The sequence below is a fragment of the Chenopodium quinoa genome, unplaced genomic scaffold (genome assembly GCF_001683475.1).
Source record: "Chenopodium quinoa cultivar QQ74 unplaced genomic scaffold, ASM168347v1, whole genome shotgun sequence".
Taxonomy (NCBI): domain Eukaryota; kingdom Viridiplantae; phylum Streptophyta; class Magnoliopsida; order Caryophyllales; family Amaranthaceae; genus Chenopodium; species Chenopodium quinoa.
This window is the reverse complement of record NW_018745650.1, coordinates 3,752,160-3,824,248: the sequence shown is the minus strand read 5'-3', so window position 1 is coordinate 3,824,248 and position 72,089 is coordinate 3,752,160. Positions and strand designations below refer to the sequence as shown.

General features: G+C 36.4%; 2 protein-coding genes and 1 long non-coding RNA gene across 4 annotated transcripts; all 3 read right to left on the bottom strand.

Moving 5' to 3' along the window:
- Positions 1-16,760: 16,760 nt before the first annotated feature.
- On the bottom strand, positions 16,761-25,287 carry LOC110716829 (choline monooxygenase, chloroplastic-like). 2 transcript variants are annotated; one of them, XM_021895473.1, is made up of 12 exons: positions 24,812-25,285; positions 22,576-22,621; positions 22,287-22,422; positions 20,192-20,266; positions 19,919-20,122; positions 19,636-19,731; positions 19,298-19,404; positions 19,086-19,179; positions 17,852-17,902; positions 17,568-17,720; positions 17,104-17,213; positions 16,761-16,997 (listed from the first exon to the last, which is right to left on the bottom strand). In XM_021895473.1, the coding sequence occupies exons 1-10, from the start codon at positions 25,113-25,115 to the stop codon at positions 17,568-17,570; spliced, it is 1,266 nt and encodes a 421-aa protein (XP_021751165.1). In that variant the 5' UTR covers positions 25,116-25,285; the 3' UTR covers positions 16,761-16,997; positions 17,104-17,213. The 2 variants fall into 2 exon arrangements, with proteins under 2 accessions (XP_021751165.1, XP_021751166.1); XM_021895474.1 differs by lacking the exon at positions 19,919-20,122 and having other exon boundaries at positions 24,812-25,287.
- Positions 25,288-32,905: 7,618 nt separating this feature from the next.
- Positions 32,906-40,731, bottom strand: LOC110716957 (plant intracellular Ras-group-related LRR protein 6-like). The gene is made up of 3 exons (XM_021895609.1): positions 39,977-40,731; positions 38,145-38,314; positions 32,906-34,107 (listed from the first exon to the last, which is right to left on the bottom strand). The coding sequence occupies exons 1-3, from the start codon at positions 40,304-40,306 to the stop codon at positions 33,390-33,392; spliced, it is 1,218 nt and encodes a 405-aa protein (XP_021751301.1). The 5' UTR covers positions 40,307-40,731; the 3' UTR covers positions 32,906-33,389.
- A 1,362-nt stretch (positions 40,732-42,093) lies between these two features.
- LOC110716975 lies at positions 42,094-43,284 on the bottom strand. Its single transcript, XR_002510648.1, has 2 exons — positions 43,099-43,284; positions 42,094-42,477 (listed from the first exon to the last, which is right to left on the bottom strand). It is a non-coding gene; the product is annotated as an uncharacterized LOC110716975 (long non-coding RNA).
- Between the last annotated feature and the right edge of the window lie 28,805 nt (positions 43,285-72,089).

Sequence of the window (72,089 nt, the reverse complement as noted above, 5' to 3'; positions counted from 1 at the left end):
GAGGGGAGGAGTCGTCCTCTTCGGACTCGTCAGAGGACGATTCCGAGTCTAGCTCTTCTGGCCATGCTTCTATGGACACAGAAGAGAAAAACGGTCGCCTGCAAGAGGCGAGGCTTTCTCACGCAGTTGAGAAGGGGGACAATTGGGCGGAGCCATCCACCTCTTACCGAGAGCAAAATACCCCCTACTACTGCACGGTACCTCGGGGTCGAATCACGGCCATGCAAGAGAAAGTGGAGAGCTTTAGCGCAAACCACACAATGGGCCCCGGCTTTTTAGTGTTCGTGCCGGATCCAGAAGACACAGTCGTCTGGCTGGCTAGTAACAGTTATGATAGCGCCTGCTTTGGCTGCTACGAGGCGGCCATCAAGGCTGGGCTGCGCTTCCCATTACATCTGGCTGTTCAGCGGATCTTGGATGGGTATGAGTTGGGGTTATGGCAGTTAGCCCCGAAATCCTGGGTCAACGTACTCGGCTATGTGGCCGGGTGCGAACTGCATGGGGTGGAGCCAAACTTCGAGGCTTTCGCCCACATGAACTACCTCAGCCGGACCCCTAAGGCAGGCGGTACCGGCTGGTATCAATTGACGAGCCACAGGGGCTACCTCATGACGAGAGGTAAAGCAAACAAATGGAAGGACTGGCGGTGCACCTTCTTCATCATTGAGAGTTCAGACACGGAGCTGAACAAGCGCCTCAACAGGTAGAACAGGAATCTGCCCCTTCTTGCAGGCGGCCGCAGCATGCCGCCTGTTCCCCCCCCAAAGCTAAGAAAGAGATCCTGGATAAAGGAATCTTTAAAGTAGAGTCGAGGGTCGACTCTACTTCAGGGGTACGAGAGAAAGTACCCCTGCACTGCGTCCCGAGCTTCAAATGGCTCTACGACGAGTACTTTTTGGCCGCCTGTGGCCTCAGCAGTCGGTCCTCAAGAGGTAGTCGGCCTGTCGAATACTCTGCTGTTCCGTGCATTTTTGTTATAACTTTTATTAACTTTGCTGTTTGTTTTTGCAGCGGACGCCATGAGCAAAATTACCGCCTCCAAGACTGCGGCGGCCATGTTGCGGGCTTCCATCATGCAACAAGCTTCAACCGACTCCCCCAAGAAGGGGGCACCCTTGGTGGGCTTCGAACCTTTCACCCTTTTTTTTGGAGTTGTGTTTATGCATATACTGACTTTTTTCTTCTTTTTTAGACGGGCGCTCCAAGAGCTTCTTCTTCCCAATAGCCGGACCCCAAGGCCCGGAGGACGACTGTTGCGAGCTCTCCTGGTTCTGCCAGGAAACATGCGGCGGCTGTGAAACAGTCGGCCACTTCTTCTAAAACTCCAGCTGGGCCGCCTAGAAGTATGAAGTTGTCCTTGTAAATTTTAGACTTGCTCCCTTTTTTACTAGGTCTAATCCGTTTGTTTATGCTTGATGCAGCCGGCCCTCAGGAGCCTGACTTGGTCGAGGTGGCCAAGTCTATGATCAAGGTCGTTCCTCCAGCTGAAAGGGAGGCGGTCAGGGGTGTCGGCACCCTTGACCTAGACGGGATTGCAGGGGTCCTTGCTGAGGTATACTTAGCATATTTTTGAGTATTTGAATTCCAGGACGCCTGTTTTCTTTTTGTTTGGAAACTGACGCCTGTTCCCCTTTTTACTTAGGCCCTGCTCCGGGTGAACGGCCTTCGCAAGCCGCTTGACCGGTAGAACAAAGAGGTAAAGGCTGCAAAAGCTATGGCCGCCTCTAACTGTGATAAGACAATGTTTCAAATTGCCCAAAATGAAGTTCTGACCATTGATATTCTTTATTATCAGGCGCAGGCTACCGCCGCTATCCGGGCTGAGTTAGAGGCGGCCCAGAAGAGGAATGGCGAGCTGGAGGCGACCATCAACAACCTCAAGGCCGAGCTGAGACCTCTTCGCCACAAGATGTCCTCATACGAAGCCTTGGAGAAATCCTTGGCCAACGTAAAGGAACGCCTGGTGACCCAGGAGAAGAGTCTTACTCACAGCTCTCGGAAAAGGCCGAGCAAGAGAAGAAAGAGCTGGTCCGGGAGATGATGGAAGACTCTGCTCAAATCCAGCGCATGACTTGGGGCCGCCTCTTCCCCAATGCCGACTTTGCCTCGTGGGAAAAAACGTACCGCCAGTGTTCTAACACATATAATCAAGAGATCCTGGCGGCTGCTGAGGAAGAGGCGTTGGAGGAAGCGTTGGACGAGGAGGAGCCGGTAGTGGCGCTTGTGCCGCTTTGGGGTAATGCATCAAAGAAGGATGCAGCTGAAGCCGAGTCCAGCAAGAAGAGTGCTGACCAGGCGGCAGCTACTAATATTGAAGATCTGCCCCCTTCTTAAGCTTTATGTATTCTTTCCACGGCCTGCGTGCCGTTTGTTTTGTATTTACCCGGCCAGGGGGCCAGGGCTCTGAATATTTTGCCGGTCTTTAATGACCGGCTTCTTTTAAATGAATTTTTTGTTTTGCTTCAAATTTGTTCAAGTATTGAATATTCTGATATCCAATTGTACACTATACCGACTGTTTTACATGGCCGATAGTTGCAGACAGGTACGGATAGTTAGTCACGCCGCCTATGCCCCTGGACGACTGGTTGTCTGTTTCCAGGATAGACGATCAGTCGGCCATTTATCCAATCGGTATTCGAACCAAGTAGGAAAGTGGTCTGACCAAGTAAACATGATTGTTACCTAGTTGCCAAGTAACTGAGTAGTAGAGGTATCAAGCGGTTGGTACCGGTTGTTCCCCTTTATTCGCCAATGTTTGTTGGCTTTTAACTCAGGTTGTTAACCTAGCAGGAGTAGTGGTTGAGAGCCCCTGTTTTCTAAAAACAGGCGGACGACTCATACCTTTTAGGCTCCATACTAAGTTTGAGAGAGTGATTATGAGTTAACTTTGGAGTTACTCAGTCGCCGTCACTTTTGCTTGAGTAGTAAAGGTACCAGGCGGCGGAGGCCGGCTGAACCTTTTGATTCGCCATTGTTTGTTGGCTATTAACTCAAGAGGTTACCTAGTAGGAATAGGGGTTTGAGTGCCCCTGTTTGCCAAAAAACAGGCAGTCTACTCAAACCTTTTAGGTTCCATACCAAGTTTGAGGGAGTGACTATGAGTTAACGTTGGTGTTACTCAGTCGCCGTCACTCTAGCTTGAGAAGTAGAGGTACCAGGCGGCGGAGGCCGGCTAGACCCCTTGATTCGCCAATGTTTGTTGGCTATTAACTCAAGAGGTACCCCCTGCATTTATCCCAAGTAATACAGGCGGTCATCTGACTCAGATGTCAACTGCTACCACTGGTTTGGTTAGTGATACAGTTATCCTTGTCTCAAAAACGGCTACGTGGTTGCCCTTGGGGACAGTCGTATAGGTGCCGTGTAATTAGTTTAAAGAGCAATGTTCCACCCAAAAGGGAGCTGCTCTCTGCGACGAATTTCATCCGGAGGGATGCTGCCGGACGCCTGCTATGATGTTGGGACAGGTCGTATTAGTTTAAAAGATTTGATCATTTGGCTTGGCGCCTGGTCTGATCATTCGGCTTGTGGCCTTGGTTAGTTCTTGGTGAACGTAGGTGCTAAGTAAAAGGAGGGTAGCCGCCTGTTAGGCACAGGGTCGGCCGGGCCCTAATCTTTTTTAGCTAAGTATAAGGGGGGTGGCTGTGTGTTTGGAACCAGTCGGCCCTCTTGTATGGAGAGTAGCCGACTATATGTCCAGACGGCATGCCCTTATGGTGAGAAATACTCGATGGAGAGTAGCCGACTGTAAAGGTACAGGCGGCATGCCCCTCTGAAGATAGAGTAAAATACTCGATGGAGAGTAACCGACTGTAAAGGTACAGGCGGCATGCCCGTCTGAAAGAGTAAAATATTCAATGGAGAGTAGCCGACTGTAAAGGTACATGCGGCATGCCCCTCTGAAGAGAGTAAAATTCTCAATGGAGAGTAGCCTACTGTAAAGGTACAGACGGCATACCCCTCTTAAGTAAGAATTTAAACATGGAGAGTAGCCGACTATTTGTTAGTAGACGTGCCCCTCTTAGTACAAAATTGAATATTAAGTGCAAACTTTTATTAAGTAGCCCTTGATTATTTACATCATTCAAAAGAAATATTTCTTAAGATTATCTACATTCCAAGTTCGAGGCAACGGTTGTCCGTCTGGTATTTCCAGCCGGTAGGTACCGTCCCTGACCTCTTCACAGATTCGGTAGGGTCCTTCCCAGTTGGGAGTTAGTTTGCCAGACTCATTATCCCTACCAACTGCTTCCATTTTTCTAAGTACAAAGTCCCCCACTTTGAGTGGACGCCTGTGTACTTTTTTGTTGTATGATCTAGTCATTCTCAGGCGGTAAATTTCATGGCGCAAGACAGCATTGCCCCTCCTTTCAGGAAGTGAGTCTAATGCCAGGCGCATGGCTTCCCAGTTTGCCTCTTCGTCATATAGCATTACTCGAAGAGTCGGCTCGTAGTGTTCTATTGGAAGAACAGCTTCCGCACCATAAGTTAGGAGGAATGGAGTTTCTCCAGTCGCCACTTTTTCAGTCGTCCTAATGGCCCAGAGAACATGTGGTATTTCATCCGCCCATAGGCCGCCTGCTCGTTCAATCTTTTTCTTAAGACCGTCTGAGATGATTTTATTAAAGGCTTCTACCTGGTCGTTTGCTTGTGGACGGCCGACAGATGCAAAGTAGTGTGCAATTCCTTGGTCACCCAACCAGCTTTTGAGAACAGGCGTCTCAAATTGGGGACCATTATCAAAAACCATAGACATGGGAACCCCGAACCGAGTGATGACATTTTTCCAAATGAATGAAATTACATCCTTCGTCTTGATTCCCTTTACAGCCTCCGCCTCTACCCATTTAGTGAAGTAGTCGACGGCAACAAGTATGTACCTCCTTCCGCCTGTAGCAGGCGTATATGGACCCAAAATGTCCATGCCCCACTTTGCAAACGGTAGTGGGCTATGAATAGTAGTGAGGTCAGTAGCCGGACGGTGAATTAGCTTGCCAAACCTTTGGCACTTGTCACATTTTTTCACCATCTCCATTGCATCTGCTTCTAAAGTAGGCCAAAAGTAGCCCTGCCGCCTTGCCCGTTGAGCAAGCGTCCTACCGCCTATATGAGAAGCACAGTAACCAGAGTGAAGATCGTCTAGTATCTCTCGTCCCTTCTCTGGAGTAACACACTTTAAGAAGGGTTGAAGGTACCCCCTTTTGTGAAGTTCTCCCTTTATTATTTCAAAACTGGCGGCTCGTTTTTTCAGTGCTGCCGCCTGTTGATGATCATCCGGCAGGGTACCATTTGTCAGATATGCCCTGATTGGATCCATCTAGGTTGAGCTTCTGTCTAAGATTCCAATAGGTTCTTCCTCAATGATTCTCCTCTCCACTACTTCCCAAAAAACAGTTTGAGGAGTATCAGAGGAGGCGGATGATGCTAATTTTGACAGTGCATCCGCCTGGTTGTTTTCTGATCTCGGCACTTGGATCAGATGGAAATCCTCAAGGGAGCCGACTGCTTGTCGGACCGCCTGTAAATACTTGATCATGGCCGGATGGGTTGCTTCGTATTCGCCATTGTACTGACTCACTATCAATTGTGAATCGGAACAGGCGTCTATTTTCTTGCCCCTACCGCCTTGCACATGCGGATTCCGGCTAGTAAAGCTTCATATTCTGCCTCATTGTTTGAGGCCTGAAAACTGAAGTGTAGAGCATACTCGTACCTGTCGCCCTCCGGCGACTGACATATGACGCCTGCTCCACAACCATTTGAAGTAGAGCTTCCGTCCACATATACCTTCCAGACTTGGTCTGGAACTTGAGAGTCAGGGGGACGAGTCATCTCAACAATAAAGTCAGCAAAGGCTTGCCCCTTCACTGCTTTTCTAGGCTCGAAAGTAACTTCGAGGCTCTGAATTTCTATGGCCCATTTGATCATTCGGCCTGACGACTCCATGATGGTCAGTGGCCGCTTGATAGGTTGGTCTGTATACACGACGACTGCATGTGCCAAAAAGTAGGGCTTCAATTTTTTAACAGCCATGAAGAGTGCGAGACCAAATTTCTCCACTAAGGGATACCTCAACTCGGCATTTTTCAGTACGTGACTGACAAAGTAGACCGGGAGCTGACAGCCGTCCCTTTCAGCAAGGAGAACAGCGCTTAACGCATGATCAGAGACGGCCAGGTACATGTAGAGAACCTCTTTGGGCAAAGGGCTGACCAGCCTCGGCAAGGAATGCAAGTGAACTTTTAATTTCTGGAAGGCGGCCTCAGCATCCTGCCCCCATTCAAACCTTGCCTTTTTCTTAATTGCCTGGAAAAAGTATAGGCATTTGTCGCCTGATCGGCTTAGAAATCTTCCCAAGGCCGCCAGACAACCTGTTAACTTCTGAACCTCTCGGATGGTACGAGGCGACTGCATGTCAATGACCGCCTGCACCTTCTCAGGGTTCGCCTCTATTCCTCTCTGATTGATAAGGAATCCGAGAAATTTCCCAGACTCAACTCCAAAGACACATTTCTTGGGATTGAGCATGACATGGTGCCGCCTGAGTGTGGCGAAAGTTTCTCGGAGGTCCGACAGATGATCTTTCTGAAGTTTAGTCTTGACAATCATATCATCAATGTATGCCTCGACGTTTCTCCCAATCTGATCAAAGAACATAGTGTTTATCATTCGCTAGAAGGTAGCCGGGGCATTCTTAAGACCAAACGGCATGACCGTGTAACAGTATAATCCCTGATCAGTGACGAAGGTCGTCTTCTCCTGATCTTTCTTCCATAAAGGAATTTGATGGAAACCAGAGTAGGCGTCCATAAAGCTCATCAAAGCATGGCCGGCTCTTGAGTCGACCAGGTTATCAATTTTAGGCAGAGGGTAACTGTCTTTGGGGCACGCCTTGTTTAAGTCTGTGTAGTCTACACACATTCGCCAGGTGCCATTCGGCTTTTTAACAAGCACCACATTTGCAACCCAGTCTTGGAAGTAACATTGCCGAATGAACCCTGCATCAAGTAGTTTTTTAACTTCGGCGGCTGCCGCCTGACTTCTTTCTTCGCCATGGTTCCGCTTCTTCTGCCATACCGGCTTCTTTTTCGGATCCACAGCCAGTTTATGTACCGCCAGATCAGGACTAATGCCTGGCATTTCGGATCATGTTGTAGGCCGAGAGTTCTTCTACTACCAGGAACCGGACTACCATGTGTCGTCCTCCCCTTTTTCGCCCAGGCGGATGGGTATCCACTCGTCCCAGTGGGTGGACGACTCCTCCTCCAAACCCTACTAAAGGGTGGGAGGCCGGATGTATGCAATCAGTCTGATATTTTAGTTTCGACAGACATTTTCTACTGATGAGATCTGAGGAGCTTCCGGTATCTATGAGGATTCGGCCAACTCTTTGGTTGGCTACTTTACATTCAATAACGATAGGGTCGTCATGCGACCCTCTTACCCCTCCTAGATTTTCTTCAGTGATGAAAATCTCAGGAAATGAATATTTGGAGGGTCGTTCTTGGTGAACGGAATTTACATCTAACCGCCTGATATTGTCTTTGGTGCCCCTAATAGTGGGGCCGCCTCCTGAGAAGCCGCCTGCAATGGTGTAGACGACTGCATCATCTGTATCGGAGCTGTCGGCCTGTTGATTCTTTTTGGCCGACTGCTTTTTTGAGGAAGTGTTCCCCGTAGATTTCTTGACATAAGTGTCAAGATCACCTTGCTCAACCAGGAGGTCCAGATACCGCATGAGACTGATGCAGTCATTGGTGTGATGACCAACATCTTCATGATAAGCACAGAATTTTTCTTGGTTCCGGTTGTTTGCAGAACCCTTCATGGGGACCGGCTTCTCAATTGAGATCCGTCCCTTGATTTCTTTTAGGATAAACTGGTTATCCTTGTTAAACGCATACTTTGGGGAGTATGGTTTGAATTCTTTTTTCTTTTTCTGGGCCGGCTGTTTAGAGGAATCAGCCGCCCAGACCTCTTTTCTTTTCTCGTCTTTGTTGGACGACTGCTTCTGTCGTCCTTCTCTTTTGTCGGACCTTTTACTGTCCGACTGTTTTCCCGTACTACAAAGATCAGTCGCCTGTATATAGGCTTCCGCTTCAATCAAGGCCTCTTGAAGAGTCGTCACCCTCTTTCGGACCAAATCAAATTTGAAGGTCGACCCGTCCTTGAGACCTCTGAAAAAGTCAGTATAGGCTACTTCATCCGGTAACCCTTGAATCTGTATTCTCATCAGGTTAAACCGCCTGATGTAAGAACGAAGCCCCTCCTTCTCGCCCTGCTGAATTGTTCCTAAATCAAGGGTCGTCTTCTTCGCAGGGATGTTCATGGAGAAGTTGGAGGTGAATAAGTAAGCAAGCGTCCTGAAGCTATTTACACAACCAGTCGGCAGGTTGCCGAACCATTGTTGTGCGATTCCTTTGAGAGTCGCGGGGAAACACTTGCACCAAGTGGGATCATCCAACCCTTGAAGGTACATCAGGTTGGTGAAGGCCATAAGATGGTCTTCTGGGTTAGTAGTGCCGTCATAGGCGCCTACTAATACATTTTTCACTTTGGCCGGCTGAGCGGCTTCAGTAATTTCCTTGGAGAAGGCCGATGGATGTTCACCAAGTCTAAGCAACCGTAGCTGCCAGTCCATAGGTTGGACATTTTTTGCTGCATGTCCACCAAACGGAGGTGGCTGCAAAAAATACTGTTGTTGCGGCACAAATGGTAAGTTTGGTACCGCCTGGTCGCTATGAAAGCCAGACTGACGGGAGGTGCCGCCTGACTGACTCTCATGATACGACTGCGTATGCCTCATTGAGGTATTTCGCAGACTGTCTTGGAAGTTTGAAGTAGAGGCTGACTCTGACAATCGGTCACTCTTCTTCTGCTCTAGCAGTAGCCGAGCGTCTGTGTATGATTTCCTCGACCCGTCCGCCTGAATATGACGAACAGGTTTCCTATTTCCTGGAGTAGGAAAACGGTATTTTGTGAAATCAAGGGCAGTCGGCTCCCGCTTCCTAGATTTAGGATGAGGAGTCGCCTCTCACCCTTGAACTGGCTTCCTCTTCAGTGAAGTGGAAGGTTTCTTAGCCGACTGCTCCTTGTCCAGAGTAGGCGGCTTCTTGTTGATCAACTCTTGAATTTCTCCCTTGAAGTCCCTCATGAAGGTCATGAGTTCGTTCCTTGTGATGGGAGCAGACCCATCATTCGGCTGCTGCCGAACAGGCGGTGCGCCTGCTGGCTCACTTCCAGTTTGAAGATGTTCCCGTTCCCTCCTTTCGGTATGACGGGTACGTCGGGCCCTTAGGGTCCCGTCTGAAGCTGTGTGAGCTTCAACTTCAAATTCACTCTCAGTATCGTGGTCCGACTGAACTTGAGGGTCGTCTAGGGGACGCCTCTCTTCAGGAGTCGGTACAGACTTGGATGCCATCTCAGAAGTACTCTCCCCACAGACGGCGCCAAATGTTTCGGGGTTTTCTGATGTCCTGCGGGAGAGTTACAATTCCGAGACTGGAACCGGACGCATGTACCTGCAAAACAACGAAGACTCCTGGTGGTGGGAGCTCCGCCTCCAACGGTCAAGTTAGTACTTGATTAAGGAGTAATTAATGCGGAAATTAAAGTGATTGGGTCTCTCTAGGTGAGAGTGTTTAATGTAGGTAATCTGCTTTGTTAGCGTGATCAGCCTGTTATCTCTGTAATATCCGTGTAATCCCCCCTTAATGAGGATTAAGGGAGGTATTTATAACCTGGGGAAACGTGCCAATCCTAGGTTTAGGTTAACCTAGGGCTGATTGGGCTTCCCTCGGAAGTTGGGCCTGGGTGGCCGGTTTCTCCATTAGGCATGGAGTATGCTACGTGTCATGACATAATAGGTCCAAGGTGGACGAATAAGCGCGTGCCACGTGGCAAGCCCTGACAGTTCCAACTGGGGGACACTTGGCAGGATCTGATTGGCCCACGTGGCGCATTCCGATTGGTGGGAGCAAAATCCCCTAATCAATAGTTATTAATGATTTTTTACCCTTCAAATTTCTAAATCAATTCAACTGAAATTTATTGTTCCAAATAGAAAATACCAAACTAATAAAGTTTTAATTATATATATTAAGATTAAAACATGTTATATTACCTTGAATCTTCGTTCGTTAATCTACAAAATGAATTGTTCATTTCCTACTAAAGTAAGGGATTCTAACACAATTTTAAATTCATAATTTGTCAGCAAACTACAAAAATAGAGATACCGTAAATGTGTCTCGTCTATATAATCTGATAACGTAAATAGATATTTAAATAGATACACAATCTATAAACAAATACAAATTTAGAGTAATTAATTAATATACTACGTATTTTTCTTCGGTGAATATCCGAGCGTTGCTCGGGTAAAGAACTAGTTATACAAGATATAACCGATTATGTAAATATATGAGTTATGGATTCACCTATTAAAATCCAAGGAGAATTAGTTTAAAAACTAGTTATTGGCTCGGACGATGCCCCGGGTCATTATAAATTTATTACTTTAATCGAACTATATATATTTTGGCTTGTTTGTCATTGAGAGCTTAAGTGGTGGTTTTTTATTATTATTATTTATTTATTTTAAAGATTATAGCTTAAGTAGTTTGTTGTTTGTATGAGCTGGTTTGACTTTAAGAATAATTTTTTTTTTGCATTAAAATCGCCCGTTGTAAAAAAAGAAAAAAAAACAGATAAATCAAATCTTTATAAATTTGATGTCAAAATATATACTACTCCATAATGCACAAAAATCTTTTACTCCATAATTACAATTTTATGAATTAATGCACAAAATAAAAATGGAGTAATGTTTAATTTCTTACAAACTTTATTATTGTGTAATTATTAAGAAGTTACATTTCAAGGGAAATTTACATAGGATACTATGTATATGAAGAGTTTATCTAAACATTAATACATGGAGTTTAATGCATGGAGTTAGATAGGGTGTTATGCATATGAAGAGTTTATCAATCAAACTAAACATTAATACATGGAGGTTACTGCATGGAGTTTTTCGATCATTAATGAATGGTATGGTATGATTTGGCGACACATCATATGCCAAATGGCGAAATTGGTGACACATGCCAAAATAGCATGTCTTGCCATGAGTTTTAATAATAATATATTGATTGAGGTCAATTGATCAAGTCCACTGTCGTATATCGATCTTGAATTATAGGCCTAACTCTTTTAACAAAACTATATTATTCGCCAATTTTTTTTTATGTGCATCTGTTTTCAAATTTAAATGAATACGACTTTTGACCATTCTAATTTCTAATAAACGAGTTGGAATTTATTAAAAATCTAATGTTTAGTTCATACTAACAACTTATGCATTGTCATGTAAGGCTGACCAAAACTATTTGAATATCCTATTTGATAATATGAGATATCTAGATAGCTATTTGGATTGGGTTTTCCAAAAAAATATGAAAAATTTAGATTTCAAGTTTCGGATATCATATCCAAATATCTAAACATTTGAGTATTGTTTACATTTTTTTAAAAATTACTAAATATTCAAAATTAAAATAATATTCCACTTGAAAGGAGGTGTTAATGAGATTTAAACACATGATCTTCTTGTGACGTTGGATCTTGATACCATATTAAAAGATCATCTCAACTAAAAGTTTAAATTGATAGTTGGACCTTATGATCAATTAATATAATCTAATATTCGATTTGAAAATTTCCGAATTCGCTACAAACCAAGCTTCCGACGGAATATCTACTACCTTCCGACGAAAATTTTCGTCGGAACATTTAATAGAAAAAATAAAAAAAAAGCCCCACCCACCACCAGCCCACCCCCTGCCCCCCTACCCAGCCATACCCCAGACCCACCTTAACCCAGACCCTTAACACCACCGACACCCACATTCTCACGGTCCGACCCCAATACCAAACTAAACTGACACCACCACAACCCCATCCCAACACCACCACAACAGCCCACCCACACCAAACCAAACCAACACCACCACAACCCCACCCCATAACCACCGACACCACCACAACAGCCCACCCCACCACCACCGACACCACCCCACCACCAACATTAACCCCAAAAAACCGGAAATAACCCCAAAAAAAACCCCAAAAAATTCAAAAAACCAAACTTAAACAAGGAAAATTAATAGAAATGTATAAATATATAATTGTCTAATAAATTTTATAAATTTTATTACAATTACATATACAATTAACTAGATCTAAACACAAACCTAAATTACAAGATCTACAATTGATGTTTAGGTTGTTGTTGATGAAACCGGAATGAATATATAGTGAATTAGCCGGCGACTCGGATAGATGGAGCACCAAAGCAACCGAAACAGTAGCCGCCGAGTCCAGCTCAATGATTCCAAGCCTCGTTTCGACGCCGAACCTCAGTCGTCCCCTGAAAATTCGTCGGGAAATCTGGAGCCGTTTATGGGTGTTAAAGCTTCGGTGAGTGAGGGGTTGCGTAGGGGTTGCGGTGAAAGAGGAGGTGAGGAGAGAGAAAGAGAGGAGGTGAGGAGAGAGAAAGAGAGGAGGAGAGGAGGAGAGGAGAGAGAAAGAGGAGGAGGAGAGGAGAAGAGGAAAGAGAAAGAGAAATGAATAGAAGGAGGAGATGGAAAAGGGGCGGGAAAGAGAAAGAGAAATGAAAAGGGAAGGGGGTAGGGGGTCACGGAATTCATTTAGGGTTTTGTTTTTGATTTTTTATTTTTTTTAAATAAATTTCCGTCGGAAAAGGCCTAAATTCCGTCGGAACTTTTCCTACGGATTTAAAACTGTAGGAAATTAATATGGTCCAACGAAATTTTTTCCCTCGGAATTTATTTCTTCGGTCGGGAGAAATTTTCCGAGGGAATATTCCGTCGGAAGCAGTAAATTCCGAGGGAAAAAAAATCTGTCGGAATATTTTCGAGGGATTTTCCATCGCAACTTATCTTTTCCAACGGATTTTTTTGACAGACCAAAATTCTATCGAAATATTCGAATTTTCCAACGGAATTTAAGTCCGTCGGAACAAATCAGTCGGAAAACGGCCTATTTCTAGTAGTGTAAGATAAATCAAGATTCGTCAATGTCGATAGACTTTGCGGAAACGGACCAAGACAAACATACTCATCACAGTTTCTAGTATCCCACCTTGACACACAGTGGGCTACAGTATTCCTCGACCTTTCAACATGAGAAATAGAGAAACAATCAAATAATAGCCCTCCACATGAAGTGACGAAGCTTCGGGGGAGCTCTCATAATCCAAATCAGTTTCCACGCCTCATCCCAGGTGGTGTCCAGGCCCAGCAGTCCACCTGATTTGCCAAACTAATAGCCCGAGCGCACACTATATTCACCATTTTTGTTCGTCCACCAATACATTGTATCCCTTGGGCATCTATTAGAGAGTGAAATGGAAAGAATAGCAGCCTGTTCAGCAGCAATAAAAGTGTTGTTTACCACTTCTACATCCCATGTATTGCTACTATGGTCGATCAAATCAATGACTCTCAAATTTGGATCACTGTCCACGAGGGTGTAGGAACCCACACGGATGTATTATCGGGTAGCCATGCGTCCCTCCAAACATTAATAGCACTACCATTGCCTACTCTCCACTTCAACCCCTCAAGTAGCGAAGATCTTGCCCCCACATACTCCTCCAAGCGTAGCTAGGGTCAAAACCCACACATGATTCCAAGACGTCACAATTTTTGAAGTATTTTTCCTTGAGGATCCTATGCAAAAGAGTTTCCGTATTGTGGTGAAGCCGCCAAAACTGTTTTGCTAGGAGAGCTTGGTTGAAATAACGGAGATCACGAAACCCTAACCCTCCCTTGCCCTTTGACTGACAAAGTAGATCCCACCTCTGCCAATGCAAGTTTCTTCCCGTATCCGTGGAGCCCCACCAGAATCTAGCCAAGAGAGAATGGAACTCATCGATTAAAGTATTAGGGATTTTAAAAATACTCATCATATATGTCGGAATAGCCTAAGCTACAACTATAATGAGTATTTCCTTTCCCGGTCTTGATAGCAATTTCTCCTTTCACCCTTGAAGCTTCTTCCATTGTCTCTCTTCAAGCCCTGCAAATATCACTTTCTTCGATTTGCCAATAATAGTTGGGAGATCTAGATATTTTTCATATTTTTCAACCTCCTGAACTCCAAGAATCTCAATAATTTCCTCCCTCCGAACAGTATTAACATTTTTACTAAAAGTTACATCAGTTTTGCTAAGATTGAATTTATGACCCGATGCCCTCTCATACTTGCTGATAATGTCAGCTATAACGGAGCATTCTTGCACATTAGCTCTAGCAAAAAGAATATTGTCGTCAGCAAAAAATAGATGAGAAACTCTAGGGGCTCCTCTGCATATCCTGGCACCATGAATGAGGTTATTTGTTGCCGCTTTATTCAATAACGTTGAGAACGCATCAGCACAAAGTAGAAACAAATAAGGAGAAATAGGATCACCCTGTCTCAACCTTCTGGTTAGAGTAACGGAAACTGATAGTTGGACCTTATGATCAATTAATATAATCTCTGAAAAGGTTTTTGACAAATTTTTCTTTATTTAAACATGGAGGGAGTATTATTACGTTTATTACCGTCTACTACAAAATTTGGTTGCAATGAAAAAAAATTTGTAATACATCATATCAATATTTACTTCCTCTAATTTTAACTGGATCCATCACTTTTTAAGTACAGACTCTAGAAGTGATTATAGAGAATTTATTAATTAAAAGGAAAGTGATATATTTGAATTGAAACTCCCTTTCATAAAAAGTAATGCATCTAAAAAATGGTGAAAGTATATTACTTGAGTAATCGAGTTTACCATATGTTTTACACTACCGTAATAAACTCTTAACTTTTGTTTAGCAGAGTTCAAGGAAGGGTATGACTCTGCAAGACGGCGCCATTTACTTGCTAGATTTACGCCAAGTCCTCTGTCCTATTATTCATCTCAAACAGAATTTCCACCTGGTGTAAAAAGGGCTCCATAAGAAATGCTCAATAATTTGTACGAGTTAATTAGCATTTAGCAATAATTAGCAAAAAGTGAATTTTGTAAGTAAAATATTCAAGTTTATCTCTTTGCAAATTAGGAGGTGGATACATGATTAAATTGATTACTTCACATATTTTTGTTTTGTTTTTTTTTTTTTTTTTTTTTTTTTTTTTTTTTTTTTTTTTTTTTTTTTTTGAAACAAACCCATAAGGGAGATTGCTTCACATATTTGATTTGCCATGGAATGTATTTTTCATTTCCAATATACTGTCTTTCAAGTTGTATGATAAACGAATTTTGTTTATCTAATGGCAAGTTTTAGTGTTTATTGGGTTCTAGTTATAAAGTTGGTGAATTGACGTCGTTAACTCAATTGTTAAAGCTTTCTTCTTCTTCATCTCACCCATCACCATTTCCTCTATTTCTGTCGAGTTAACTCCATTGAAGGAGCTTGAGATTCGATCTTACCAACCTTCCGCCGCACCACCACTCCACCGACAGCACCATTTGCCGCCCAATTAAACGAAAAACTCTATGTAAAGGGTGAAATCAAGGGCAAGGTCAACCCCAAGGGTAGGGGTATGGTGACCAACTCCTCCGTTGAAGATACTATTAAGCTTGATTTCCTCCATTGAAGAGCTTGTTTTTCTCAATTGTTAGTTCTGAAATTTCGAGAATGGCATTAACGCCTAAAGTAACAGATTTCTGGCGTTAAAGATATGAACTTGTAAAATGACTATGCTGCCCATAATTGTCCAAAAAACTTTACTATTTTAATCCCTAGATAAACAACTAAAGTTTATCACGAAGATAAACTTGTATTTTCTCGAGAAAATCTATATATTTTTTTTTTGTCCTCTATTTTTAGATTTTCTCTTTAGTATATTTATTTATTTATTTTTAAACTTTTACCATATTTTCTAGTGCCTCTATAATCTATACATTTGATTAACTCTATGTAGTGCACCAATTTCCTCATTATAATGGCTAACCAATGCTTCAATGGCTCATTATCTTACCTTAATGATTACAATAAAGACTAATCTATCCTTACAAAAACCTCTTTCATGATTAATCTTTTTGTAATTTATTTACTAATGTTTAATTATATATATGTTGATAGTCACATTAGTTCATTGACAGTCTGCCAAGTTTGACTATGTTAGTGATTATACAACAAGCTAATTATTTAAGCTTCATAACTTCTACAATTATAGATTTTCTTTTTCATCATTTTTGAAAGATCTCTAATCAAGAAAAATTTATATCAGGTTTCAAGTAAGCATTAACCATTTTAATTTTTAATTTTTCATATTTATTGTAAAAAAAAAAAAAAAAATTAATTTAGAAAAATTCTAAAACATGTCCAATCAATTTGATCTAAATATAAGCTTTGACCACATTTATCGTTCATGCCTTTTAGCTCCATTGAAAATCAGGTCTAATAAGTTAAGTTTAGATAAATCTAGGTGAAGAGAATACACTCTAGTAAATTCTCTCTTTCATTTACCGGAGTCCAAGGAAAGTATCTTTCTATCAGACGTGCACTTGTAGTTTATTTTTCATCACAACAAACATTTCCTCCTGGTGTGAAAATGGCTCCATAAGAAAATTTTGTTTTGCAGGGTTGTTTATCCGTTTAAGAGGAAAAATACCGCCAAATCAACCAAGTTTTCTCCTGGTGTGACTAGCAGTTCCAGCCATATTCCAGGGAGCCATAGGAAGGAAACACACGGATAATGTGTACTATGTTAATGGAGTACAATAAGTTCAGCAATGTACAAATGATACGATGTACTATAAAGTTCAGCAATGTAGAGAGTTCTTCAATTAAATATCCAAGTTTACGTACATATATTACATCATAGTTGGAACATTTATAAATGGTGCTTCATGCATCGAATTACGACTCATCAAATCGCAATTGTTGGTTACTCCAGCCTCAATTCTTTCATACCTACAATTGAAGTATCACAAATAAGGAGAGAAATATATTAACATAAGGTTAAAAGATAGACATAAAAGTAATTGGTAATTTAAAACTTTAACAGAGAAGATCTTACCATTTTCCATGTTCTTTAATTCAAGAAAGTTTTCATGAATTATGAGAGGATCATAAAAAGTGAAACCAATCTTGAGCACAAACTAGCATTTCCACCATATGGGGTTGTTTCTGCAAGCACAAGTGAGAAAGCACTCATTTCCAATAGGACACAGCTAGAACACCACATTCAATTCTTTAGCCGAAGAAGGTGATACATACTAGTGTCCAAACCAAATGAGCGTTACATAACACACATACATCTATGTTTGATTTTCAACATCAAATCAAAGCCGTACAGATTTCAAGCTGCGAAAGATTAAACAAACTCTAAACTTTAAACATTAGGCTTAAAGGACTATTTTTCAATCTGATCTTACTTCTCTGAGCCTAATGAGAGACCGAGTAAAATATTAATAAACTTCATATAACACATTACTTCTTGACACAACCGTTGCATTTAGTAGGAGTTCCTCAAAATTTTACCTAATATTGAAGAGTCTGTCCAGTTAAGTTGCTGTATAGCAAGCAATGGAAATGATGCATTAGTTTCTCGAGAGTGGGTGCATATCTTCCAGTATTATACGCAGGTGATTCAAGGCCCCTCTGAACACCTTCACAAAGCATGATATCTTCTATCTGCAGTTTTTACAGAAATAAAGTCAATGGGTCATTTCTAAACCCCTTCATTTTTTTTCAAGGTTAAGGGGGTCCGGGTAAGGGAGGATCATGAATATACTCTCAACAAAACTAGAACAGTTATCACATACCTGAACTTCTTCGCTGTCTTTTAGGCTTTTTTCAATGAAAACATTATCATCCTACAATAAACAACAGATTTATGAGCATACCCTGCACTCAACAAGTACATTCTAAGCAGATGTACCCTCTGATATACTGAAAGGATGAAATGTTTTTTAAAACACATCTTAGTATCGAAAGCCCAAATATATATACTATACTGCAGAAGTCACAGAATTTACTAGCATTTGTGATTTACTATATTGTCATTTGTCAGTGAGAAGGTTAAAAACATAGAAGCTTGTTTTTTATCCGCAATTGGAGACATTATAAACACAAGTAGATTATATTACTGCGGTCGTTGCTAGGACTTTCTTCACAGTTTGGTCTGAGTGTAATTATAGTCAACTGAGCTAGTGAATTTCTCAGTCATTATTTTTCCGTTATCTAAACATTAGAAAGTTAGCTCAAGAAATGGCTGTTCAGGTTGTGTAGAGATCAAGTTGTTTACTTTATCTAAGTTGTGCCACTTGGACAAAATCAGCAGAGTCGGATGCAGTTACATGTCCTGGCATCATAATCAACCATTTTAAGAACAGTTCACATGTTGAACAGCCATTTCAAGAAGTCACTAAATTAAGTGTCAAGTGTTATGTCTTCAAGAATCAAATACAAGTATTAAAGAGACATGAGAGTGCAACTGTCTAAAAATCAAGTAACCGGCATTAGATGATATCAATCCCTTTCAAAGTAGGTCCTAGATACTAGACCCTCTTCACTTTGCCCTCTCTACTTTCTGCCTAGTAGTCTGCTTTCCCTCCTGACATGACGGTCTTCCAAAGTCATCAATTGAGCAAACTCTTAAATCGAATGCTTTCATTTTTTCGTAAAATTAAAGATCCTCCAGAGATACACCTCAAACCCAGTGCTAATCACCAATACATGCAAATTGCAATCTCATATGAACAGAAATCCGGCATAATAGCCAAAATAGATCAATAAAATTGCCGAGAGCAACAACATACCTATATAGCCACTCTTTTTTGTTTTTTCTATTAAAGACATCTATAGGCACATAAATAGTAGTTGGATTGTTGGATTATCAAAGTTCATAGAAAATTGTGGGTGGTAGGGCAGCAACATACTCCTTTAAGTCACTTATTGAACAAAGGTAACATAAACTTAGTTTTCACAGGAGATTGGTGTCATATATCTCCATTATAAACAGAATATGAGTATAAAACTTCGAAGAAGAAATCTCACCTTCAACGACGCATCAAGAAAGTAGTCGAACACCACTTGGCATTTCCGTGGTCCCAGTGGGACAACAAGGTTAGTGTCCATCCAAGGGCCATACCTATTAAATTAGAAGTAAATGAAAAGAGGTGCAGGTCTCAAGGATTTTAAAACATGCAAGAAACTAAAGTTGTAAGAAATGAAGCCACATCAACTTCATAAATGAAAGACATATTCACCTGTTAATTATGAAGTTAGGATAAATATATGCATAGAGTGCTTCCGATCCAAGTCTGTCAAATTCACCACCACTTGCACATCTTTGGATGCTAACTTTTTCAAAAATCTAATGCAATAAACTAGACGTCAGATCAGATTTTAATATTATTAATTTATTATAGAATTCAGTTCCCCTTAATAACTTGCTTTCAAACAAAAATAAAGGAGACTAAAAAAATATTTTAGTAAAAATGCTATTTATTCTACTTATATCAATATATTTCTTGGGTGGCCTAGATAAACCACCTATGAAATGCAAGTAAAATCATATACTACATAAGAGAAATAATGACCATACTTCACTGCTGTATGTGTCCAAGTTAAGCCCAGAAGCAAGATTTTTGTGTGCATATGGAACATGATAACCACCATCCAGATAATTGTCACAAAATACCTGAAATAGGACAAAACAAGCAAGCACAAAATACTAACGCAAGTCAATGCAAAATGTAGTTGACCTGCAAAAGATATTTTCTTTGCATTCAGCAGGAAGCGAAACAAGTTCTGTGTCTCAAAGAGAAATTTAACTTGATTAAACAAAAATTAGGAGGGTGTTACGGTATCTAACTACAAGCTCAGACCTTCCAGTTACACTCTAAGGTGTACTCACGTCTACATATGTAACTCAGAGAGGTGTCAACTCCACTGGAACTAAGCAAGCCAGCTGAACTGCCAAGCCAGTCATTCTCCATAAATCCAAAATCAACTTCCTTCTCAGAAACACCTAGGTTGACAACAATAAATGGCCCCCATATAGCAACGCTTATGGGTACAAGCCCATACTCCTAAAAACAAGTTGAAAATTATTACAAGAAGAACATTAGGATAACATCAAGTTAAGAAATATTGCATACCTTCGTATCAAAATTCTGCAATCCTGTAATTCTTTGAGCCTTCAGGAGATTTCCCTCTAAGCCATATGTCCATCCCTACAAAATGATGCAAAAAATCTTTAAATAAATGGGGGTTAATATACCATTTAGATAAGAACTTTTTTGTTAGTCGAACAAAACTTTTTAATCACAAATTAGGAGAAAAAAAAAAAAAAATTGCCAACAAAAAGATCAATAAAATTAATAACAAATTAGACAGATATACATGCAAAGAAAAAGAGAATCACTAGGATATGTAGGTCAAAGTAACAAACTCTGTTAGAAGTAAAATTTGTTAAACGAAGATCTTCATTACATTCAAGAAGAAAAAATGCATTTGATCCGTTTACTGTGGCAAGTTTCACATCTGCCAACCTGACTTAACTTCTAGAAAGACATGCAAGCATTTATTAAAGTTGCATACTCTGGAAAATTGATTTATAATAGATTTGACAAGGTTTTCATGAAGTTTTGATGCATCTCCTGTAGCGGTGTCACTGGTACATCAATTGAGCCAGAGTGAAGCTCAGTGACCCATCCAGGACAAGGGAAAGGATAAGAGAAATTGCAGGGATGGAAAGTGGCTGAAAGAAGAAATACTAGTGGGAAAAGGTCTAGGAGTCAATTACTGAGAAGAAATCTTGATCAAGTTTCCTGCCTTGCATTGGTGTCTGAGGACCTAGCATTGACTGAGAGTGAAACATATTGTGATGACTTCATGATGGTTCCTATTACGCCATATTTTATAAATAAACTCAAACAAGCATCCAAGAGCATTAGCAGCCAAAATGACTTTGAAAGAAGAATATCAAGGAATTTGCCTAGATATTTTATATATCTCACTTTTATATTGGAGTGTTAAGTTAGATTACACTATACAACTACAGAAGTCAAAGTCCAGCACAGATAAGGATATAACAGAAATTTTCCATACGGGAGGACTCAATGATTTTTGAAGGAACCTAAATCAATAACAAGCAATCGATTTGTCGCAAAGTCTCTTCTGTAGAAGATAATTTACCACACCAATTCTTATATCTATGCTGAAAAAACCAGTTATGAGAGGTTTCAAAGTGGAAAAAAAAAAAATCAAAGTGGAAAAAAATAAATAAATAAATAAATAAAAAAACAACTGGCAGATGGCAGAAAATCATGTTGCAGATACTGAAGCTGTCATGGACATTGACAATATGTTTATGTAGCTAGTTGTGCCTATATGCAACATGTCTAGGAACACGTGTAGCAGAGAACTTTCAACCAGATATCTAAATTGTTTCGGGGTTTTTTGATGTCCTTCGGGAGAGTTACAATTCAAAGACTGACCTCTGAACGCCTGTACCTGCAAAACAACGAAGACTCCGGTGGGCGGGAGTTCCGCCTCCGACGATCAAGTTAGAACGTGCATGAGGAGTAGAGTGCGGAAAGTTAAAGGTCTCTCTCGGATTCTAAGAGAGTATCTGCAATGTGTAATTGCTCAGTTAGAGGTGTCAGGTGTCTGACTTTCCCTTATTGTGAGTTAACGTGTATTGAATGTTTCTGAATAGATGTTCCTAGGGGGGAAACATCTCCCTTTTATAGGGTGTTGGAAAACGTGCCCAGTACTAGGTTTTAGTAAACCTAGGGCTGACCGGGCTTTGCCAAGGAATTTGGGCTATAGGAGGCCATTTTCCAGATGGGCTACCTGTCTGCCGCGTGTCGATGCCCGTTTGGTCCACCTTGGACCTCTCACGAGGTGACATGTGGCAGACTCTGGTTGGTCCACGTGGCATGACTTGAGTGGTCCACGTGGCGGGGAAAAATCCCCAAATCATAAATTAGTGGAGCACATCAATTAGATATAAGATTGAGCCAGATAGCTAATTTTTGCAGCTAAACGTTTACTCTTGTGAATTGCCTAATATTAGGTTGTATTCATGGTTCTGAGTTTCCATGGCCAAATGTATAAGGACTATATGTTTGTTTCCATTGTTACAAGATTTAAGTACTTGAATTATACAAGGCCTTAGGCCCTCCCCGAGGAAACTGAAAAAAATGAAAAGTAAATACTATAGGAAACTGGGATGGGAGTGAAACTCACATGATAAGGGCAAACAAAGCAGGTTTTTCTACCACTTCCATAAGCAAGAACAGAAGCATGATGGCGGCAAACATTATGAAATGCATGAATTTCACCATCACTATCTTGACATATCACATATTCCACGTTCCCTAATCTGCCATGGTTAATAATAAATCTTAAGTAGCTTGTTTCCAGGGTGATAGTCAGAAAATCAGTAACAGTAAATCTGCTCCCCAACCCCACCCCACCCCACCCCCAACCATTACACACACACACACACACAAATGACAGTAACAAAAATTTGTACCTGCCAGTGAAATAATCATGAGGATTCTTTATCTGATCAATGCAACCTATAAGGTCAAGATAAAGATTGCAACATCATTACCATGAATTTATAATAAATAATGATAGTCATACTTCTCTACAGAATAAATTCACATACATTTTAAGGATGATAAGAAGAGTAAACACTTAAAGCCTAGACCACCTAAACTCTCTATATAGTACTTTCAATTTTCGGCTTGAAACACAGAGTCCTTTATTCATGGGTTTTGCTCATTTATCTCTGTATTGCTTTTGAATACACATTATAAGACATTTTTTCTCTGTAAAAGATAAATCGTGAAGTTACAAAACTGAAGGTGATTAAGGGTCTAGCTCAAGCTGTTTAGTAGCTTTTAATGATTCAATATTTACTGTCAACTTACTTATCGAAAGAGCTATATTAAGAATAAGTATTAAGCAAAAGTAGCCAAATGCCTACACTGTATATAATTGCTGGAAAGACCAAAATGGATATCTTTATGATTTCTTATGAAACTTAAACTACATCAATTCAGTTGCATTTTTTCATTGAAAAGGAAGTTATTGTTGACAAACATCGTGTGCTATATACAATATATTATTCTACATTGCGAACTTTTGCTCCATAGACAACTCCTACTATTATAATTCTTACCAAACAAACTGAACAGCAAAGATAAAACCAGAGACAGATACTACAGAGTATCATCCAGAATAGACGGATGCCTAATGACTTCCTCATAGACCAATAAGATCTAAGAAAATGGCATCATCCCCTAGTTTAACAGCAGCGGCTAAATTTGGGAGTTCTGAAATTCTGCATCCCGTACATGAATTCTCTTTTGCTTTTAAGGATTTTGGTCTATACACATGCTTAGCTTACCTGATTTTGCAAAGCTACATGAGCTTCAATTGTCTGCAAAAGCCCTAAATAACATAGGAAAATATCTACTTATTAAATATCATTTATACCAAGGAATCAAGGATACATCCTTCATTTTTAGACTTTCAGTAGAAACTAAATATTCCAGTATAACTCGTCAAAGAGGCAACTTCTCATACTCAGATATCACTGATTCTCCGAAGTTAATAATTCATTAATCCTAGAAGCCCTTACAACAGTTACAAGAAAAGGGAGCATACCCACATATCAGAAATAAGCATATATCAACCAATCTACACTATAACGCAAAACACCGACACTGTATCACGAACACAGACAAGATCACAGTCTTCTTCCCTCTACTATATTAATGTTGTGGGTCCAGCCCAAGTCTCACTAAAATGTATTTTATTTTGGTCCATTTTAGATGGCCAGTTTGCTTAGCTTTTTACTTATTGTGTTTAACACCAACTTGGGCATATTTTGAGGCTTGCTTAATAAAGTTTGGTAAAGTAATTCTTGCTGAAAAGATGTCAGCAAGTGAGGGTGAATATTAAGACAATATTCACAAAAATAGAGAGAACGACAGCAAGGGTTTATGAGCTTATTCATTTTCAGGTTTTCAGAGACAACTTCCAAAAAATTGTCTGTTGCCGAAAATTCAACCATCAGATCGTGCTGAAATTTTGTCAGTTTTTGTTGAAGACACATAGGGCCTCCTCATGGACAGTTAGATCGTCATATGAAGCTCTGGTTCGTCTGCTGGACAAACACCCTATGTTTTGGTGATTTTTACAGCTTTAATCTCTCAATGTGGTTTTTACTCTTCACATTGAAGGAATTTTTCATGTATAACTCGTGTGTATTCTTTGCAATTTAATCTATTATTGTCGTTCTTATACAGCATTTGTAGCTGATTTTTGTTGGTGATTAGTTGTTTTGATTACCTGGGTTAAGTGGATTGAATTGTTGGTTGGTTGTCTAGAGTGTGTGACATTGTGGGTGTCGTGGTGACTCCCTAGCTTCCCTACAATTAAGCCTACCTTACAAGCATACCCAATTAAGCAAAAATAAGGTTTCCAACATTATATATTTATATCCCATAATATCTTTGTTCTAAAAGTTCATTTTCAGCCTAGTTATCATCAAAATGACCCTCTACAAACTTAAGTTGGGCAATTCAACTTAACACCCATGTAAATATACCCTTTATTATTCAAGACTAAAATATTCTAAATAAATGCTTCAATAATAGCAACAACTTACGAATATGAAATTTGCAGACAATTATACAAGAATTTAACATGTTAAAAAAATAACAACAACAAAAGAGAGAAATTGGGTGAGGAATTACCTACTACTCGCCATCCATTGTAAAAGACACGATCAATTTCAAGGGAATAATAAGCAGGATCAAAATACCATGAACTGGGTGGAGTTACAGCTTCTTCAACAGGAATATTGGGATCAAATTCATGAACAATTTTGTGGGTTGATTGAATTGAATTAGAGAGACAATTTGTGAGTTTAATAGGTGTTTGATTTTTACAAAACGAAAATATTGAAGAAATTCTTCCTATTTTGGGAATAAAATTGGGATTATTTTCAAAGGATTGCAAGATGACATGATTAAGTGGGTTTTTGGTAGCAGTTGACATCAATATTGAGAGAGTTTGCTTGATTAATTTATCACTCTCTTAAGTACAAATGTTGTCGATACGGAGTAGATCACACTGATCACTTTAATACCCACTATAGAAGTAAGGAATTGTTTGGTTGGTTTTTGGGGATATTCGGAATGGAATGGTATGGAGATAATAGACTATTGTCACGACTCATGCAACACCCTTGTTAGAGTCAATGCGGTTATATAGGCGATAGGCAACAACTTGGGCATAAGCTCATGGGTGCTACTAAGCACCTTCTCCCTATAGAGCTTTATTTAGCTCATATATTGTTTTTCTAGTGAACACCGCATTGACAATAAAATAATATGGGCCTTTTGGAGGCTCAAATGGAGCTCAAACAGGCCCAATTTAGCGGCCCATCGTTTTTGGACCCAATGAACCTCATGTTGAAGTCGGTTTTCAAAGGTGGATCCACAAATGTCCATATTGCAATAGGAGGTTTAGGATACGCTTGGAAGCTTCTAGAACATTCTAGGATACTCTTGTACATTCTCTTAGTGCTAGAGATTTGTAGAATACTTCGGAATTATGTACATACGAGTTGTATAGCCAGGAGTTGTATAGAAACCTCTAGAAAAGATAGTTTCTAGGACCCTCCATTTGAGGAGGTTAGAAGGTTCTAGAGAAGAAGTCTCTAGGCACTTGGGAGCTCTATAAATGTCTTCCCCTTCATTTTTGTAGCATCCAAGCATTTGAAAGCACTCTCATTCTCAAGCAATAAAAGCTCTCTTAATAATCTTACTCTCGTGTGCATCCATTCTTACTTTCTCACGTACTTAAGTTTTCGTTGCATACTTTGCTTGCATCCATTCTTCCTTTCTCATGTGCTTAAGGTTTCATTGCATACTTTGCTATAAGCATCTTCGGAGTTAAGCCTTGACTAGAATTATAAGGGCAGGAAGTTAACGAGCGTGCATAGTGGGCGTGCATGAACAAGAATAGGGGAGTTTGTCTACATGTGACACTATGCTCTATTCTCCTACTCGTATTTGATTGATTTTTTTGGGATGGAATCTTAAAATACCCTAGCCCCTCAAAATCTCATATTATTATCCCCTCCTTGTTTGACTATGTTTCCAACATAAATTAAATGTTACGAGTAACTAGTTCTATTAGCAAATTTGTATTGGCAGAGTAATATATGAACCATGTTCACCCACTTAATTGTTAGTGGCTTATTTGTAGATAGTATTTAGTTTCATTTGCAAAAGCTATTTATATGAGCCTAGTATTTCCATTTTCTTCCATTAATGCAAAGAGTGGATTGTTTGTTTTCAATCCGATCCATCACTTCATTCCATCGAATTCGGCATCCTAACTAGCCTAATTTTGCAGGCCATGTACAAGATCAATTACTTGCATCCTCCATTAAAATAAGTGAAAGAATCCTCTGCCAAACAAGAAGAAAACCCCCAAAATCTTAGTTAAGAGAAGCAAACACATTGAGGAAAATAAAAACTGTAATGGACTCACTGCATTCCACCAACAGTCTACTTCAACAGACCAAGAAAACTTTTTCAATCAATGAAGAACAACAGAAATAAGAAGAGGCAGAAGAAGAATAAGATTAGGCAAGAGAATATTCTAGCAGTATTTTCAGCAGCAATATAGATAGATATTGATTGTAATAGAGCAAAAGTTTGCAACAGCCACTTTAGGTAGCAACTCTCCAAAATAGTAGGTTAGCCCACAACTTTCTACTATACACAATTTTCTGGACAAGAAACATAGTCTCTCTCTCTAGTCTTATTTATACAGAAATAAAAGTGAGATTTGGTTTGCTAAATTTGTCTTTTAGTGTAGCCGTCTTTCTTTTTGTGTTGCTGCTATCAGGTATTGCTGCTGCTTGTTGTGCGCACCTCATTCTGCTTGTTGTGATTGTTGTTGTCCATATTTATTTGCCAGTCTTTCCTTGCCACTTGTCCTGCCATTTGTTGTGTGATTGGTTAAGTTGTCGTGCATTTGGTTTCTTCTTCCTCCTTGCGTATGTAATTGTGAATGGCTAGTTCATTACACCTCCCCCCCCCCTAAACTTTTCACCTTGTCCCCAAGGTGGAACCAAGGGAATTGTTCGTCCAGCTTGCTGAATTCCTCTCCCAAGTAGCTTCGAATAGTGGCAGGTTTTTCCACTTGATGAGAACTTCAGTGTTCTCTTGTTGTCCTTCCTTCTTGTTTCTGACCTGCAGCACTTCTTCTGGTTCCACCACCATTTCTAGCTCGGAGGTGAGCTGCGGTGGGATGGTGATGGTGGACTGAGTGTCCCCTTCTGCCCTCCTCAGTTGTGAGACATGGAAGGTGGGGTGTAACTGGCATTCTTCTGGCAACATCAATTCGTAAGCCACCTTTCCCACTTTCCTTTTAATCTCATAGGGTCCATAACAGCGTGCTGCCAGCTTCTCATAGGGCCTTCGTGCTAGAGTTTTCTGCCTATAGGGTCACAATTTCAGGTAGACCAAATCGCCTACCTCGAAATTTTCCTCTCTTCTGTTAGGATCTGCAGCTTCTTTCATCTTCTGTTGTGCCTGTAGCAGCACCACCTTTAGCTCCTCAAGCATCATATCTCTCTCCTTCAGCCATTCCTCCAAGTCGTTCACCTTAGTTTCTTCGGCCCTTCCTTTGATAAGGGCTGGGGGGTCCCTCCGTACACCACTCTGAAGGGTGTTGTTCCTATAGACATGTGTGGGGATGTGTTGTATTAAAATTCCACCCAATGCAGCCACTTTGCCCACCCTTTCGGTTTTTCATTAGAAAAGCATCTAAGATAAGTCTCCAAGACTTTGTTTACATTTTCAGATTGCCCATCCGTTTGGGGATGGTAAGCCGTACTTTTCTTCAGGTCGGTCCCTTGCAAACGAGCTAGCTCACTCCAAAAGTGGCTCAAAAAAATTCGATCCCTATCCGACACAATGGATAGAGGGAACCCATGTAGCCGCACAATGTCCTTCACAAACTTCTCAGCAACTGTGTGCTGTAAACGGGTGTTTCAACCCTACAAAATGCGCATACTTTGACAATCGGTCCACCACTACCAGGATCGTATCAATGCCCCTGACTTCAACAGTCCCTCCACAAAATCCAACGCTATGTCCTCCCAAATCTGGTTTGGCACAGGTAAGGGTTGTAGCAAACCGGCTGGATGCAGCTGGGAGTGCTTGCACCTCTGACATATCACACACTTTCTAACCATTTCCCTCACATCCTTCCTCATATTGCTCCAAAACCATTCGGCAGCCACCCTCAAGTAAGTTTTAACCTCCCTTGCGTGTCCTCCCGTGGGAGAATAATGATATTCCTTTAGAAGGGTCGGTATAAATCTGGACCCCTTAGGTATGACCCTTCTTCCCTTGTAAAATAATTGCCCTCTTCCACCATGAACCCTCGGTTCTGAACCTCCCCTGACAACACCTCTTCTTTTACCCTTCTAATCCAGCTATCATTCTCAATCTCCCTATGGAGCGCGTCCCACTTCACCTCCTGAACCGTGACCAAAGCACTCAAATTTACTGGTTCTTCCTTTCTGGACAAGGCGTCTGCCACCTTGTTTGAACTTCCGGGCTTGTACTGTATCTCAAAATCAAATCCAATCAGCTTACGGACCTATTTCTGATAATCGGCCCCGATTTCCCTTTGCTAAGTGATGTAGCGTAGACTCTGCTGGTCAGTTCGTATCACAAAATGCCTCCCCATGAGGTAATGTTTCCACTTCACAACAGCTAAGCAAATCGCCATCAACTCTTTCTCATAAATTGACTTGCCCCTTTCCTGTAACCCGAGGACCTTACTGAAATAAGCGACCGGCCTACCCTCCTGCATTAACACTGCTCCCGTACCCCGAGGCATCCGTCTTAACCACAAATTCCCTCTGAAAGTTGGGCATGGCCAAAACAGGGGCTGAAATCATGGCTCTGTTCAGGTGTTCAAAGGTTATTGTTGCTTCCGCCGTCCACCCAAAATTATCCTTTTTTAATTGATCGGTCAGGGGCCTTGCAATCTGGGCATAGTTTAGCACGAACTTCCTGTAATACCCGGTTAAATCGAGGAACCCTCGTAACTGCTTCAAGTTCTTTGGTTGTGGCCATTCAATCATAGCCCGAACCTAGCTCTCATCAACTGCTACCCCCTTGCTAGAAATTACATGACCCAAATATGCTACCTCTTTTTTTTTTTCCGAATTCACATATTTTTTTATTTGCATACAAGTGATAATTCTGTAAAGTGGATAAAAACTACTTCCATCTGCTCTACATGAGATTTCTCATCAACACTATACACAAGTATGTCATAAAAGAAACTAAAACAAATTTACGCAAGTAAGGCCGAAATACCTCGTTCATCAGAGATTGAAATGTTGCAGAGGCATTGGACAGTCCGAACGGCATAACCAGGAACTCGTAATGTCTTTCATGTGTTCTGAAAGCAGTTTTGTGAGTGTCACTCTCTTTCACCCGAATCTGGTGGTATCCCGCCTTCAGGTCAAGCTTAGAGAAAACAGTCCATACAGCTCATCCAACAGTTCATCTATTACCGGAATAGGGAATTCATTCGGGATTGTTTCCTTGTTTAGGGCATGATAATCGACACAGAACCTCCAAGATCCGTCTTTCTTTTTTACCAATAACACCGGGCTGGAATAGGGACTAGTAGAGGGCTAAATGATTCCTGCATCAAGCATTTCCTTCACCATTTTTTCAATTTCGTCCTTCTGTATTTATGGGTAACGGTAAGGCCTCACATACTGGGTTAGAGCCTTGTTTGAGTGTAATGGCGTGTTCATGCCCACGCACGGGAGGCAGTCCCTCCGACTCTCCAAACACCTGATTATAAGTGTTCAAAATTGCTATTAAAAATCTCAGGCAGGCGGCCTTCCCTTCCCCCACGCTCTCCTCATCTCCCATCAGCCTGACTTCTACCAGAATATCCTCCTTCTCTTAAGCCAAGCTTCTAATCATTGCCTTTAGCGATATTTGGGTGGTCTTTAGTGTCGGATCGCCATGTAGCACAACCGGAATCCCACCTATTCAAAATTGCATGCGGTGAGTTCTCCAATTCATTAAGATGGAACCCAATTTTTCCAACCACTGAACCCCTAAGATGACCTCCACGCTCCCCAGTCCAAGCGGCAGGAAATCCTCCTCAACCTCCACGCCACCACTCAGTACCACCCGAACACCGTGGCAGCTCCCCCTACCGTGCACTACGGCCCCGTTGCCTAAGGATACCCCAAATTTCCCTTCACTATTGGTCACCAACCCTAACTCCTCAGCCACCTTTGCTGACAGGAAGTTGTGGGTTGCTCCGGGGTCGATCATGACCACCACCAGGTACCCACGAATTTTCCCCATCATTTTCATCGTCCTCGGATTCGAAATCCCGACCACATAACATAACGAGATCACGACCAGTGTAGCCTCGATCTCCGGGGAGTCGTCCGGCGCCTCATAAAACTCCTCCACCGCTGCTTCTTCTTCCTCTACCAACCTCACGCTCAACCCTTTGTTTTTATACACGTGCCCTACTGAGAATCTCTCATCACATTTGAAGCATAACCCTTTAGCTCTTCTCTCCTGGTATTCCTTATCTGAAAGCCTCTTGGGCTCACTCCATTTTTGGGTCCCAAACTGATTGGGTCAGCCCATGCTCACAGATGCTTGGGAAGACTCAAGAGGAGCCTTATAAGGGGGCTTGGGAAAGGTTGCTACTGAACCTGAGTAACTTCCTCCACTTGCACTAGGCCCACTTGGGTTCAGCTCAACAGAGAAAGACCCAGCCTTACTCACACTGAATCCTCCTTTTCTAGTCAGTCCAACCCTATTCCTTTCTTCCAGCCGTGATGCAAGCTCCAAAGCCTGCTCCAGGTTGAAGGGGTTCATCACCCTCACCTCAGCCTTAAGTTCTTCCTTCAACCCACCGATAAACTGAGCCAACATTACGGTTTCCGGAACGCTCGTGAGAGGGGATGCTCGCCCAATGAACTGCTTTTGATATTCAGCCACCGTTGTTGTCTACGACACCGCCATCCACAGTTCGTGCAAGGTCCCGGCGTTTTGCGGCCGGAACTGTTGTAGTAGGCGTCGTGTCAGGTCGTTCCAACTTGCCTATGGTCGCCGGCAGTTTTCCTACTGGAACCAGCGCCACCCATCCTCTTCCATCGCCACAACCGTTGCTTGTAACCTCTCGTCCTCCTCCAGCTTACAGAATGAGAAATAATGTCCTGCCCTCGAAATCCACTCATCCGGGTCCCCACCGCTGAAGACTAACATTTCTATCCTCCGATACTTCCCTCCGTTTCTCCCTCCGTGACTCCACTGATTCGCCTCGACGTATGTCTCACTAGCATAATCATTATTTTCTGGGATCGGGTTGTTTGGACCGAGTGGAGTTCTATGGTTCACCAAGTTTTGGATTTTAGTCTTAAACTGATCCATTCGCCTCTCCATTCTTCCCACCGAATTTTTCAAGGCTCGGGTCATAACTCCTCCAATGCTGGCTTCCTGTGCATTTAGTTTTTCCACTACTCCCGACAACGTTTCTTCCATATTTTTCATCTTTTCCTCCAGATTATCCACCCTTTGGTTCGTCGAGGTCACCATGGTCGTACCTGCTCTGATACCACTAGTAATGAACTCACTACACTCCACCAACAGTCTACTTCAACAGACCAAGAAGCTAAGACTCTTTCCGGCAATGAAGTACAACAGAAATAAGAAGAGGCAGAAGAAGAATAAGATTAAGCAAGAGAATATTCTAACAGAAATTTCAGCAGCAATATAGATAGATATTGATTGTAATAGAGCAAAAGTTTGCAACAACCACTTTAGGTAGCAACTCTCCAAAATAGTGGGTTAGCCCACAACTCTCTACAATACACAATTTTCTGGACAAGAAACATAGTCTCTCTTTCTAGTCTTATTTATACAGAATTAAAAGTGAGATTTGGTTTGCTAAATTTGTCTTCTAGTGTAGCTGTCTTTCTTTTTGTGCTGCTTCTCTCAGGTATTGCTGCTACTTGTTGTGCGCACCTAATTCTGCTTGTTGTGATTGTTGCTGTTCATATCTATTTTGCCAGTCTTTCCTTGCCACTTGTCCTGCTACTTGTTGTGAATCTGATTGGTTAAGTTGTCGTGCATTTGGTTTCTTCTTCCTCCTTGCGTATGTAATTGTGAATGGCTGGTTCTTTGCAAAACCCACGAAAACAAGCAGGTTAAATACTTAGCCAAAGAAATATGTTTGATGGCTAATGAGAATTTTGAAATATTAATTTTGGAATGTAACTATGACTTACGCTGTTACACATGTCTTTTTGGTTTTGTATGTGGATCGCATACTACTTAAAACAATTGGTCAAGTGATGGCTAATGAATTGTTTTGTATGAAAATCTTTGAAGAGGAATTAAGATGAGTACATCTTGGAGCTCAAAATTTTTAGAAATAAATGATGATTGAACTTATTTATGAAACTTATATTGATAAGGTTCTCAGATCACAAGGTTAAATATTAATACTCCAAAAGAGGTAACATGGTACATTGCTCATCAAGACATGGTACACACACAATACACATCAAAGGCTGATGAGATTAAGCGAATGGATAGAATGATATTCTTTGTGCACTATTGGCAAAAGAATTTGTAATCATGTAAGCAATTTGTATTTGTTATGCATGCTTCAGACATATGTGTATTTTTCAATCGAACATATCTTTATACTTCGTTATACTATATCGCGCATTATCTCATATTATTACAGGAAGGCCAATTTATACGTTAAAATACATTATCGAAGAAATTAAAAAAGGATTAACAACCCTGAAAATGTATTAGAGTGAATGATCGATATCAAATCTATAAAGTACATAAAAAAACGCACACATCTGACAATTTCATTCTATCACACTACACACATACATGCATACAAATAAAAGTACTCCGTACTTTGCTCCCATAGAATAGCCAATAGTATAGTTTTACAGGACAAGGTAATATGGGTCACAAACACCCCAACTTGTACTACATTATCATGTACCAAACCACAAAATCTTGTATACACATATTAGAAATCCAAACCCCTATAATGTATGTATATACATTATTTCGACCTTTGGAATACTTTTTCGTTTCTTCTTATCGGGAGCCACAAAGGGTAGTGATATGATACGTCGTCATGTAGTGGACCTTTAATTTGGCATGTGATCATACATGACCAAATTCATGAAACCACTAGAATCATACTACGTATATATCCCTTTTATCGAAACTTAGAGAAATAGTTGGTGAAACTCTTGCGAGGTGACGAAGAGAAAAACCTTTTTGGAGAGAACATACCAAAGTTATATCTTGGTGAAGCAAGAGCATCAATGGGGCGATACTCTGGCAACACAAACCCTCGCTCGATTTCGTACGACCTTCTACCAGGAGTTGCATTTCCATTACCATAAAAGTTCCCATACTTCTTAAGGTTCTTAAACCATGACTTCTTCTTAGGAGAATCTTGATGATAACCATTAATTTTTTCGGTCATGTATTGCCTAACCGCGTGTAATCCTTGCTCCATTACTTCTAAGGGAGGTGAAACCAAAGGGTTTCCTTCAACATGAAGCTTCTGAAGCTTCCGAAGACACCCTAATGAAGTTGGAAGTTCCGATATCTTGTTGTAGCTCACGTCGAGCTCTACAAGTGACATTAGAAGGCCTATAGAGTAGGGCAATTCGACGAGGTATTGGAAGTTCTGGCTTACATTGAGAATTTCTAAATTGATAAGGTTTTCTAGGTCTTCTGGTAGCGAACGAAGGCAATTGAGACGTACGTCTAGCACACGTAACGACGTTGCATGGCATATCGAAAATGGTAGGAAGGCAATTTTGTTTGAGTTTACTGAGAGTTTCTTGAGATTTAAGAGCTCAAAGCCAATGGTGTCTGGTAAAGAAGTAAGTTTGTTGAAGTTGGCATTTAGTTCTTCTAGTAATCTGTTCTTGCAAAAGGAAAGAAAACGTTAGAAAACAATAGAAACATGCATCTAATTAAGTTAAAAGATTGTAATAAATAATTGAAATGTTATACAATTACTAACTTTACATTGGACTTAATTAATAAATTTACTTTCTTCACTTTGTACGATGTTTTACTTTAAGCAAAACTTTTGTCGAAACACAACAATCTTGTACTTACTATACATTACACCATTAATTTTAAATTCCATAACAAATTAGTGTGGATAATATCATTTGATATATGTTCTCCTTGCACATTAAATATTACTCTGTATCATTATATAATGATTTTGTAGCGAGCAAACACTTTCGTAGCAGTTGATGATACCCCCATGTTTTTAAACAATGCTTTAGAAATTTAATCAGCCGACCTAGCTACCTTTTTTTTATTTAATTTTTTTTTTTTTTTGAAAAGAGCCGACCTAGCTACCTAATGACGGCTTAATTACAATTCCATTATAATCATTAAATTTATATTGTACTAATTTTATTGCTCTAGATCATGTGGCCACGTTAAGCTCAAATATAGTCAAGAACACCAACATGTTATAATAGAGGAACAAAACAATCAACATGACAAACTATACGTCGTTTTCTAATTTTTAGATTATTTTCCAAATTTTCAAATATACAAAAAATGACAAAGGGAAGAAATTGAGGAAATATAATGAGTAGATATAATTGAATAGATAATGCAAGACCAAATGAATATAGAAGTATCTATGTAACGTGATTGACCCACCTAATCACATACATATCTATCTTTGTAAATGTAATACAGATTCTTTTATGTAAAGAAATGTTTATACAATCTATACTAATAACTACTAAGCTTATCTGTTAAAAATATAAAATATAATTAAAAATTAAATTATTCATCAGCTTTATTATTCCTCTTTTCCTATTCATGCATATTTTGGGTAATGATTGAACTTGTCAAAAGAAAATTCTAAGTATTTCATATTCTTTGAACATCAATCTAAGAAAAATGGGGAAAAAAAATCTAGCTATATAATCTATGAATTTTTTTGGTTTCTCTTCTATACAATTAAACATGTTTGAAATTTCAATAGTCTTTTTTTTTTTAGTTATTATTATTATTTTTTTTAGTAAAGGAGTTGGAACTTTATCATTCCCATAATAATATAAATATTGGTATTGAATAATAAGGTATAAGTATATTTCTAATAAACCTAAAATTGTAAGTTCATGTTTACCAACTAAAATGGTTTATGTATCCCTATTTGATCATTGGCAGTTAATTATGTCCAATTTAGAATAATTGTTCTATTAACCTAATATAAATTTAACTTATTTAAACTTACCATAACTTATATAAACTTATTAGACCTTATTTTAGTTGTAATTTGAACACGGATAACCCTTATTAACCTTTATCAAATCTTAATTTTTAGAATTCATCTTATCTGAAAGAATGAGTTTATTTGAATTGATATAGCTTTATTTTTCTTAAAATAAGTAAAAATGAAGTTAATAGAATATGACCTTAAAGATTGATATCTTGATTTTACCTTGTTTGAAAAAACTACTACTAAACTATTCAAAACTTCGAATTTTATATTCCACGAAATAAGTAGAAAATATCATTGAAGGATATCGAAGAATATTATTATTATAAACAGTCATGGTCGACGGTTAACACTAATCTTCACCTTAATGAAAGAGATTTGATCAAAATGAAGCATTAATCGTGCAAGTTAGTTTTTTTATTACTTCATATATTAAAGTATGTTTCAACAATAGTTAGATATTTTTTTTTAACATCAAGTAGGCTATTTTAAAAACGTACTTGTACTATTGTACGTCATATATAGAGTACAATGAAGCCACAGAAGGTTGATGTGGACATTTTCATTACACCCTAGATTTATTCTAGTCGATCCAACTCAATTTCTTGTATAATTGGTAAGATTTTCAAACAATAGTTTTCTTGGTCAACCCTAATTAAAGGATGTATATAATATAAGATACACAAAAATACAAAATGAGGTGTACAAGATAAAATGTCGTGTATACTACCAGCAATGAGCCTGTCATAAATCTTAAAGTAACAATTTAATTAAGAAAATGGCTCAATGAAATCTTAAGGGCTAGTCTTTTTTGGACCGTTATTGTAAAAAAATAAATAAAAGAAATCTTAAGGGCTAGGAATAGATACTCTTTAGTAAGTAAAAAAGAGAAGGTATTTTGTGAGTTCGGATTCACAGTGAGATAACTATTAGAAGTTTTATATAAGTTTTTGAAAATTTTGACTTTTGAAATTTAAATTTTTGAAAATTTCATACAAGTCATTGAACAATATATATTAGATTTAGGGTAGACCCACTATGAAACGGCCTCACCCAATACTTTGTGAAATAGAAAGCCTAAGTTTACTTTATTAGAGAGATTGTTATATACACTCAGGTGCAAGGTGAATCCAATGATATTTTTTAGTTGAGTGCACCTTGTACCCGAGTGTATAAAAAATTTCAATTTTGTGAAATTCTTCTTACTATTTATTTCATGTCATTTTATAAATTGTTTGAATTTTTACATCCTTCATCCTTTTATTGTAAAAAAAATGAAGGTACGCGTATAATTACCTCAACTTGAACACTTAATGGAGCTATTTTTTTTTAATTACACTATTGCTCTCAAATTTAACTAATCACACCTTATATAACTCATGCATTGTTATGTTTTATTCACCTTATTTTCAATAATTACTAGAGAAATAAGTTTTAATAAGGATTGATAAATTCAAATAACATATATATTTAAGAAAAATAAGTTCAGATATATAAATTCTAACAATGGTTAATATGGCTACCAAAGTTCAAGTAAGTTCCTATAAATGAATATTAGGTGAAAGACATGTACCCGGCCTTAAATTACTTTATTTATTTAATTTCCTTGATATACTCAACTCTCAATTACTTTTCAAAAATATGATTAAGGCAAATAAATCCTTAAATTAATGATAGAAGGCAAATACAAGAGACTTAGCTACAATTTATAAAATAATGATTTTTTTAGCTACAAGTAGTTTGGTTGATAGAGAAGAGTACTTATTAGGTATAGAAAATTAATGAAATTTATCGTTATCGATGATTGATGATTGACTATTTTCTCAATTATTTGTTAATTACAATCATACAAAGTGTAGACAATTCTCCTACAACTAACGAAAGTAGAGAAAGTTCTTGTTGGATAATCTGATTTGCTGGCTCCTATCAAATGGAATCAATTACATAAAGAAATAAGAAATACGACATTAAAAATTCTTGATAACTACCCTTTTCATAATGAGATTAGATAGAGATGTTAAAATTTGATTTTAGAAGATCATGAGTACCACGGAAACTCGATCTCGTGTAAGATTTTGAATTTTCTTATGAATCCAATTATTACATCGCCATTATATAATTAAATAATGGAATTCAAGTATGAGTATATTTAACATAACAATTTAATTACTTAATCAAGTAACTTAGTTTTAAGGCTATTATAAGGTTATTATTAAATTATTTTATAACTTTTTTTATGTGTCTCAAATGATCCAATAAATTCTTGCTAGGAAATAAGCAATAATTCTTACATCTCTAATATGTATATAACCTTAGAAAAAGCATGTCAAAAGGATTTTGGGGCAACATATGTGTGACATGCGCTTCTATAATTCAAAGTTGTCACATATTGACCCTAGTGCATATACAAGGCGTACAAATGTACCTTTAATATTTTGTACGGAGTACAACGAGCGTAATAATACATTATTTTCTTTCTATAAAGGAGTCCCATCAAATTTTAGTCAATATTCTGCCACTATAGAAATTTTTTTCTTACGTAATAAATCGCTTAATATGATTAACATGACATCATATTATTTGAGATAAAACTATCCTAACTTTTATGTTGTGAAACTTGTGATGCTTGCATTAATTATGAGTTTAATATCAAAACAAAGAAATTGAAGAAAAAAAAATGGAAAAGTAGGTGAAGAAATTAACCTGCAATTTTCGATGGTTCTTGGAATGCAACTTAAAAGGTTACCAGAAACATTTAAGATCTTGAGCTTTGATAAACAACCAATTGAATTGGGAAGAGAAGTCAATTGATTTGAGTGCACATCCAATACTACCACATTCAGCAACCTTGCTATCATTGACTCTGGGATATTCTGTCAATATTAAATTGAATTTCAGAAAAATCAAAACAATAAAATCAATTATTTATTCCCTTTCAATTCACTAATTTGAATTGAGAAAAACAAAACAAAAAAAAAAAAATCAATTAATTATATATACTATCAAAAGTTAAATTGATAATTAGCCAATTAAATTAACTAAACCTAAGGATACAATACCATTGTTTCAAAAACTTTGAATAAGGATTAGAAAGAGATTGTTGACGTCTAATTGTTTGGAATTGTTGGAATAAATTTAAACGACGATTGTCATTAATTCAAATTTTAGCGGTCATCATATAAAACAGAAATTGATACCTTTAATTTCTAGATAGTGACAAGTTTCATCTTGTATTACACTAAAAAGTTTAGACTTTTATGATAAAAGGGAGAAAATTGCTTAACCTTTTCATTTTCGTGAACATTTAATACGAGTAACTTCGTTTTGGTTGGGGCAAGAAGGTTCTTGAAGTGTGAAAGCTTCACTAGTAATACAATATAATGTCGTTTACATACACCACTGCCTAAGTTATCGTATCTATCTATTACATTAACTTTAAGTATTAATATCTTTAATTGTTAATAAGTAAAAAATATAAAAGATTGACATTTTAATAATATATACAAAATTAATAAACATACATATACTATTATAGAGGTGAGTAGCTTGTTACATAATGCAAAGTTGTTAGTTCAAAAAAGGTGCACTTGTACTTTGCACTAAGAAGCAATTTTCACTCGACTTAAATTAAAATTACTTAATACATCGTAAATAATATAAAATACTCAAACAAGCCAATATGAAACAAAAATTATGAAGTGCTATTATTTTGTCTCTATCCAATATAAATATCATCATCTTTAAAAACTAATAGTCTTAGGTAAGCAAATGGTTAAAATAAGTAAAAAGGAGGAGGGGTTTGATAAGCTTATCATGATATGCTACTGGTCTTTTTCTATTTATTGCCAATTTAACGATTTTTTTATTACAATTAAGATGGTCCGCCCCTTATTTCTCATATCGTTATTTTTTGTTCTTACTATTTTGATTTTGTTTTTCCTCATCTTGGTGTTTATAAATTTTTTTCAAATCTAATTTTGTTATTAAAATAATTTCATTCTTTTAATTAGTTCCTTTCTACATACGGACTATCTAATGATTTTAATCTACTTATTTTGAAGAACGGAGTATAATTTTAACAAAAGTATATGTACATTTTGCAGATTTTTTTGCGTTGCTAAAAATGTCTACTTCTGTTATTTATTAAAAGTAAGGACTAAGGAGAATCATTAACAAAAAGTGAAAATTGTAAACATGCAACAAAATAATGCGTTTTTTTAAAACTAAAATGTCAAAAAAAAAAAAAGCCGAAAAACATGAATCATTTTTCGGGTGAATAACAAGAGACTCTCGATGACAATGTCCCAAAAAAAAATAAAAAAAAATAAAAAATAAAAACAAACTGTACTCATTTATTTCAGACTCAGAGTTCTACCAATATAATCATTACTCCAATTCTAATATTATAGGAGTAAAATATATACTTATAAATTATAAACTTCAACCCAAATAAAAAAATATTATATAAATAATACTTATAATAACAAATTAAAACTAAACAAAACAATAGGAAAAATGAAGGAGAAGAAAAGTACCTCAAGATTATTATTGGAAAGATCAAGTTTCCAGATAGCAGCAAGATTAATAGAAGGATTAGGGAGAGAATCAAGAGACCTTCCACTTAAATCAACCATCTCAAGCCTTTCATTTTGATCATCATTCTTCTTACTTGTATTCGTTTTATTATTATTATTATTGTTATTGTTATTGTTATTAGTCGCTAATGACGATCTTGATCTTCTGAAATCCTTGACACTTTTACCATGATTAGTATTACTAATAGTATCACTATTAACAGTAAAACTATTCATTAAGTGATTCTTCCTCACATCTAATCGGGCTTGTTGATGCCTTTCGTACATCATTTCTTTTTGTTTTAATAATACTCACACTCTCGAAATATTCTTCACAAGACTAAGAGTTTGAACATATAGAAAATAAAAAGAAGGTTTTTTTTTTTTTTATTTGGGGGTAAGAAAAATAATGGGTGTTTTAGAAATAATGATGGTTAAAGAGTAGAAAGAGGAGAGCAATGGCTATTTATGGAAGAATGTACGGAGAAAAAGGAAGAGTACAAAAAAGGATAGATTTATAGACACGTGTTGTTGACGTTTGAGCCGTATGGGAAAAAGCAAAATCAAAGTACAAAAGGCTAGTACACATTTATCGTTTTCTTATTGTTTTTAGGTTTTCATTAAAATAAAATGATTTTTCTACATTCATAGTTTTCATATATGAATAGTGAGAGGATTAACCCAAAGAATGAACAGGTAAAAACACTAAAAAAAAAAAAAAAAAAAAAAAAAAAACTCGTGTCTAAAAGTTTTTTCTGAATGAAAAGTAATCGTTGATAACAAAAAGTCAGAATAAGAATTTTTAGAGATGAAGGGGTGTTATCCCATTCTGATTTGAATCATTTGATTTATTTAGAGTTAGGTGTATCTATATTTAATATTGTAATTTATTCATTTGGTGATTCGCGCTCCATATTAATTTGAAGATTTGATGTAAATGAGAAAATCCTTCGAATTTGGTAAAATTTGATATGGTTTGATATTGATAAGAACAAGTAATAAGCTAATGAGATAAGGTGAAAGGAACTTAATATTAAACAATAAAATAGATTTTAAATTTAGTTGAGTATGATGAAATGGAATGATAGAGTATAATCATCAATCATTAGACTCTAATCATCATCTTATATTTTTGGTTGATGTGGTCCTTAATTGGTTAAACATAAGTATATGATCTCGTATGATTGATTATATACTCTATTATATCATAACTCCTCACAAAAAAGCCCTTGTGCATATTAACTTAAGTGTAGATCAAATGCAGTATAGCCTCCTAAGTAGTATGTTGGGTGTGGCCCAAATTTACTAAGCTCATGTTTGTCGGAGCATTTGTGCATATTATAGAAGCTTTCAGAAAAATCAAGCAATGTTAGTTCCTGGTCATGTTTTCTCTAAAATTATCTACTTCAATGTTCTTAAAGAATTCTTGAACTTGGAAGCAATTTGAAGATATAGTTCGTGAACATTCTAGAATCTAATATTATATATATAAAGGGGAGTTTTTTCCCGAGTTTTTAGAGCGCCACGTAGTTTAAAAAAAATTAGAGCGCCACGTAAGATTATGATTTTTAAAAAGAGTGCGCTGCGTAGAATTGTGATTTAAAGTGTGTCACGTAAGATAATTATTATCAAATATAAAAAAAAATTAAAAAAAAAACACTAATCCTTATAGATTAATTTTATAAATAAGATAGATTACGGATCATCAAATAAAAAAAAATCTTAATAAAAATAATCCTCTTTGACGACATTATAAATAAAGTACAGAGATTTAATTTTTTAAAAATGCTAAAGTTTAAGTTGAAAGGAAGATTTCCTTAGCTCCTAGGCGCAGTTTGATTTCCTTAGCTTTTATTTTTTCTTATTATAATATAATTCACAATTTATATAAATAAATTCAATATTTTATTCTTATCATCTCATCATAAAACAACTTGATTTCCTTAGCTTTTATTTTTTCTTATTATAATATAATTCACAATTCAGTAAGTCTTATATGTAGCCAGTGGCGGACCCAGGAATTTCCGACTGGTGAGTCACAATCGATAATCAAATATGTAAAATAAAATTTCACAATGACATGTAAGGAGACATTTACTTCCTAAACTTGAAAATAAACAACACGATTGGAGACCAAATTAACTACAACGGATGTAGCCTAAATACATATCAGTCCGCAACATGTTTTACAGGATGATCAATAATTTTGAAGCAATGCCTCAAGGCGTAAAAGCAATCCTTTTTTGGCACTTCAATATGATTCAAGCATATGATCAGGAATAAACACGAATAACAATTGATTCACAATACAAGTATACAATATTCCCAGCATGAAATAGACTCAAGAATTACAGAAATTGCCCAAATTAAAACCAAAATTACAGAGACTCACCCATATCCAGGCAAATTAACAATATACCAACTCTTGTTGATTAGAAAATGATTGATAAGCTGAGTCTTCCCTGCATATAAATTCAACAACCTAATCAAACACAAAGTTAACAAAACAAAAGAAATCACAAGAATGAATCATATGCAAATAACCCCAACAACGAATTACCCCTATTCATAATTGGTTGGACGGTTCATATTCAACTAAATCAAGCAATATTCAACTAAATCAAGCAATATTCCCCAGAAAAATTATTTACAAAGATCATCCAAATAGAAAATTGACAAGATTACAATACTAACTAATAATTAAAAAGCTTAAAATTGACAAGACTAAAATCAACAAACTAATATCTCCACTAGTCTATACGGAACTTCCAGCCGAATATGCGACTAGCACCACTAAGCACTAACCAGTCCAAACTGTAATCTAATTATAAATTTATAATCCTCCTTACACTAATAGTTTAATTGTTGTCTTATACAATGTTCGGCATCACATATTCACAATTTCACATAATGACATAAACAGATAAACTAATAAGTTCAATTTAACACTCGAAACACAATTTGCACAAATAATGCAAATTCAATGAACATTCACCGTATATACTAATTTTAAGAGACAAGTAATGCAAATTTGATAAAAAAATTCACAAAAAAAAAAAAAGAATCAATTGATGATTACCTACCTTGCTAGGCGGAGGCGGCAGGCGCTGAATGATTGAGGCGAGCAGCGGAGCACGCGGAGCAGCACTGCAGCAGGGCCATGCCCAACACTCAGCAAGACAGCAAGTCAGCAACTAGGCACTGGAGCAGGCGACTAGGCGAGCAGCAGAGGACAGAGCACAGCTGCACAGAGCACTGGAGGCTGGAGCAGGCGACTAAGCGAGCAGCAGCCAGCAGGCCAGTAGCACAGCCAGCACTGGAGGCGTGAGCAAACTAGCGAAGAGCAGTAGATTATGAACAATTAGTCAATTAGGGATTGAGTTGATAACTAACATTTTACATTTCACAAATTCACAATTAGGGATTTAGGGTTCAAACATTTCACAAATTCACAATTCAGATAATGCAAAATTCTCTGAAATTAAGTTGATTATTGAACAATTAGGGATTTAGGGTTCAAATTTAGTATTACTAAATCATAATTCATAACTAACAACTAACAAGTAATATCAACAATTAAATAAATAAATAAAAAAAAAGCTGAAAGATGAGTAGATGAGTAGATGACTAACCTGAAATTATGCGAAGAGGAAGATGAAGCGAACTAGCGAAGAGGAACTGAGGTCTGAGGAAGAGGCGAAGAGGAAGATGCGAACTTGCGAAGAGGAAGAGGCGAACTGGCGAAGTGGGCTAGGGCTAACTCAGACGTTAGAATTTTTTATTTTTTATTTTAAAAAAAAAAAAACTTAAAATTTTTTTTGGGCCCTGGTGAGTCACTTGACCCACTAGGCACAAGCCCAGGTCCGCCACTGTATGTAGCTAGCCACACGGTGTGGTCATATTTAGTTATAAGAGTAATCTTCATTTATATGTATGAGTAACCCCATTTATTCATAAAAGTAGCCCCATTTTGTCCATAGAAATAACCAAAATTCATTACACGAGTAATATGAAGTAATTTAAAAATAAATAACATTATTTGTTCATTCGAGTAACCTCTACTGCTTTGTTTAAAAAATAAAAGAATGATTCCTCTCGTTTAAGAGAGTAACCCCCTTTTCCTCATTTAAGTAACCCACATATGTCAAGATAACCCCTTTTTTTTTATCACCGTAACCCCTATTACTTAATTAATTGTCTTATATGTGAAGTGGTTTGGCTTGCCACATATAAGAATTTGTGTTCACAATTTATATAAATAAATATAATATTTTATTTTAATATAATAAATATAATATTTTATTCTTATCATCTCATCATAAAATAAATTACGTTTAATACTCAATTTATAAAGTGCATATTTTTTCCAAAATTATGTTAAATATTTGTAATTATTTGTTAAAATATTTTTATCCGAATTTTTTTTTGTCAAAAGTAAAAATTATTTGTAAAAATATTTTATCTTAAAAAATTACAATTTAATAAATGATAAAATTTAAGTTGAAAAAAAAGATATGATTTGATTTCATCAACTTATGATTTTTTCTTATTATAAATAGGCATTAATTTAATTCATGAACAAATGTTTGTATTATTCCTTAAATTATATTCAATTTTTTCTTTGCATGGAATATAATATTATTAATTGAATTCTATTCATTGCATTGTTTTTTTTCAGGTCTATTTTGTCGATTCGAGAAATAATTCTTGCAAATATGATTGAAAAATTAAAGTACGTGTATCAAGATTTTTTGATGTTTTGAATTTTCGAAAACATAATAGTATGGTTAGTATGGACATGGTTTTAATTGACGAATAGGTATGCCTTTAATTTTCTTTTATTTGATCATACTAATCGTTTTAAATTCATTGAATAATATATAATATATTTTTTAAAATTCATTGTGTAAATTACAATATTATTTTTCATGTGAAAGGTGATTATGTCCATGCTTCAATTAAAGGAAGATTTGTCCAACAATTTCGTTCAAAACTAATTGAAGGCAAAGTTTACACGATCCGACATTTTTCTGTCGTACCTAACAAGAATGAATATATTGTTGTGAGCGATAAGAAGATAATGATACAATTTTTTCAAAATACAACTGTTAAGGGCGTTGCAGATAATAATGAAATTCCATTGCATAGATTTAATTTTGTTCAATTGCAATATTTAGATCAGCATGCAACACTTCCTGGAATATTTACATATTTTCCATTGTTATTATTTTGAAAATTCTATAGTGTTATAGTTCGTTTTACTAATCATTTTTTTTTGTTTTTTGTATATCACTTTGTTTTACCAGATGTGGTTAGTATGGTTATAAACGAAGTTGGAGATTCAATTGAAATAGAAGACTAATGATAATCATTAATTTAATATATTTGTATATATTATTATATATTATCAATCACGATAAACTAAGATTTATTATATAAAAACTTTTATATTTGATTTATTTTAGATTTATTATTATCAAGTTCTGAAATCTCTTGTCATTTCTTCCAAGCTCTATCCTCAACTATAAATATTGATCATAGGCATTCAATCAATACATACACAAGAGAAGCCACTTACTATTAGCCTTAGCTTTCTACCTATACACCTTCTATGAATCCACTATTCTTTTTTGTACTACTCCTTTGTGAGTTTCTTTTAAATAGTGAGAGCAGAGGGGATCATTCAGGCCCGGCCCATGATAAATTACATGATTGCTAAATACAAGCTTTAATTTACTTACTTTAGCATACCCCCTAAAAACCTAAAATAATGCCCCTCCTCCCAAAACACACCCAACATTTACCTGTTTCTCATTTTTTATCTCTAATCATCAACCGATTTCACCATCATCAACTCATTTCAATCATTTGATTTTCATAAATTACAAGAGACGCAAGTTTTCTGTCCGTTATCATCAACAAAACCACTTTAGGGAATTGAATTTACCAATTTTTTTTTTTTATATTAATAATCAATGTAATTTGGTTAATTTGTAATGGATATTTAAGGACAAATTGACAAACCTTTTGATAATATAGATATTTGATTATTTAGTTTTCTAGCTCATAGATATGATTTTATATAATTTGTTTCTTAAACGGTGTTCGTTCAATTTTGGTTACTCCAACGAATGGTTCAACCACATTGCTGATGTTTCATGCGACTGATCCGAAACACTTGTTGGTGTTTCTTGCAACTGGATTGAAATGGTGAACTCCCTTTTGTATAAGTTGCCCAAAATAGTGACTCGTTGCTAGAATAAAGGAAAGGAGGGAAGTACAATTAAGATCATATACAGTACACTTTGTGTGCTAAATTCCAAGAAGGTTGAGAGTGCATAGCCATAAATAAGATGTAGAGTAATGATACCTGTCATAGAGACTTACAAGTAAAATTTTGTAATTTTTACTTCACAAGTTAATGAATTACTTTATTTGGAGCAGAGAGGATAATTAGTACTCTTAGGTGCTTTATACGAAGTATTACATAGGTGGTTGTAATTTTGTGAAAATACAATTGATTTCTTCTTGTAGGTGGTCGAAATAATCTTCTTGCATTGTGTTAGCTATGTTGTTCTATGTGTGTGTAATAGTCTATATTCTTTTGTTCAACATGTGTGTAATAGTCATAGCTATTTTGTTCAATATGTGCAAAATAGTTACAACTATTTCGTAAGATTTGCTCCAAATGGGTCGATTGGTTTCATAAGACACTCAAAACATCCTAAAAAAATGAAATAAAATGCGAAAAACCTATCAAATATTTCTTCCGTCTTATTAAGTGTATCGCTTTTCAAAATTAATTGGCTATTTTTTTTAAAGTGCTTAATTTTTAAATAGACATGGTTCACATTAATTTATTGTAAACTATTATGGGACACTATGGTCGCTACATTAATTATAAAAAAGGTTGCTATGTTAAAATAAATAAAGGTTATTATATTATGTTAAAATAAAAGTCATTGTGCTAGTATAAAGATCGTAAGAGGTTAATTTTTTTTTTTTTTTTTTTTTTTTTTTTAAATGAATGTGTTTTACACTGTTCAATATGAATAATAAAGGTCAACATGTTAAAATTAAAGTCACTATGTTTAACATGCATCGGTTGACATGTATGTAATTTAGCTTCATAATAATATTAAAGGTTACACGAGTTTAAATAAAGGTCACTATGTTAATATTAGGATCACTATGTTCAATACAATGTTATTAGCGTGCGTATAGGTCCATAATAATATCATTGTGAACTAGGTCCACACAAAGTTTTTCTTCACTTTCTTATTTGGACATCTTCTTTCTTTTTATTTATTTATTTATATTTTTATTATTTACCTCTCATCATAACATTATCCTCACTTGTATGATATTTAATTTTTACTTTCTCTCACATCCCTTTCTTTCTATTATTTTAATAACACATCCTTACTTTATACTCCCTCCGTAATTAGATAGGTGAATATTTTGACTTTTTGCACCATTTATCTAACTCACTTTAACTAATGTTTGTGATTTATACATATAAGAATATAGTCTTATGGGTACATAATGAATAATTTATTAATATTCAATTTTTACATATATAGTAGATAATTAAATATATTCTTTCAAAAAAAAAAAGATAATTAAATATATTATCAGTCAAACTTTTACATTGACATACGTGCGCAAGAGAAACATTTCACTTATTCTAATACAGAGGGAGTAATAGACTATTACAGAGTATCTCACAATCTCATTTTAATAATTATTAATTCCTCAACAAACATCACTTATACAAAATTGTACATCATTCGACTAACCTTTCTAAAACTGTATACCGATCAAAGTTATTAGCAATTAATCAATCAATCAAAGCCTTAATCCCATAAGTAGGGTTGGCTAACATGAATCAAATTTGATTATTCCGTATAGTCATCGATATAAATCTTCCTCCTCCATCCCTTACGATCCAATGCTTAATCTTCATGTAAAACAAAGGGAGTAGTTTTTAGTTGCATGTTTTCATGATTTGGGGGCAGACGGAGCTAAGGCTAAGGCTAAGGATATTAATTTCGTCGTGGTTCAGTTGTCTATGTTGCTGCTTATCAACATTTGTACAAAGTCAACTGTTATTATACTCGTATTTTTGGGGTCGTTGAATTATAAAAATTATAATCCATTTATTATTTTTTTCACCGCACATATTTTGGACGGTTGCCCGCGAATCTTGGTACCTCATAGGCTTAAAAAAAAATATTGCACTTTTCATTTTTTTTGTTAATAAATTGTCAACTAGATTTACATATTATCACGAGTTCATGATGATGTTTTTCTTCTGATTTCTGATCATGACAATCCTGTGTTATTAGCTTGTTGGGATTCGATCTTCTTACATACTTCTTCAAGTGTCGGAACGCGATATAAATACAATAATTAATGGATTTGTATGATCAAACCTCGGTCAAAACTTTATCATTTAAGATTATTAAAATCTTTGAACGAAACAAGGATCCTTAAGTTTAAGTAAATGAGGCCGAGCTCAGATGTTTTTTTTTTTTTTTTCATTCATTTGAAAATTTGATAGTAAGTTTGCTCATGCATGTCTAACTATTAACTAGTTTAAATCTCATTCAAACTCAAAAATAGTACTGACTTTTTAAAAAACATTTTACAAAAATCTTTTTTACATCTTTCTGTATCTTTAATAGGATATGTTTGTATCATTATTTTTTAACTTATTTTATCTTATTCAAAACAACTTAAGTACTTGAAAAAATAAGTTTACATCAATTCTGACAAGAGAATAGAAGTTCAGATTAATTCAAACAAAATACTCTAATATAAGTTCAAACAAAATACTCTAATATAAGTTCAAACAAAATAAACTAGTATACATTTAGAGAAAATAGTATAACTTCATATACGTATAGAGTATTACAATAAATAAAATCAAATGAATCGAACATAAAGCTTTACTCTTTTTAATATTTCTTCATTAATGTTAAGCTAGCAATCAAACAACTCTTAAATTAGAAGTCAAAATATAACGCCCAAGGATTTTACATGTAACTTGCTGGTATATACCTACACACTGTGGGTCTGTGGGCGCTAACTGAAATTCAACTTCTCATTATTATTGTAAAGTCAATCGGCAGTTAGCTAGTTAGGATCAATATTATATAATCATGCATATTTCTTGCCTTTATTTCTCCTTTTCATTTTACTTTTTTATTTTATTTATTTATTATTTTCCCTCTTATTAATTACCAATATCTTTTTGCTTCTTTTTAATACAAGTATATACGTGCATAATATTTAATAAATTAATTTCCTCATGTTCATTTCATGTAAATCAATAAGTTTATAATAGTTAAAACTCAAATAAATTGAGCCATCAAATTAGACAAATTGCTTCACCCACCTAAATAATTCCATACTTCAAAAAAGTAGTGTATGAAAAGGGTTTTAAAATATAAAGTCGGCAAATTAAATAATACAGACTAATACAAATTGTCGATGAGTATGTAATATATAATTAGGGCTAATGAAATATGGAGTAAAGTACAAGAAGTACAATGGATTTAATTAATCATGAAAGTTTCAGGATAATTTATTTAATAATATGTTTTGAGTTTTATCAACTTGCATTTAGTTTGATGAGTACGTTTAGTACGGCTAGTTCATATTATCAAAGTCTTATTCATACGTTACATATTATCAATCAAGTCTAAGTAATTATGTAAGTAAGGATTTTGCTAATCAGGTTGATGTTGCTTACTTGTTGCACCAATGAATTTGTATCAGATTTATCTTAGTTGTTGTCATGCTCTCAAATGAAAGTCATTCCGTACATTAACGTCTTATTCTTGTTTTGTTTTCATTCTAGTCTAATGTTCTCACACGTACATTTATAATTAGGGTATTTTGATTTTTACCACCTTCAAATAACGACTTTGTCGAATTTACCACCTCCAAAAAAAAAACATTTACTTTACCACCTCATAAAAAAATTAAACATCAGTTTTACCACCAATCACCTCCAACTAACGGATTCCGTCCAAAAATCCGTTAGTGGGGCCTACCTTGCACACGTGTCGCCATATTATTGGTTAAGTTTTAAAAAAATAAATAAAAAAAACAAAATAAAAAATAAAAAATCCCCATCAAGCAACCGATGGTTGCTGCCACCGTCGGGACCCCCACCGCCGGACCGGCTACAACCAGCCCCACCACCTAACCGTTACAACCAGCCCCCACCACCTAACCGCTACCAGCCACCGTCGGGACCCACAGCCACCACACCGATTTCGACCTCAAAACCCTAGCCACCACCTAACAGCTACAACCAACCCCACCACCTAACCGCTACCACCGCACCGCACACCACAGCCGCGCCGATTTCGACCCCCTTTCCACCAATTTCCGACCTCAAAACCCTAGTCAACACCTAATAGCTACGACCAACCCACCACCTAATCGCTACCACCGCACCGCACACCACAGCCGCACCGATTTCTACCCCTTTCCACCAATTTCCGACCTCAAAACCCTAGCCACCACCTAACAGCTACGACCAACCCCACCACCATCCAAACCCAGACCAGAAACAACCGCCACCCAGACGCGAAACCACCCCGACTCAAAACCACCACCACCCACCAGAAACCACGCCAGCTAGACGCGAAACCATCGCGACTCGAAACCACCACCACCCAGACGCGAAACCCACACGAAATTCCGACCAACCGAGGTAGTTGATTTCGTTGCTGGTTGGTTGACATGGAAGATCAAGGAAGATGAAGAAGAAACGTCAAAAATGTGGGCCCTACTAACGGATTCATGGACGAAATCTGGTAGTTGGTGGTAAAATCGATTTTTTGGAAATTTTGGTGGTGGTAAAGTAAATCTTTTTCTTTTGGAGGTGGTAAATTCAATTAAGTGGTTATTTGAAGGTGGTAAAAATCAAAATACCCTTATAATTATATTAATATAACAAGGTTTCATGGATGTCAGCTAAATAACAATAATAGTGACACAAATTTATATGGTAGCAGTCTTCAGAAAAAAAAAATGATAGGACTATTAATAAACTATTAACTACCAATAATACAAACTTCGTAATTTAACTTTTGGTGTCTCACCTTAATTCACCATAACATTTGGTTTCATACCCTAATTTTGGTTTCAACACCGTTAAGTCTCTGTTAATTTTATGTCTCAAATTAAAACGGAGGAAGTATAACTTACTCTCTCCCTAGTCTATCCTATTAGGATAAAAAATCACAATCAGGATACGTTAGAAGGAACCCACCCAACTAATAAACAACTTTAACCTATTTACACACAACCTAAGTTATTTTATGATACAACTTCTAACTAACATTATGTAATTAATTTAAGGAAATTTTGACTTTTGATACCTCGAAAATTGCCTCTGCTGACTTTTAGTACCCATCTAAAATTTTATTTTATTTTGGTACCTAAAAGTTACAAAATATAGATTTTTGGTACCACTTAACAAAATCCGTTAGAGTTCCGTTAAGTGGGGCCCATTATCTAATTAATCAATGATTTAATTTATTAAAAAAAAAAAACCCAGCCACTGCCACCCCTCCCACCTCCCCATCAGCCACCCTTCCTTCTCCCCGTGACGGCTGCCAGTGCCCAAACATACCCCCGGCGTCGACGACCCCACCCCCTCCCTTTCCCTCACGCAGCGCACCGCCGTTCTTTCCTCCCTGGCCCTCCCTGGCCCTCCATGCAACCACCACAGAAACCCCTCCCGCACTCCCATAATTTGGAATTGCTCCTTCCCCCACCCCAAAACCCTAGCTAGCGGCTAGGGTTTTCAATGGTGGGGGATGAATGTTTGGGGTTTTTCAGGAGTGGGGGAGGTGAATTAAGGGAGTTACGAGTGGTGGTGGTGGCGGTAGTGGTTGGAGTGTGCAAGAATCGTCGGCCGGCTGGACTGGGCTGCGTGCTTGGCTGGAGCCTCTTGGCTGTAGTGGCTGGGCTTCGACCTGGCCACGGCGACAGGCTACTGTGGTGACTGGCTGCGCGCCTGGTTGTTGCAACGGCTAGCCAATACGGGGAGATTTTCGGGGTCGCTGATACGAGGAGGGGGGCTGGCAGTGTAGGTACGGTGGTTGAGCAGGAAGAGGTGGTAGGAAGGTGGCAGGACGATGGCTGGGCTCCACTAACAGAAACCGTAACATAAGTTAGACAGAAGTACCGAAAGCTATACTTTTAGAATTTGATAGGTACCAAAATAAAATAAAATTTTAGATGGGTACTAAAAGTCAGCATAGACTATTTTCGAGGTACTAAAAGTCAAAATTTCCTAAATTTAACAAAATTTTGGATTGGTATATAACTCTATATGATACAAATTATTCTGATATTTGTCCATGGAATTTAATACTATTACCTTGAATATATAGCCACCAAAATATTCAACACAACAACCTAGTTAATGTAATACAAATGGCCGAGCAATATCTAATCACGGAGTAAGCCAGTAAGGTGACAACAATATACTGAAATAAAATTAAACAATGCGTGAACATTAATTGATTGAAATGAATTATTGAGCATGACACTTGTACCACAATTCAGACACTTCATTCTAGTAACTTTCAACCTCCACGTTCTTAAGTTTATACCATATCTTACATTCCTGTAATTTATGACCATTTATCAAACATGCTATTTATGTAACGGAAAAAAAACTTTACCTTTATAATTTTTTTAGTAAAAAATTTGCGTCCACCTGATTTATAATAATATTATTGTGAATCTATACGCATGCAAATAATCTTGTATTGAATGTAGTGACCCTAATTTTAACATAAAACCTTTATTTAAATTTATGTGACCTTTAATAATATTGTGAAGCTGAAATACATATATGCGATGTTATGTTAAACGAACATAGTAACCTTAATTTTAATATAGTGACTTTTATTATTCATATTGATCAGTATAAAGCACATTCATTTTTTTTTTTTTAAAATTAACCTCTTATGATCTTTATACTAATACAATGACTTTTATTTTAACATAGCGACCTTTTAAAAAAAATTAATATAATGACCATAATGTCCCTAATAAATTAATAATAGTGGTTCACAATAAATTAATGTGGACCAAGTTTATTTAAGAATTTATACTTTCTTTAAATATAATGTTTCATTGTAATAAGCTAATAGTTATTATACATATATTTGGATTTTTTTGTCGGAAACTACATACCTAATAAAATCAAGATTTTGTGAAAAACTACTTTATTAAAAAATGTTGTAAGAAACTACCTAATAAAATACGAATGTAGTAGAATACTACCTCTGGCCAGAAATCTACCGTTAACCTAAATTTCCGGCGTTGACCCACATGAAAATACCCCCGAAGTTATCGCGAGGGTTGGTTTTCAAGGTGGTAAGGCTATTTTCGGGGTGGTTGGAGATATTCCGAGTTGATGGGGTAGTTTTGGGCTATGGGATGGTGGTTTTGGGGGTAAGAGGTAGTGGCTTTGGGGTTGGAGAGTGGTTTCGGCGTGATGGAGACAGTTTCAAGCGGCTTGTGTTGGTTTTGGGGTTGTTTCGGGGGTATTTTGAGGTGGGTCAACGGTGGCATGGAAATTCGGCTAGAGGTAGTATTTTACAACATTAGATCTTATTAGGTAGTTTCTTACAACAATTTGTTTTATTTTTTATTAGGTCACTTTCTCACAAAATTTGAGTTTTATTAAATAGTTTCTGACAAGAAAACCCTACATATTTTATGAAATTTTACCCACATAGGCAAGAGACTTTGCATCAAATATACGACACACAGTCTCTATCAACCCTTAGTCTTGCAACTACCTGGCACGGAGTGGAAGAACAAAAGGTTCAATGAAGATTCACCGCCTAACTAAAGCCCTTCTTCCTAGCCTTTTGCAAGGTATCCCTCTGAGTGGGCAAAGAAGCTTCATCTTCTGGCTTTACATAACCTTTCTCAACTATCTCCCAAGCATCTTGTGATCCTAGCAAGGCTCTAATTGCCCAATTCTCACAATTCTCTTTTGTAAGTCTAGGAAATTGAAACGGAACCAAACCATTCGCCATTCCGTATTCACCAGGAACTTTGACTCTAGATGATCAAACTACTCGCACAGTCAGTACCCTTAAATTACCCTTATTTAAGAGTCAACCCTTATTTTTGGCAAGCTGCTTGAGTGGAAAAGAGTATACTATATGGTATTGATGTCATTGTAGAAGGAAATAAGGAGAAGACACCCTAGCGAATGATTCTCACATAATTACATCTGATTTGAATTAGCAGCATAAAGAAATCTCTATTTTTAAAGTGCCTATAGTAGGACTTAAATCTATATTAGCAGCAATACAATTCTTACCATTACATTGAGTACTACTCGGTACAAAGATATATATATATATATATATATATATATATATATATATTAAATTTCTTAATTTTGGTGTGTATCTTCATCGGTATCCCGTATGAGTATGGAGGAAAAAAAATAATAATAATAAATAAAAGCTAAGAGTTAATTTATGAGAAACTGAACAAGAGATTTTAGGTTAACATAAACAACTGAAAACCTGAATATGATCATTAGAATAGTGAAGATACTTTGGTTGGGGCTTTGTTGTTATTGAGAGTACGAGTAGCAAAGTAGGCAAGATGTTTAAGTGATAAGTTGCTATACCTAAAGCGTGAACTTAGAAGAGTGGAACAAGAGATGTGTGAATTAATAGAGTAAGAATAATTCTTGTATTATTGATGGTCTTTAATATTTGATGTACTTAGATTATATTGTGATGAAAATCATGCAATAATCAACACAAAAACTATAAAAAGGACCATATATTATCAAGTTCATCACCAATATCAAATTCACCACCGTTATCACATTGCAAAGACTTAATGTTCAGCTTTAATTGACTAATTTTAACATAGCTCTAATAGCTGAGAAAATGTAGCAAACATGCATGAGTAGAGTTGAACTTAAGATCGAGGATTATGAAAAATGAGAAAAATCATCTAACAGTTTATACCATACATTAATTAATATAATAATAATTATGACCAAATTTGCTTAAGATAAGAGATGTCCAAATAATATTTATGATAGTTGAATGTAGAATTGTATAATTCTACCCTTAGGAGAGTGTTCTCATAACTTCAGGGTTCTATTGTCAATTTGTCATACTTTGTTTCTCAATAGTTACAAAAGGGATGGAGTAATCCATACACATACAACTGATTGGCATTTTATTGATTTATTAAATTATTTATTGAAGTGATTTATTTTGCTAAACTTAATTTTTTTACAACAATTTAATTATTTTTACTGAATATTATTGATATCCCGTAGCTTGTCTAGTGCTGAGAAGAAGTTTGTGATTCTTCTTGGTAGATTTAAGGCTTTATGCCCCTGAGTTTATAGGAATGTTATTAGATTTTGAATTATAGGGTATTCTAGTGATGGTTGAATGCATGTTAAAATCAACCCCTCCCCCCCCCCCCCCTCCACCAATTAGTGTTGGATAATATTCCTCCTTATTATTAGAATTTGCTAAAAATAAATAAAGGAGAATTTACAAGAAAGAAGAGAAAAAGAATGAGAGGAATAAAAGGAGAGAAAAAGGAGAGTAGTAGCAAAATAAGAAATAATCAATGGCAAATTATATAACGATAATTTGCATCATTAGTTATTTAGATATAGGCTGATTATAAATATGTAATCAGATTATTTGTTAATTGAAAATTAAGATAGAATTTGTATCACATTATTTTTGATAAATAGAAACACAATTTAAATTTGAGAGTATACCATCGAATATTAATTTATAGTTTATAAACACTTTGTGAGTTAATTTATTATGTTATAGAGATATAATTGTTACCTTTTGTTTATACACAAAGGGAAAGTAAATATTATTTCCGCTGCAAGATTATTTGTGATCTTTCCCAACAGCCTGGTATCAGAGCCGGTTACATATATACACGTTGTATAAAACAAAATGGAAGATTCGATGGTAAGCTTTCGGGAATGATTAAATTGACGTCGTCCAACTATTCCATGTAAAAGTCTCGAATGGAGGAAATCCTTTATTGGAAGGATTTGTATAAACCCATCGAGGAAGAAAATAAACCGAAAAGTAAAACCGAAGATGTATGGAAATTGGAGAATCGAAAGGCAGTCGGGCTTACACGACAACATATTGATCAAAGTATTTTTCAACATGTTGCTAATGATACCAAAGCCTACAGGCTTTGGAAAAAGCTTGAGTCAATGTATGAGAGGAAGACAACTTTAAATAAAGCTGCATTGGTAAGAAGGTTGGTTCGTCTTCTATACAAAGAAGGTAAAAATATGGAAGAACACATGAATGAATTTCAAGGCGTTGTTAATCAGCTAACAAATGTTAGCATGCCAATTGAAGATGAAGTCCAAGCCTTATTACTCCTTAGCTCATTACCCGATAGCTGGGAAACTCTTGTTATCTCGATGAGCAATACGGCTCCGAATGGTAAACTCACCCTTGACATGGTGAAAGATAGCTTGTTCAATGAAGAAGCTAGAGGAAAGAATTTGCCTCCACAAATAATCAAATTGAAGCACACATTGTTGAAAGTCGAGGGATATCGATGTTTAAAGGCTCCCAAAGTCAAGATAAATTGAGAGGTAGATCGAAATCTAAGAAGAGGTTCACTTGCTTTTATTGTCACAAGGCGGGACATAAGCAAAGTGAATGTCGAATATGGAAGAGGGACATGCGATCAAAGAATGACAAGAGTAGTGATAATGAAGACAAGAAAAATGTCACGGCTACAGCAGTTGGTGACGAAGTTTATTTTGCAGGTGATGACTCATGTTATAACCTTACAAATGAAGATTGTAGCTGGGTGATTGATACAGGTGCTTCATATCATCTAATGGCAAGCAAAGATTACTTCACATCGTACACTAGCGACGATCTTGGCTTTGTGAGGATGGGAAATAATGGATCCTCCAAAATAATTGGTATTGGAGATGTTTGCTTGGAAACCAATGCAGGGTGCAAGCTAACTTTACATGATGCTAGACATGTTCCAGATATAAGGCTAAATTTGATCTCAGCTGGCAAACTTGACGATGAAGGGTATGTGAATCACTTTTCTAATGGAAAGTGGAAGTTGTCGAGAGGCTCGATAATCATTGCTCATGGAAAGAAGCAACAAACCCGGGAAGCTCCACACACAATTGAATGTAGTCGAAGAATGTTCTACCGAGTTATGGAATAAGCGGCTCGGGCATATGAGTGAGAAGGGATTGCAAATCCTCACTCGAAAGAAACTTTTTCCGCTGAAGGATGTTCATTTGAAATCGTGTGTTGATTGCTTAGCTGGAAAACAACACAGAAATTCATTTCGAAGAAATCCACCATCTAGAAGACCACATATTCTAGATTTGATTCACACAGATGTATGTTCTATGACAGAAAAATCTCTTGGTGGGGCATTTTATTTTGTCACATTTATTGATGACCATTCCAGGAAAGTATAGGTCTATCTTTTAAAAAGTAAAGACCAAGTCCTTAATGCATTTCAAGGAGTTTCATGCAAAAGTAGAGAGAGAAATGAGCATGAAAATAAAATGTGTACGATCTGATAATGGTGGTGAGTATAGAGGTCCATTTGAAGAATACTGCAAGAAGTATGGGATAAAGCTTGAGAAAACTGTCCCAAAAACGCCTCAACAAAATGGAATTATATTGCAGAAAGAATGAATCGTACGATCACTGAAAAAGTTCTTTCGATGTTATCTCACGCAAGGTTACCCAAATCATTTTGGGGGGAGGCAGTTAAAAATGCAGTTCATTTGATCAATCTTTCTCCTTTAGTTCCACTTGATGGTGAAGTTCCACAAATGATATGGTTAGGGAGAAAAGTAAATTATGAAAGTTTGAAGGTGTTTGGATGTAGAGCCTTTGTTCATATCTCGAGGGATGAGAGATCAAAACTTGATAGCAAGACAAAACAATGTATTTTTCTTGGCTATCCTGAAGATGAGTTTGGTTATAGGTTATGGAATCCTTCTTAAAGAAAGATTGTCAGAAGTAGAGATGTCGTCTTCTTCGAAGATCAAACCATTAAAGACGTACAAAAATTGGGAAAGTCTACAACATCCCATGAAGAATTGCCTATAATTATGAATCCAATTCCTTCCCCGAGTGTAGTTGATAATCACGGGGGAGATGTAAACCAAGAAGATCATCCTCACAACATCGACGATGATGACGAGGATGATAATAATGAGAATGTGGAACAAATGACACAACAAGAAAGTCAACCGACATCACCATTAGAGTTAAGAAGGTCTAATAGAGATAGACGACTTCCAGCAAAATTTACTAGTGGTGACTTTCAGTTGCTTACTGAAGTTGGAGAGCCAGAGTCTTATGAAGAGGCTTTAAGAGATATTCACCAAAAAGAGTGGATTGAAGCCATGCAATACGAGATAAAATCCTTGCATGAGAATTATCATACATTTGATTTGGTACAGCTACCGGAAGGTCGACGACCACTCATAAATAAGTGGGTGTTTAGATTGAAGACTGAAGAAAATAATCCGCAACCAAGATACAAAGCAAGGCTGGTTGTGAAGGGGTTCAGTCAGAAGAAAGGTATTGACTTTGAAGAAATATTTTTCACCGGTGGTGAAAATGTCGTCAATAAAAGTTGTTTTCAGCATGGCAGCATGCATGGATTTAGAAATTGAACAACTAGATGTGAAAACAACTTTTCTACATGGTGACTTGGAAGAAGAAATATACATGAAACAACCTGAGGAATTTCAGGTTGAAGGAAAAGAGCACATGGTTTGTCGTTTGAATAAGAGCTTGTATGGTTTAAAACAAGCTCCGCGTCAATGGTATCGAAAATTTGAATCCTTTATGAAGGATCATAAGTATCACAAGATGACATCAGATCATTGTGTGTTCATCAAAAGATTTGCAGAGGGAGATTTTATTATTTTACTCCACTATGTTGATGATATGTTAATTATTGGCCGCGACACCATTAAAATCGCTAACTTGAAAAAGGCGATGAATAAGCTCTTTGCCATGAAAGACTTAGGACCAACAAAACAGATACTAGGCATAAAAATATCACGTGACAGGAAAAATAAGAAGTTATGGCTGTCACAGTAAAGATATATTGAGAAAGAAAGGCTAAACCAGTAAGTTCTCCACTTGCAAGTCATTTTAAGTTGAGTTCTCAACAATGTCCTACAAGTGAGAAAGAAAGAGAAGAGATGAATAAAGTTCCTTATTCGTCTGCGGTTGGTAGTTTGATGTATGCTATGGTATGTACGAGACAAGACATTGCCTATTCGGTAGGTGTTGTCAGTAGGTTCCTCTCGAATCCAAGGAAAGAACACTAGGAAGGTGTAAAATGGATTCTAAGGTATCTACGGGGCACATCAAAAATGTGCTTATGTTTTGGTCAAGGAGATCCTGTGTTAAAAGGTTACACAGATGCAGATATGGCAAATGATGTTGATTCGCAAAACTCAGTATCAGGCTATATGATGACTTTTGCAGGGGGAGCTATATCATGGCAGTCAAGGTTACAAAATGTGTTGTATTATCATTAACGGAAGCCGAGTATATTGCTGTGACAGAAGCTTGTAAAGAGCTATTATGGATGAAGAATTTCCTACAGGAGTTAGGGATTAAACAAGATAAGTAGACACTTTACTGTGATAGCCAAAGTACTATTCATCTGGCGAAAAATCCTACCTTCCATGCCCGTTCCAAACATATAGGCGTAAGGTATCATTGGATACGAGAGTCTTTGAAGCCAAGCTTTTGCATTTGGAAAAGATCCATATAATACCAACCACAATGGTTCAGATATGATGACAAAAACATTGACCATGCAAAAGCTTGATGTTTGTCGAGATGAAGCGGGTTTATCAATAATCTCCTAATAAGTCGGAAGGGGGAGAATTTTTGGATAATATTACTCCTTATTATTAGAATTTGCTAAAAATAAATAAAGGAGAATTTACAAGAAAGAAGAGAAAAAGAATGAGAGGAATAAAAGGAGAGAAAAAGAAGGAGAGTAGTAGCAAAATAAGAAATATTCAATGGCTAATTATATAACGATAATTTGCATCATTAGTTATTTAGATATAGGCTGATTATAAATATGTAATCAGATTATTATTTGTTAATTGAAAATTAAGATAAAATTTGTATCACATTATTTTTGATAAATAGAAACACAATTTAAATTTGAGAGTATACCATCGAATATTAATTTATAGTTTATAAACACTTTGTGAGTTAATCTATTATGTTATAGAGATATAATTATTATCTATTTTGTTTATACACAAAGGGAAAGTAAATATTATTTCCGCTGCAAGATTATTTGTGATCTTTCCCAACAATTAGCGAAGTAGTGAATTTGTACTTAAAAATAGGTTATTACATATTTAGTATTTTTCTATACACCTTACATATTTAAATGTAATCAGAATTTTAATCAGTGGTAATCAAATATTATCATGTAATATAGTGACAAATTAGTTAACATTCCAAATCAAAGTACTTGAAATTGTTTGCTAATAAAGCATAAAATGAAATTTAGCATTAATAAAATAAAGTATAAGGAAAACAATGAATTAAAATAATCATAAAAGTTTCAGATAATCTAATTTCATCAACTTGAATTTAAGTGTAAATTGATGTGGGAGCAATTGTCCAATATGGGTTTTCTTGAAAATTCATAGAGTTTTTAAAAAGCCTACACTATCTTTTAGTTATTATTAATTATTAGGATTTTTGCTTATGGGTTTTTAACTTTCACTTAACAGGATTTTTCCTATTTTTAGGCACTTTTAGTTATTAGGATATTTATTTGTTTATTTTATTTATGTTAGGATAGATTTAGTAGTTGGTTACAAATATGATTAGAAGATATATTAGGATTAGGATTCTTAATATTCTATCTTATTAGAATATGATTATTAGTTTCCTATCTTAACTTTGAACAATTTTTCACCCTATAAATATGGGTGCATTCAATAGTGAATAATGAAGAGAGATTTGTTTTGGGAATTAACCTTTTGAACGTTGCTCGTTTGATTGTTAATCAAAAACATCACTTGTTGCGACTCGTGATCATCTTCTAGTTGCGACTAGGAAGAGACCCTCTATTCTTCCGAGAATTAGAGTACTTTCCTACTAATTTTCGTGAAATTCTTTAGTTCTTGCTAAAATTCGAAGATCCGATATTATTATAGCTTGCGAGCCTTGTGAGAGTTTTGAGAGATCCACATCATAATGGTATCAGATTTTCAGGTTTTGTGAGTCCTTTTAATTTGGCACTTACACGATCTTGGCGTGTTGGTTTCGTTATCATGTTTCAAGATTTGACAAAATTCGAGGCGAATTTTTTCGAAGAAGGGGAGTATGGTGCAGGAGTAATAGTCTAATATGGGTTTTCTTGAAAATTCATAGAGTTTTTAAAAAGCCTACACTATCTTTTAGTTATTACCAGATTAGTGTCCGTACGATGTACGGTAGTAATAATCTTTTTTCCCATAATTAATTTGTGATGTAATATAAAAATGAGGCAACTCATGTAGAATAAACAAAAATGCAATGCATATAAGAAAAATGAAATAATAAGGTAAAAATTATAAAACTACAATTGAAAAAAAATAAATTATTGTTGATTAGTTATTTAGTTGTGTTAAAAATATTTAAAAATAGTATACATTATATTACAATAATGATGCATGTTATTCCCAATAAAACTATACAATGTGGATGTCGTATGACTTTTTAATGAATTAATTTAGTTCAAAAAAAAAGTTATACAATATACTTCCAAAGAATAATAAGCTAAGTAGAATATTTAAAAAAAAAAATTAGTTCAAAATAATAAGCTAAGTAGCATATTTAAAAAATAAATAAATAAAAAAAAAACTAAAACAAAACCTTTTGACTTCATATATTGTATTTGGGAATTTTTTAATGATAGCTTAACATATGTACAAAATAATCGATATAAGCATGACCTGTTTTAGTAATAGTTAATAGATTTTTTGAAGGAAAAAATAAGTTATAAGTTGGTAAGTTATCACAAAAATATTGAACAAAAAAACTAATTCAATTATTATTGGTTGATAAGATTTCAAATCAACATCATGAATAGAATTGATTTTTTATTTTTTTTTATTTTTTATTTTTCATTTTTTTTGAACCCCACTATTGTACAACTATATATATAATGGTAATTTAAATGTTAATATTGTAGTTTTGGCTCCGTTATATTATATTCTCCACTATATTTCAACCTTCTAAATTATAGATTATTCTCCTTTAATTAAAAGGTTTCAATATCTAATGTAACTAATTTAAGTAAATAGAACACGAAATAAAAAGGAATACAATCATTATAAAGATAATATATAACATTAGGGATTATATTACTATAGTTTTAATATACAAATATAAAATATTCCAAAAATAAAATATTTTGTTTTAAAAAGGGAGAGGGAGTTTTGGAAGGAAAAACAGCACCAGAAAGTGACATGTGTCATTCCTGGTGTCTGTTTTAGTGTTATGTTATTGTTAATTATTAGGATTTTTGCCTACGGGTTGTTACCTTTTAATTGAAAGGATTTTCCTATTTTTAGTCACTTTTAGTTATTAGGATATTTATTTGTTTATTTTATTTATGTTAGAATAGATTTAGTGGTTGGTTATAAATATGATTAGGAGATATATTAGGATTAGGATTATTGATATTCTATCTTATTAGAATATGATTATTAGGTTCCTATCTTATCTATGTACTATTTTTTCACCCTATAAATATGGGTGCATATCAATAATGAATGAAGAGAGATTTGTTTTGGGAATAAACCCTTTGAGCGTTGCTCGTTTGATTGTTAGTAAAAAAAATCACTTTTTGCGACTCGTGATCATCTTTTAGTTGCAACTAGGAAGAGACCCTCTATTCTTGCGAGAATTAGAGTACTATCCTATTAATTTTCGTGTAATTCTTTAGTTCTTACTAAAATTTGAAGATCCGATATTATTATAGCTTGCGAGCCTTGTGAGAGTCTTGAGAGATGCACATCATAATGGTATCAGATTTTCAGGTTTTTTGAGTCCTTTTGGCACTTACACGATCTTGGCGTGTTGGTATTGTTATCATGTTTCAAGATTTGACAATAATCGAGGCGAATTTTTTCAAAGAATGGGAGTATGATGCGGGAGCAATAGCCCAATATGGATTTTCTTGAAAATTCATAGAGTTTTTAAAAAGCCTACACTATCTTTTAGTTATTATTAATTATTAGGATTTTTGCCTATGGGTTTTTACCTTTCACTTGAAAGGATTTTTCCTATATTTAGGCACTTTTATTTATTAGGATATTTATTTGTTTATTTTATTTATGTTAGGATAGATTTAGTGGTTGGTTACAAATATGATTAGGAGGTATATTAGGATTATGATTCTTAATATTCTATCTTATTAGAATATGATTATTAGTTTACTATCTTATCTTTGTATGATTTTTCACCCTATAAATATGGGTGCATATCAATAATGAATAATGAAGAGAGATTTGTTTTGGAATTAACCCTTTGAGCGTTACTCGTTTGATTGTTAATTAAAAACATCACTTATTACGACTCGTGGTCATCTTCTAGTTGCGACTAAGAATAAACCCTCTATTATTGTGAGAATTAGAGTACTTTTCTATTAATTTTCGTGTAATTCTTTAATTCTAGCTGAAATTCAAAAATCCGATATTATTATAGCTTGCGAGCCTTGTGAGAGTCTTGAGACATCCACATCATAATGGTATCAGATTTTCAGGTTTTATGAGTCCTTTTGGCACTTACACAATCTTGGCATGTTGGTTTCGTTATCATGTTTCAAGATTTGACAAAATTCGAGGCGAATTTTTTCGAAGAAGGGGAGTATGATGCGAGAGCAATAGTCCAATATGGGTTTTCTTGAAAATCCGTCGAGTTTTTGAAAAGCCTACACTATCTTTTATTTATTATTAAATATTAGGATTTTTTACTATGGGTATTTGCCTTTCACTTGAAATGATTTTTCCTATTTTTAGGAACTTTTAGTTATTAGGTTATATATTTGTTTATTTTATTTATGTTAGGATAGATTTAGTGGTTGTTTACAATATGATTAGGAGATATATTAGGATTAGGATTATTAATATTCTATCTTATTAGAATATGATTATTAGTTTCCTATCTTATCTTTGTACGATTTTTCACCCTATATAAATATGGGTGCATATCAATAATGAATAATGATGAAAGATTTGTTTTGGGAATTAACCCTTTGAGCGTTGCTCGTTTGATTGTTAATCAAAAACATCACTTGTTGCGAGCCGTGATCATCTTCTAGTTGCGACTAGGAAAAGACCCTCTATTTTTGTGAGAATTAGATTACTATTATTTTAATTTTCGTGTAGTTTCTTTAGTTCTTGTTAAAATTTAAAGATCCAATGTTATTATTATAACTTGCGAGCCTTGTGAGTATCCAGAAATCCTCATCATAAATTTAGTATGGTTGGTAAAAATTATCAAAGCTCTTACATCATATATTATCCTAGTATTCTAAGTAATTATGTAAGGTATAATATTAACGAATTAAAAGTCAGGAATTTCAGCTAATCATGTTGATATCGTTGACTTCTAGCACCAATAATGAACTATATCAAATTATCTTGTTGTCATGAACTCATGATCTCAAATGAATGTCATACCGTACGTTCTTTTTGTACGTTATCAATATCTAACCTAAATTAAAGTAGACACACATATTATCACAAGACACTAAGTAATTAGGGGCCGTTTGGTTTACACAGGGTAAATGGAATAGAATGAACAAAGGGAATGGGAAAGAATGAAATAAAATTACCTTAAATTTTCTATGTTGTTTGTTTTAAAAACAAAGGGAAACAATGCCACCAATCCAACCACCACACCACCACCACATAATTGGTAGGACAAAAGAGGGGATAATTACTTAATCAAGGGCCATCACTACCAACTCGCATAGTCGTCCCAGCCAACTCGCACGACTGCACCACCACTAACACCACACCAGCCAACTCGCACCACCACTAACACAACATCCTATAATCACTCTCACCACAACAAAGATCTGAAACCCCTCCATAACCAACCTCACCCAACTCGCACCACCACTAACACCGCCACCACCAAAAATCCCACCATCAACAAAATCCCGAAACCCCACCACCATCGAAATCCCGAAACCCCACCCTGTAGTCACCCTCCTCTCAGCAAATCGAAATCCACCACGAAAACACCAACCCCGTCGTTTTTCTAACATCGCACACCATTTCCAGCATTTCCAGCCACCCCACCACCCGACGCACCTCCTCCACCACTCGCCACCCTTCGCCGCACCTCCCCTGCCCCTCGCCGCTGCTCCCCATGCCCGCATAGCTCTCCCCTCCCCTGAAAAAACCTCCCCTAACCTCGCAAAACCCTAGAAACATGGTGTGGTTTTCGGTGGTGTGGTGGTGGCTAGTTGTTCTGGTGGTGGGGAGGTTTTCACTGGGGTGCCTAGTTGTTCCGGGGGTGGGGGAGGGACGGCGAGGGTGAGGGGAGGGGTTTCGGTGGAGTGGCTAGTTGTTCCGGTGGTGAGGAGGGTGGTGGTATGGTGGTAGCTAGGAAATGGAATGGAAATACCTAGGGGGGTGGGGAATCAATTTGGAGGGATCTGGGGGAATGGAGAGGGTAAAGGGGATGGGAAAAATGGTCTAACAAACAACAACAAAGGGAATGATTCCTGTTGATTCCCATTCTCTTTGATGAATACCCCCACCCAAACGGGCCTTTAGTGTTTGTGCCCAGGTAATACCCCGGGTCATTACATGAGATTAACCATATAACTCAATTTTACGGTGATTATATATCTTGTTTACATAATCATTCATCACTACATACAAATTAGTATTTTGTTTTTCAAAAGAGAGAATAAAATATGATATTGACTTAGTAGTAAGACATTTAGTGTAAGAATTAAAGGTTGTACCACATGTATGTTCGAATCTTGTATGGACACTTTTATATACTTGTATTTAGGCCCGTATAAAAATATCCGAGAATCCGAAAATCCGATCCGCAACCGATCCGAATTTTTGGATATCCGATCCGAGTTTTCATTTCAAATCGGATATCCGATCCGAAAAAGAAGATATCGGATGTGGATTTAGATATTGATTTTCAAAATTTCGAATATCCGATATCCGAAATATAAAGGCTAAAATAGTGAAATATATATAAAATTTTTAAATTGTTCATATAAAACTGACCCTGTATTAGTAACTTATTATAATATTTTTAATATATTTGATGATATGTTGTACAACTTAGTGATAAAAAAACGGTAAATTAGTGAAATTTAGAAAGTAATCATAATTAATTTATTTAATATTGGATAACACAAATTTTCGGATCGAATTTGGATATCAATTTCTAATATCCGAGTATTCGAATATCCGATCCAAAATTGATTTCGGATCGGATATCCAATTCGTGAATAGACCTACTTGTATTATATGTTGAAGACATAGATTAATGAAAAGCACAAATGGGGGGGGGGGGGTTTTGCCACGTGGACTTTTGTTAAATGTTTTTTAAATAATACTTGTAGAATAGATGACGGGAGAACAAAACAGTCTAAGTAGAGTTGATAGACCGCCCCACGACCAGTTTGGAGAGACCGGTGTTTTTACTTATAAAAAAGTTATATTTTTTTCAAAAAAATAAATAAAATAAAAACCATGCCAATATGTAGTTACATTTATGATTTAGGTCTCTTAAATGTCTTTTATTCAGGTTGCGTAAATTTAAATTAATTCGAGTTTATTCCAGTTGTGGTGTTTAATATTGAGTTTAGTTTATTCCAGTTGATTCCAGCTGTGGTATTTAATGTTCGATTGACTACTTGTGTTCTTTTTTAATTGACACATCTAAATCTATGCTTATATATTAAAAAACGTGCCTAAAATTATTTATGTGCCACGTAGATCCACACTAGCATTGCGCCACGTCACCACTAACATTGCAACATTTAATCCATGTCATTAATAATGAGGAAAAAAACATCCACAAGATTCGAACACAACCTCATTATGAATATAATATCACATTACTTAAATTAGCATCTTACCTTGGTGCAGCAGGCCACACCATGTGGCAGGGATTATCCGAGTTTTTTTGTTAGAGGTTACCCAACTTTTTTTATCAGGGGTTACCCGAGTTTTTTTGTCAGGGGTTACTCGAGTTACTCGATCAGGGGTTACTTGAGGGGCTCGGACAAGGGTTACTCGAGGGGCTCACTCGGTCAAGGGTTACTTGAGGGGTTACTCGAGTTGATCGATCAAGGGTTACTCGAGTTACTCGATCAAGGGTTACTTGAGTTACTCGGTTAGGGGTTACTCGAGGGGTTACTCGGTCATGAGTTACTTGACTTACTCGGTCAGGGGTTACTCGACTTACTCAGTCAGGGGTTATTTAAGGAGTTCGATCAGAGCGATTAATTCGGTCAGGGGTTACTTAAGGAGTTCGATCAGGGGTTACTTGAGGATTTAGTCAGGCATTACTTGAGGGGTTACTCAGTCGGGAGCTACTTGAGGGGTTAATCGGTCAGGGGTTACTCGAGGGGTTCGGTCATGGATTACTCGAGGGGTTACTCGGTCAGGGGTTACTTGAGGGGTTACTCGATCAGGAATAACTCAAGTAACCCTTGACCGAGTAACTTGAGTAACCTCGGCAACTCGAGTAACCCCTGACCGAGCAATTTGAGTAACCCCGGCAACTCGAGTAACCCCTGACCGAGTAACCCTCGACCGAGAAACTCGAGTAACTCCTAACCGAGAAACTCGAGTAATCCCTGACTGAGAGATTCGAGTAACCCCGACAACTCGAGTACCCCTGACCGAGAAGCTCGAGTAACCCCTGACCGAGAAACTCAAGTAACCCCAAAAACTCGAGTAACCCCTGACCGAGAAACTCTAGTAACTCCTGCCGCATACAAAAAATTTTTATACTAATTTATGTTTGCTATATAAATAAATATATGTTTAAGTAAGCACAACAATGGATAAAAGAATGCTTATGTAGCCTATCAAAAATGAATAAAGAGAATAGTTTCAACATTCCAAGACAATGGCAAATTATTCTATCTAAATCCTCTTTTTTTTAATTTTTTTTTACTAACATTATGTTTCAAAGTTGCAATCCGGTGCAACGTCCGGGCCACACACTAATTTTGATTTATATGTTTGTCAAAGTACAATCATGAATTCATGATAACTAATTTTAGTACGTGAGTGAAAATTATAAAAACGTTTACTTATAAATTTATAATCAAGTCATATCTTACCATGTCTTTTCTTGATATAAATCACCAGAAATGATTAACTAGGATCATGTAAATAATACAAAAAGATAAGTTGAATAAAAATACACTAAATGAGAATGAAGGTAGTAATTTTGAATTAAGTTAGATCACTTTGCTTAGTGATGAAATTTTTTTAGGTCATTTTCATATCACTATCAATTAGGTATTTTGTGATCTTGTTATCCTCCCTACAAATAGTATTTTGTTTTCAACGACAATCCAAGGAAAACAAAGGCCATCTTACGCATTTGAGGTTCCATTTCTACTAACTACAATAAATCCATCGATTAAAAATTTAAATTTTTTAGACAACGAAATCGAAATTATTCTATATTTCAATATCTTATGACTTATGAGCACTTAATTTAAAATCCTAGGGTAGTATATGTAAGCACTAGTAGAAATTTTGGCACCTATTAGAATAGTTTTAAGATCTGATAAAACTGTAAGCCTTCGTTATCATTCATAGTTTTCAATAGCCAACCCAATGTGTAATATATCTGCCTATATAGTTAAGTTATTGCAAAAGCCAAAGGCTAAGCAAATTAACCAAATCATCATGAAGTAACATGACAAAAATGTATTGACAATTTGACAAACAAACTAAAAAAAAGCATCGATTTGAAAATCATACTTGTACTAGTTCCTACTTCCTCCATTTTTTTTTTCTAGGTATTACTTACGTTTTCTTTTCAATATGTCTTTCCAAATTCTACTTACTTTTTTTTTTATTATTATTATTACTTTTATGATAACCTTTTATTTATTTTTTATCACCTAAAATCTCACTTTTGTAGGCTCAATTTTATTTAATAAATCCCTTATTATCTACTTCCTCCGATCTGTTTCTTTATAATTGCAACACACACTTTTTCACGGTATTTAAGAAAAGTGGAACTCATATGATTTAATACACTTAAAATGAGGGTAATAGATGGTTAGAAGTAAAATTTAGTGGGCCATGAGATTAAAATAAGGATAATAGTACCACTTTTAACAAAAAAAGAAACTTTTTAATTAAATCACTTGCAAGTACTATGACATTTCTATTTTAGGAAAGTGTTGCAAGTATAAAGAAACAGAGGAAGTATATCTCTCCTCTTTAAAGCAAAAGTATCCCCATTCATGATCCTCATTTTCACTTTTCCTTAACATGCGTTACTACAATTTCTAAGTAAAACTCAGGAAAATAGAGGGAGTATTTCTTTATTCTCTAAGATGTAGGTTATGGCTCTATTTTTCACTAGCGTGGACAGTGGTAACGCTTTAGGAAGCAGTTAAAGTAGGTTATGGCTCTATTTTTCACTAGCGTGGACTGTGGTAATGCTTTAGGAAGCAGTTAAAGTTTAAACTTGGTCAAAACAACAGTTAATTAGAATTCAAAACACCCCTACCCACCAAGAAGGCCACGAGCAACATTTCTCGAATTATGTTTACTTTTTAAAAAATTACCCCTTTATTCCCAATATTGCATCTATTGGGGATGGGGCCGCGGTTTTCCATCCCAAATTAGAATGTAAACCTTTATTAATCATTATTTAATTATATAACGGTAACAAATATAGAGCGTTGATGCTGTGATCGAAAGCATATATCAAGATGATTGTAAAAGCTCCTGCACGATTATAATTTTCCTTAAACTAGGGAGGCTGTTAGGAATATTAGGAAATATTATCATATCATTGTCATTATTATCATATATTTAGTTTCCTAGTTTATAGTTGTGTTATCTCAAGATAATATCTTGAATATCTTTTGATATGTTTTAGGGAACTATGTACTCTATATATACGATTGAATGAATGAATGAGGGTGAGCTTTAAAAGCCCTACTTTGACATGGTATCAGTCGAACATCATCACCGGCCATGGTATCAGTCGCTAGAAACTTCTAAAAAAAAAATAAAAAAAAAACCAAAACTCCTAAATCACCACCATGGCCAGTGATGATGTTCCACCGTCACCACCACCACGCATTGACATTACATCTCCTTATTACCTAGGTCCTCATGACAGACCTGGGGATTTCATAACTCCGACCCGACTTCGTGGAGAAAATTACGATGAATGGGTCGGTGACATTTAAACTGCGTTGGAGGCACGCCGTAACTTTGTCTTTCTTGACGGGACAATCACAACTCCATCCTCTCCGTGTACTCAAACGGATTGGAATACCATTCAATTCATGTTATGTTGATTTCGTGGCTCATGAACACAATTGATCCCGAGGTCAAAAGTACTCTGTCCAAGTACAAAGATGCGAAGAGGTTGTGGGATACTCTCAAGATGCGGTTTGCCACCGTCAATGGACCTCGGTTTCAACAGTTGAAGGCCACAATTGCGAAGTGTGAGCAGTCGATGGATATGTCGGTTGCCTCCTATTTTGGTAAATTGACTGTCCTATGAGAAGAATTGAATAATCATGAGCCGATTATTACTTGTTCTTGTTGTGCGAATTTCACAGCCGGCTTGGACAATGAAAAACGTCGTGAGACCACTCGCCTCCATGAGTTCTTGATGGGGTTGTATACTGACTACTATACATAGACTCGCACCAACATATTATCCCAAGACCCGCTGCCGTCTCTTGATCGGGCATATCAATTGGCTTCACAAGATGAACGAGTCCGACTTGCTAAACAAGTCCATGATTGAGCAGCCCCCTGAAGTTGTAGGCTTTGCTCTTCGAACAAGCACAGGGATGTCAAAGTCAGCAGCCACAGATGACAAACTTGATAAATTGGGTCTACAATGTACTTATTGCAAGAAAAGCGGACACTTGGTCTCTAGCTGTTTTGAATTGAAGGGGTACCCGGAGTGGTGGTCGAATCCCTCTAAGCGTGGCAAGACACAACAGTCAGGCACCAAAGGGAGAGCCCAGGCTCGGGCCAATGCAACAGCAGCCAGGTCCTCTAATGCAGGCAACATGGACTCCTCGGGTGGCTCCTCACAAACATTTACAGCAGAATAATGGAAAGTAATTGCCGGTTTTGTTGGTAATACAAAAATTCCCGATAATCGCTTGAATGCTGAGTTTGACAACGATTTGTGGATTGTTGATACAGGTGCATCTAGACATGTCACAAGCAATGAAAAATGGTTATTTGATACTCGAATCATCTCTCATTGTCCGCTAGGACTTCCGAATGGAAAAACTGTAAACGCCACAAAGGAAGGCTCGGTTCAATTATCATCAACAATTGGCCTTAAACATGTGTTATTTGTTCATGATTTATGTTGCAATTTAATTTCGATATCACAATTGATCGATGATACAAATTATACTGTCCAATTTAACTCTAATATGTATGTTATACAAGACCAGTCGAGGGAGCTGATTGGAAAGAGTATTACGCGAGATGGACTGTTTTATTTCGAAGGACGAGCTTCGGTGCAACATGTGGCTGTTTCTGAATCTTCAGCATTGTTATTTCAGTTTGCATTGAACGTCTCCAACCTGCATCTTTCATGGCCTCCTTGAAAGACCTTGGCTCTTTGCAATAAAATTTCGGTAATGTGGAGAAAAACTGTCAAAACTAATATAATGCGCTATAGGATAAAGGGTACCTGAGAGATTCCTTGGAGACGAGGTGTTAGAAGAT

What these genes read in the sequence shown, in the direction of transcription:
- LOC110716829 (XM_021895473.1), bottom strand. Translation starts at nt 25,115, where the DNA reads ATGTCAACTGCTACCAAAAACCCACTTAATCATGTCATCTTGCAATCC. An exon ending in CCTTAGAGTGTAACTGGAAG is followed by an intron (nt 19,732 to 19,918) that starts GTCTGAGCTTGT and finishes GTCCTATTTCAG; the next exon opens with GTATTTTGTGACAATTATCT. An exon ending in CCTAACTTCATAATTAACAG is followed by an intron (nt 19,180 to 19,297) that starts GTGAATATGTCT and finishes CTAATTTAATAG; the next exon opens with GTATGGCCCTTGGATGGACA.
- LOC110716957 (XM_021895609.1), bottom strand. Translation starts at nt 40,306, where the DNA reads ATGATGTACGAAAGGCATCAACAAGCCCGATTAGATGTGAGGAAGAAT. An exon ending in TTTCCAATAATAATCTTGAG is followed by an intron (nt 38,315 to 39,976) that starts GTACTTTTCTTC and finishes TAATATTGACAG; the next exon opens with AATATCCCAGAGTCAATGAT. An exon ending in AGAACCATCGAAAATTGCAG is followed by an intron (nt 34,108 to 38,144) that starts GTTAATTTCTTC and finishes TTGCAAGAACAG; the next exon opens with ATTACTAGAAGAACTAAATG.